This window comes from Schistocerca nitens, chromosome 1 (assembly GCF_023898315.1).
Source record: "Schistocerca nitens isolate TAMUIC-IGC-003100 chromosome 1, iqSchNite1.1, whole genome shotgun sequence".
NCBI classification, from domain to species: domain Eukaryota; kingdom Metazoa; phylum Arthropoda; class Insecta; order Orthoptera; family Acrididae; genus Schistocerca; species Schistocerca nitens.
Window position 1 is genome coordinate 171,680,447 of NC_064614.1, and position 72,089 is coordinate 171,752,535.

A 72,089-nucleotide genomic window follows, 5' to 3' on the forward strand; every position below is an offset into this window, starting at 1 on the left:
CTTCAAAAACATCGTTGTTAGTCTTTAAGGACAGGACCAAGAGACAATAGATTGGAACTTCACCAACGACAGTTTGGCTTCAGATCAGGGAAAGGAATGAGGGAAGCAATATTAGCACTACGTCAAATTTTGGAAAGAAGATTAGGAGTAAACAGAAAAAGCATATAGGCTGTATAGCAAGTATTGGCCCAAAAAAGGCGTTTGATATGGTTGAATCTAAGTTATTATTTACATCAATGCACAAAGCAGGACTTGACTGAAAGGACAAACGACTAAATTTAAAATATACAAAAGTCAAACTACTGAGTTGGATATTATTGGTAGAAAGAAAGAAGCAAAAATCAGAAGAGGGGTGAGATTCGTACATGCCCTCTATCATTTTACTTATTTAATAAGTCCATCGAGAAGGCAATAACAACAGTGGAACAGAAGATGACTGGAAACAAAATTGATAGTATGCAGATTCACAGCATCAGATTTGCCGATGACATTGCAGTAGTGACAGATTCAGTGAAGAAACTAAGTAAAGTGCTTAAGGTCTTAAATCAAAAGATAACAGAACTAAAACAAGAATAAATATCAAGAAGACCAAAGTCATGATATTGTCACGTAGAAGAAGGTGTAATTAGATGAGTGACGAACACTAACTTCACTTAACGAAAGTTTATTCAGCACTTGCACATACAAGAGCGCGGAACGAACTGCCTCCGGCCAGAACGCATACAGCTACAGAACATTACTGTCTAATGACTCTTCACATTTGTGGATACTTCTAGAATGCACTCGAACCGAATATAGAAATTAAAATTTTACAGTCCAGGTGAATTTTGAACTCACGACGGTCCATGCAGTAGTTTAGTATCATAACCATTACACCACGGTGCTATTCCGCATCTTATGCGACATTGCTCCCTTCTTGAGAGAACAGCGTCTCGGTGTTACGTCGTCCTGGTTCGGGAACGAGTCATCGGTCGTGCATACTCCGACTCCCGATGACTGATTCTCGCCCTGACGGTGATCTTCTTAGAACTTCTTTTGCCGCTACGCTCTTCGTCACCTTTCCGCTTGTTGCCTGACGCTGGAGCTTCGAATTTACCCTGGGTTGCAGGATCCTTATAGGGCTTCATTCGAAGGACGTGGACCATATCTCTGATCTTTCGTCGTCTTGTGTCGGGGTCGAAATCTTCAACTTCATAAGTAACATCAGACAATTTTCTTCCAACCTTACAAGGTCCGAAGTAGCGCCTGAGGAGCTTCTCAGAGAGACCAACCTTCCGAACAGGAGTGAAGATCCAGACAAGGTCACCAGGCAGGTAGACAACAGGGCGGTGGCTCACGTCATACATTTGGCGACTGTTTTCTTGAGTGTGCAGCGTGTGGAGTCGAGCTAACTGCCGAGCTTCCTCAGCTCTGGTTAAAACCTGGCCGATGTAGTCATCGTCCACGTCATCAGGATGTAACGGAAACACAGTGTCCATCGTCGTAGTCGCCTCATGCCCATGCACCAGGAAAAATGGCGTAAATCCTGTGATGTCTTGATTGATGGTGTTTTAGGCAAACGTCACGAAAGGTAACACCTCAACCCAGTTGCTCTGCTCAACATTGACGAACATTGATACCATGTCGGCCAAGGTCTTATTAAGATGTTCAGTAAGGCCGTTGGTTTGCGGATGGTAGGCAGTTGTCATGTGATGAGTAATGTTGCACCGACGGTTTATCTCTGTCACAAGATTCGATTGAAAAACTTTCCCTCGATCCGTAATTAACGACCTTGGGGCACCGTGTTTTAATACAACGTCTTCCACGATGAATTTGGCTACCTCGGATGCTTCGGCTGTTTTCACGGCTTTTTTTAATGGCATAGCGTGTCAGATAAACAGTGCAAACAATAATCCATCTATTGCCACTAGCAGACGTTGGAAATTGTCCGAGGAGGTCAATCCCAACACGCTGGAAAGGCGTTTCGGCTGGTGCAATCGGTATGAGTCGGCCAAGTGGTTTCTGAGGAACTGCCATTCTCCTCTGGCACTATCGACATTGCGACACATGGTGATGGACACTCCTAAATAAAACTGGCCAGAAAAAACTCTTGCGGATGCTATCGTATGTCTTAATAAATCCTAAATGTCCGACCTCAGGTGTGTCATGGAATTTCTGTAGAACATCTAAGCGCATGTGTTTAGGAATCACTGGTAGCCACCTCTTTCAAACCGATCAAAGTTTTTCTTGCAAAGCAGTCCAAACCTTAAATTGTCCTTTCACATCCTCTGACCGATTTAAGGCAAGCATAATTTGAGATATCTTGGCGTCCTTCTTCTGCTCAGCAGAGAGATCCTGGAGTGCAGCTAGACAGTCACTATCTTCATCAAAGTTAGATCACATCAAGACATTCTCTTTCTGTAGTTGAGTAGTTTCTCTCGGCTTTTGTAAGTGTCCTAGAAGCATAGGCTATAACCTTCTCTTTTCCATCCGAAATTTGCACCAGAACAGCACCGATCCCATACCCACTGGCATGTGTGTGTATTTCTGTAGGTGCTCTCTCATCATACAGACCAAGTACAGGGTCAGTCGTCAGAGCTTTTCACAGCAGATCGAAAGAATCTTGCTGAGCACAACCCCAGATAAATTTAGCATCAGCTTTTAACAACACTTGGAGTGGCCTGGCTTTGATACAAAAGTCTTTGATAAAACGACGGTAATAAGAACATAATCCCAGGAAGCTTCTCACATCTCTAATACTTTTAGGAATAGGAAACTCCGTTATAGATCTCACCTTTTCTGGGTCTGGCCGCACACCTTCGTTTGACACAAGGTGTCCAAGTATTTTGATTTCTTTTGCTCCAAAGAGACACTTTCTTGGATTAAGTTGCAGTCCTCCTTGTTGGAGACACTTAAGAACGGCCCTCTGTCTTTTTATAAGATCATCAAATGTCTCTGAGAACACTATAATGTCATCTAAATAACAGACACATCGTCCACTTCAGTTGCCTTAGAAGATTATCCGTCATCCGTTCAAAAGTTGCTGGTGCATTACACAAACCAAACGGCATTACCTTAAACTCATACAGGCCCTTAGGGGTGATGAATGCAGTTTTCTCACGATCAGCCTCATCTACTTCGATTTGCCAGTATCCCGAGTACATGTCCATGGCTGAGAAAAACTTAGCCCCCTTCACACAATCTAGTGACATTCGTGGTAGAGGGTAAACGTCATTTTTAGTTAACTTATTAAGCTTACCGTAATCAACACAAATGCGCCAACTGCCATCCTTCTTCCTGACGAGAACCACTGGTGACGACCATGGGCTCTGCAAAGGCTGAATGATGTCATTCTTCATCATTCTCTCTACCTCGTCGCGAATTATTCGACGTTCCATTGCTGACACACGGTATGCTCTCTGGTTTATTGGTTGATGGTCTCCAGTGCTAATCCGATGCTTCGCCATCGATTCGTCTAATTTGCTCTTCACCTGTGGATTGAAGCATTCAGAGAACTCTTGATGAATGGCAAGTAGCTTCTTAGTGAGATCTGGTAATAGTCGAGCTAGAAGATCTGGTCTCGTAGTGGTAGCGCTAATTTCGCGCACAGACTCGGCATGGAAGGTTTTTATGACGCTCAGCTGTTCTTCAATTAACGGCTCAGCGTTTGCTACTCACATGTGTCTTGGAAGGATCTTCGGTTCTCGGCGACAGTTAACTATCCATCATTCACCGAATCCGTTCTTAAACGAGACGGCAGAGGCTGGGATGACCAAGTTATTCTTCAGTGGTATGCTTCTCTTACATTCCAATACAAGATCCATGGGTTGAAGCACAGCATGACACGCGACAGTTACCTTGCTAGCGCTGACTGCAGGAATGATCGCTTCATCCAGCACACATTGTCTCCACACACTCGGATGCGTATCTTCCTCTCCACAGTATCTCATCTCGTCTAGCATAATCTCCGAGCGACCACAATCTATCATTGCCTGAGAAGCTTTCAAAAAGTCCCATCCGAGAATGACGTCATGACTACACTTTTGTAAGATGATGAATTCTAAGGGCTGTGTATGGCCACTTATATCACACTAATGGTACATCTTCCTGTAGGTTTTACATGTTTCCCAATACGGTTTTCTGTAATTGGCGACGGTACTTCTCCGAAATGACTGAATATGATTCTCCAGAGTTCACAAGAGCTTGGGCTGGTCGGCCATCCATGAGGATATCGACGTAGTTTCCTATCATTTTTGTAGTGATCAACGGCGGAGGATTTTTCTCTTCGGCTGCCTCGCCTCCAAGGAAGGCCGCACCCTTGTTTTCCAGGTTGCGGCGGCTAGGTGATTGGCTAGAGCTACTAAACGGCGATGGAGACCTTGATCGGTGTGTTGGGGAGCGTCCTCTCCAGCGGCTAGCTTGCGGCGGTGGTGACCTACATCGTGCTGCATCCACATCTTCTTGTTCATCTTCGTCGTCCCGGAGTTGGCGTCGGCTAAGATCGGCGATCTATCTTCTTGCGCGGTCATCATCAAATATCTGCCGCCTTTCTCGACAATAGCGCACCAATGTCACGGTCGACTGCAGTGGAAACATACTGGTTGGTTATCCTCAGTCCTCCAGATGTCACTCTTCCTTGGTGCCCAAACAGGTTCCTCATGCGGCATTGTAGGAACGTAAATCCGCCTGGGTCTCAACTTTTTCACCTTTTTAAAGGGAAATGAAGAACGAGAGATTGGGTTCAATGTCTGTTCCAGTTCCTCCCTTATGATCTCTTGAAGCGTCTCGGTTTTTTTGCTCGCCGTGCAATCCAAGTGCCTTCTGAACTTCCTCTCCCACTATCTGAAGTAGAACACTTGTGAAATCAGTTGCTTCCTCCATCACAGACATCGATACGAGTTAGGAAGCCGATCAAACTTCTTGCGTGTAATTCTTCTTTGATGCATTGTCTCGATACACTGGCACCATTTTATGAAGTCGTCTGCTGTCGATACCTCCTTCGGGAGTAGGGCTTGATACATGTTCTCAGCAATACCCTTCATGTGGTGTGTAACCTTATCTTACTCCTTCATTCTAGGATCCACAATTTACACAGCTCCGAGACGTCTTGAATGTAGGATGATGAAGTTTCTCGTGGACGCTGTGCCCTGTACTTTAGTTTATCTTCAGCCTTGCTCTTCTGTCGTGTGTCCCCGAAGTACTTGCGCAGTTCCGCCTGGAAGACTTCCCAGCTCGTGAACTTCTCCTCGTTGTTCTCATACCATTGCTTGGCAGTGTCCTCCAAGCAGAAAAATACGTTAACCAAACACACGGTGTCATCCCATTTGTTAAATTTGGCTATACGCTCATATACCTTCAGCCACTTGTTTGGATCTTGGGCATCGTCACCAGAGAACCCGGAAAGATGTCTCATGTGGTGGCACACAGTTGCTGTCATCGTAACGTCCTCTTCGTCTTCTGCGCTGTCGTAATTATCAAAGAGTAGTCCACTTGTCCTCTCCAGAGGAACTATGCCAGGGGCGCAGGGCCTCCCGCGCGCAGAGCTGTCTGCGGGCACTCAACGAGCTTCCCTGGGCGGACAGATAGATTGCGATCTCTTGAATATGGCTCGAACTCGGGTTTCTCGCCACGGAAACGGCGGCTCTGTCATGGCCTGATGGGAGCCACTGTGTCGTCGATAATGTGCGCTGTCACATGTTCCAACACCCAGCGCCCCCACCAGAATAATGTCACGTAGAAGAAGGTGTAATTAGATGAATGACGAACACTAACTTAACGAAGATTTATTCAGCACTTGCACATACAAGAGCGCGGAGCGAACTGCCTCCCGCCAGAACACATACAGCTACAGAATATTTCAGTCCAATAATTCTTCACATTTGTGGATACTTCTAGAATGTAGTCGAACCGAATACAGGAATTAAAATTTTACAGTCCAGGTGAATTTTGAACTCTCAACCCTTCATGCAATAGTTTAGAATCATAACCACTACACCACGGTCCTACTCAGCTTCTCCTGCCACAATATGAGTAAGAAAGGGGGTGGAGGTAGAACTGATATAGAAATAGGCAGTGACAAATTCAAGGAAGAGCTGCACCACGAATAAGTATAGGCGTGGATTTGGGGAATTCTTGTAAATCTCGCGCAGCTATGTCGGAAGGCAGTAGTTAAGGGATGGCACGTGTGGTGATGTTGCTATTTTGCTAACGATTCCGAGAGACAGTTTTACGACACCGCTCGCAAGCTAGAAGGCATTACCAGATTAGATTAGATTAGATTAGTTTAGTTTATGTTCCATAGATCCGTGCTGAGGAGATCCTCGTAGATGTGGAACATGTCAATTTTTTTTTAAAAGCTGAAATAACAATACTAATAGTATCAATATATACAATACATCAGTTGTTTCTATTAAAAAATTCGTCAATGGAGTAGAAGGAGTTGGCCACTAGTAAGTCTTTCAGGCTGCTTTTAAACTGATCTTTATTTGTAACTAAATTTTTTATGTTTACTGGCAAATTATTGAAGATGAGTGTTCCTGAGTAGTGGACCCCTTTTTGAACTAAAGTAAGTGCTTTTAAGTCCTTGTGCAGATCATTTTTGTTCCTGGTATTGTATGTATGAACTGAGCTGTTTGTTGGAAAAAGAGATATATTATTTAGGACAAATTTCATTAATGAGTAAATATACTGAGAGGCAGTAGTTAGTATACCCAGTTCTTTGAAGAGGTTTCTACAGGACGTCCGTGAATTTACTCCACAAATAATACGTATTACACGCTTTTGGACTCTGAAAACTTTTGTTTGACTTGAAGAGTTACCCCAAAATATTATACCATATGACATTATGGAATGAAAGTAGGCAAAGTATGCAAGCCTTTTCATTTTTATGTCGCCTATGTCTGCTAACACTCGAATTGCAAATACAGATTTGTTAAGGCGTTTCTGCAGTTCTGTGGTGTGCTCTGCGGGCACTGTATATAAATGTGAAGAAATCAGGGCAGCACAGGGCACTGGGGTGCAGTGAAGAATCCATACGTTGCAGTTACAACGCCAAGGTACCTGTGTGTAGGGGACGAAGGGGGCTGGGGAACGCTGTCGTTGTAATTATCAAAGAGTAGTCCACTTGTCCTCTCCAGAGGAACTATGCCAGAGGCGCAGGGCCTCCCGCGCGCAGAGCTGTCTGCGGGCACTCAACGAACTTCCCTGGGCGGACAGCCGGAGCTGCTAAGGCTCACTACGACGACGGTCGGCTGCGGCCCTTCGGCGCTATACATGCAATCCACGAGTCGCGCTTGAGGGAGCGGTCAGTCGTGTTCCGGGCCAAAGGCACCGTTGACGTACGCGGCAGCCACTTCGTCATGGCGCGAGTATGATAGCAACGTCCGCAAGGCTGGGCAACCGGACGCCAAAGATGCAGATTCCGGCGTTCGCGTTGGTGCTGATCCACGCACGCAGCGCGGCGCCATCTCCGAGTTCAGCCCAAGACCGGCTGTGTATCTTCTTGCCTGTGTTTCTCTGCAGGCTTTGGTTTAAGTCAACCCCCCTCTCCCAAACCATACCTCTCGGTCGTTCTGAAATATCACAACCCCTGAGCTCGGAGAGTTGTAACACAAAGTAACTGAATTTCACTATCTCGGTAGCATCATGGAGGAAAACAATAGACGTCTCAGTCGGCCGCGGTGGTCTAGCGGTTCTGGCGCTGCAGTCCGGAACCGCGGGACTGCTACGGTCGCAGGTTCGAATCCTGCCTCGGGCATGGGTGTGTGTGATGTCCTTAGGTTAGTTAGGTTTAAGTAGTTCTAAGTTCTAGGGGACTTATGACCTAAGATGTTGAGTCCCATAGTGCTCAGAGCCATTTGAACCATTTGAATAGACGTCTCAAGGAAGTCAACAGAAGTATACCACTGGACAAGAGCGCTTTCCAAAATAAGAAGGACCTTCTGCAGAAGGAGCATGTCTGCTCTTACACTAGAAAAAGATTTTTAAAGACTTTGTATGGTGTGACCTGACATAAGGATCTGAAACCTGGACGTTAGCAAAGCAGGAGAAAGCTCGCCCCGAAGCTGTGGAAATGTGGTTCTGGAGAAAAATTACAAGAGCTAGCTGTAGTGACAGAAAAACGAATGAGCTGATTCTACAAGAAATGGGAAATGGGGAGATAATGAACTGCTGAAAGTTATAGCCCAACGAAGAGCAAAACTCATAGAACACTTAATTAGACATGATATCCTTTTAGCATGATCGTAGGGGAAAAAAGGGGACAACCGAAAACATGCTGTTTAAAAATATATTCGGTGAGATGGGATGTTCTTCACATGTGGAGGTGAAGAGGACAACTGAATAGAGATAGCTTTGTCTGCAGAGACAAGACTGCACCATTTGAAATAAGAAGAAACTAATGCAACACAATGAGTTGAAGAAAAATGATATTCAGAACATTCAGTAAACATTTGTGATCACGTCCCATATAGCAGAATGAATTTAAATGTAAGTAAAATTGCTATTACTAATCAATTGATCATCTGCTCACACAGACAGCACAACAACATTTTGTCAGGCTTTGTGGTCGCTGTGGGTGGTGGCACTCTGAAACAGATCGGTCTAACAGTGCAGATTATTAATGATCGATACTTGTGAGCTAGCGGCCAACTTATCGTGTCCTTACTGTAATTAGTCTGAAAGCAGGGTATAAGATGAACATCAACAAAAGGAAAACGGGTATAATGGAATGTAGTCGAATTAAATCGGGTGAAGCTGGAGAAATTAGATTAGGAAATGAGACACTTAAAGTAGTAAAGGAGATTTGCTATTTGGGGAGCAAAATAACTGATGATGGTCGAAGTAGAGAGGATATAAAATGTAGACTTTCAATGGCAAGGTAAGTATTTCTGAAGAAGAGAAATTTGTTAACATTGAGTATAGATTTAAGTGTCAGGAAGTCGTTTCTGAAAGTATTTGTATGGAGTCCAGCCCTGTATGAAAGCGAACATGGACGGTAAATAGTTTGGACAAGAAGAGAATAGAAGCTTTCGAAATGTGGTGCAACAGAAGAATGCTGAAGATTAGATGGGTAGGTCACATAACTAATGAGAAGGTATTGAATAGAATTGGCGAGAAGAGGAGTTTGTGGTACAACTTGACTAGAAGAAGGGATCGGTTGGTAGGTCATGTTCTGAGGCATCAAGGGATCAGCAATGGCAATGTTGGAAGGCAGCGTGGAGGGTAAAAATCGTAGATGGAGACCTAGAGATGAATACACTAGGCAGATTCAGAAGGATGTAGGCTGCACTACGTACTGGGAGATGAAGCAGCTTGCACAGGATAGAGTAGCATGGAGAGCTGCATCAAACCAGTCTCAGGAATGAAGACAACAACAACAACAACATGATAATTAGCTTTAACAACAGCGATAATCTAATTTGTACAAGAATGCTGACTTCACGTCATGAGCACACGAAATTGCACAGCAGTTCTTTATTTTTTCATCTTAGTAATGTCATATTTCTGGAATGTTCTCACTCAGCAATATTATCATTTACTTGCAGATATTAAATTCAGTTACATGAGTTTCCATACATGGTTTCAATCATCTTGCATTTTATGCTCAAAACAGGAAAAGTCTCTTGTTTCAGGTGTTTACCCCAGACAGAAAAAGTATTCACCTCATTTTTTTCACTAACTTCTTTAAGGGAGTGTTCAAAATGGTTCAAATGGCTCTGAGCACTATGGGACTAACAGCGGAGGTCATCAGTTCCGTAGAACTTAGAACTACTTGAACCTAACTAACCTAAGGACATCACACAAATCCATGTCCGAGGCAGGATTCGAACCTGCGACCGTAGCGGTCGCGCGGTTCCAGACTGAAGCGCCCAGATCCGCTCGGTCACTCCGGCTGGCTTAAGGGTGTGTTGCCAAAGTTGTAAACAGATCACTAGAAGAGCCACTTAAAACACAGATTTCATTCAAGAGAAGCCATCCTTTGTGCAACTGAGACCACAGAAAGTTGTCAAAATTATGAACAGTTCAAGAGGTCGTTCTTGTCGAAATATTGGTCTGGCTGTGACCAAGAAAGACTCCATAAGGAAGTCTTCAGTTCAGAACCCTTAAACAGTAGATAAGGAAGTTTCCGCAAATACTTTGAATAATACTTCAATAAGACACTAAACAGGGACAAACGCATTTTGAATAGGGACATTCTAAGAATACTCAAAGCAAAATTGCCACTGGATCTAAGAGACAAATTTGTCGATGTGCTGAAAACCAGTCTTAAACACTACATATCTATATTAGACTTACTGGAGCTTTAGTTAGCATATTTACAGAAGACTATGTCCGGCGCGTGTATGGAGGTGGCGGCCGAGGGTGTGTGACGTAAGCGGTCGGACACCCGTGGGCGGGTGGCGCGGTGCGTGTCCGGTTATACAGCATGCGCGCGAGGGAGAGCAGACGATCTTGTGTCATCACGCGACTTCACAGTAGCGCCGTCTGGTGGGCATGATATGAACTAAGTCAGTTAAACTCTGAAGCTCGTGGTGGTTACATCGGGTGCAGCCATCTTGAATGACGGTACTTGCGTCATCACCTGACGTCAGGAGAGCACCCTCTGCTGGCACCGATTTGAACTAAACCATTTGCAGTCAAGACCCAGGGGCGACCACATCTGCTTGAAATTGGTTAAATACGAGGCCTGTTCAGAAAGTAAGCTCCGATTGATTGCCAAATTGAAACCACAGTGAACATCAGAAATGTTTTACTTGTAACAATTAGCTACACCTTTCAGCTACTTCTCTACGTAGTCGCCGTTCTGACTTAGACTTTTGTCATAGCGTTGTACCAACTTTTCAATAGCCTCATCATAGAAGGCAGCCGCCAGTGCTTTCCGCCAATTCTCCACGCTGGCCTACACCTCGTTGTCTGTGTCAAAATGTTGTCTTCAAAGACAGCGGTTCATGTGACCAGAGATGAAACTCAGGGGGAGACAATTGCGGACTGTATTGTGGGTAATCTCACATTTCCATTTGAAAACGATGCAGGAGCATCTTCATTGCCCCTGCAGAATGCGGCTGAGAATTGTCTTGAAGAAGAAACAGCACGACAGTTATGTAATGTTAGCTGCATAGCTTCAGGCGAAATTTCTCACCAGGCCCTCGTACTTGGCGGCAGACACTATTTTCTAGACATCTTTACGCACTCACTGCGAGCTCAGAAATGAGAAGAGCGACGTGATGCTAACTGGGGTTATACTAGAGACACTACCCAACACATCTGTGCAAAGCTTTATCGGATTTTCATAGTCGTTTCCATTTCGCGACCGATCGGAGCTTACTTTCTGAACGCCCCTCGTAATAAGGACAAGTACCTTTTCCGCGCCATTATCGTACTGGAATTTGAACTTCCCGCCATTTTCTGGGAGGAAGGGGTGTTAGGTTAGTGGAGGTAGCCCAAGTGGTGTATCTTCCCGCCAAAATCCACCATCTTGGATGATGTCACGGTGGCGTTCTCTGGAGGCGACGATATGAACTAAGCCATTTGAAGTCCAGACCCAGTGGCGAACACACATGCTTGAAATTGGTTACATAAAAAAGACAAGTCCATTTTTCACGACATTTTGGTAGGTGTGACGCATTGTTGTTGTTGTTGTCTTCAGTCCTGAGACTGGTTTGATGCAGCTCTCCATGCTATCCTATCCTGTGCAAGCTTCTTCATCTCCTAGTACTTACTGTAACTTACATCCTTCTGCATCTGCTTAGTGTACTCATCTCTTGGTCTCCCTCTACGATTTTTACCCTCCACGCTGCCCTCCAATGCTAAATTTGTGATCCCGTGATGCCTAAGAACATGTACTACCAACCAGTCTCTTCTTCTTGTCAAGTTGTGTCACAAACTCCTCTTCTCTCCAATTCTATTCAATACCTTCTCATTAGTTATGTGATCTACCCATCTAATCTTCAGCACCACATTTCGAAAGCTTTTATTCTTTTCTTGTCCAAATTATTAATCGTTCATGTTTCACTTCCATACATGGCTGGACTCCATACAAATACTTTCAGAAACGACTTCCTGACATTTAAATCTATACTCGATGTTAACAAATATCTCTTCTTCAGAAACGCTTTCCTTGCCATTGCCAGTCCACATTTTATATCTTCCCTACTTCGACCATCATCAGTTACTTTGCTCCCCAAATAGCAAAACTCCTTTACTACTTTAAGTGTCTCATTTCCTAATCTAATTCCGTCAGCATCACCCGACTTAATTCGACTACATTCCATTATACTCGTTTTGCTTTTTTTGATGCTCATCTTAAATCGTCGTTTTAAGACACATACTGTCCATTCCATTCAACTGCTCTTCCAAGTCCTTTGCTGTCTCTTTTCCATGGATTTTAATACCTACTCCGAATTTTTCTTTTGTTTCCTTTACTGCTTGCTCTACGTACAGATTGAATAACATCGGGGAGAGGCTATAACCCTGTCTCACTCCCTTCCCAACCACTGCTTCCCTTTCATGTCCCTCGACTCTTATAACCGCCATCTGGTTTATGTACAAATTGTAAATAGCATTTTGCTCCATGTATTTTAGCCCTGCCACCTTCAGAATTTGAAAGAGAGTTTTCCAGTCAACATTGTCAAAAGCTTTCTCTAAGTCTACAAATGCTAGAAACGTAGGTTTGCCTTTCCTTAATCTTTCTTCTAAGATAAGTCGTAAGGTCAGTATTGCCTCATATGTTCCAATATATCTACGGAATCCAAAATGATCTTCCCCGAGGTTGGCTTCTACCAGTTTTTCCATTCGTCTGTAAAGAATTCGTCTTAGTATTTTGCAGCCTTGGCTTATTAAACTGATAGTTCGGTAATTTTCACGTCTGTCAACACCTGCTTTCTTTGGGATGAGAATTATTATATTCTTCTTGAATTCTGAGGGTATTTCGCCTGTCTCATACATCTTGCCCACCAGATGGTAGAGTTTTGTCAGGACTGGCTCACCCAAGGCCGTCAGTAGTTCTAATGGAATGTTGTCTACTCCCGGGGCCTTGTTTCGACTCAGGTCTTTCAGTGCTCTGTCGAACTCTTCACGCAGTATCGTATCTCCCATTTCGACTTCATCTAAATTCTCTTCCATTTCCATAATATTGTTCTCAAGTACATCACCCTTGTATAGACCCTCTACATACTTCTTCTACCTTTCTGCTTTCCCTTCTTTGCTTAGAACTGGGGTTTCCATCTGAGCTCTTGATATTCATACAGGTGGCTCTCTTTTCTCCAAAGGTCTCTTTAATTTTGTTGTAGGCAGTATCTATCTTACCCCTCGTGAGATAAGCCTCTGCATCCTTACATTTGTCCTCTAGCCATCCCTGCTTAGCCATTTTGCACTTTCTGTCGATATCATTTTTGAGACGTTTGTATTCCTTTTTGCCTGCTTCATTTACTGCATTTTTTTATTTTCTCCTTTCATCAATTAAATTCAATATTTCTTCTGTTACCCAAGGATTTCTACTAGCCCTCGTCTTTTTACCTACTTGATCCTCTGCTGCCTTCACTACTTCATCCCTCAGAGCTACCCATTCTTCTTCTACTGTATTTCTTTCCCCCATTCCTGTCAATTGTTCCCTTATGCTCTCCCTGAAACTCTCTACCACCTCTGGTTCTTTCAGTTTATCCAGGTCCCATCTCCTTAAATTCCCACCATTCTGCAGTTTCTTCAGTTTCAATCTGCAGTTCATAACCAATAGATTGTGGTCAGAATCCACATCTGCCCCTGGAAATGTCTTACAATTTAAAACCTGGTTCCTAAATCTCTGTCTTACCATTATATAATCTATCTGATACCTTTTAGTATCTCCAGGATTCTTCCAGGTATACAACTTTCTTTTATGATTCTTGAACCAAGTGTTAGCTATGATTAAGTTATGCTCTGTGCAAAATTCTACAAGGCGGCTTCCTCTTTCATTTCTTCCCCCCAATCCATATTCACCTGCTATGTTTCCTTCTCTCCCTTTTCCTACTGACGAATTCCAGTCTCCCATGACTATTAAATTTTCGTCTCCCTTCACTACCTGAATAATTTCTTTTATCTCATCATACATTTCATCAATTTCTTCATCATCTGCAGAGCTAGTTGGCATATAAACTTGTATTACTGTAGTAGGTGTGGGCTTTGTGGCTATCTTGGCCACAATAATGCGTTCACTATGCTGTTTGTAGTGTTACCTGCACTCCTGTTTTTTTATTCATTATTAAACCTACTCCTGCATTACCTCTATCTGATTTTGTATTTATAACCCTGTATTCACCTGACCAAAAGTCTTGTTCCTCCTGCCACCGAACTTCACTAATTCCCACTATATCTAACTTTAACCTATCCATTTCCCTTTTTAAATTCTCTAAACTACCTGACCGATTAAGGGATCTGACTTTCCACGCTCCGATCCGTAGAACGCCGGTTTTTTTTCTCCTGATAACGACGTCCTCTTGAGTAGTCCCCTCCCGGAGATCAGAATGGAGGATTATTTTACCTACGGAATATTTTACCCAAGAGGACGCCATCATCATGTAACCATACAGTAAAGCTGCATGACAATTATGGCTGAAGTTTCCCCTTGCTTTCAGCCGTTCACAGTACCAGCACAGGAAGGCCATTTTGGTTAGTGTGACAAGGCCAGATCAGTCAATGATACAGACTGTTGCCCCTGCAACTACTGAAAAGGCTGCTGCCCCTCTTCAGGAACCATACGTTTGTCTGGCCTCTCAACAGATACCTCTCCGTTGTGGTTACACCTACGGTATGGCCATCTGTATCGCTGAGGCACGCAAGTATTATCATGTTGGAATTTGAACTTCCCACCATTTTGCTGGGCAAGGGGAGCGCGGCACTTTCCTGCAAAAGTCCGCCATCTTGGATGACGTCATCGCCGCCATCTTGGATAACGGTACCTTGTTGCAGAACGCAGGTTGTTTCAATACTCTTCGTTTGGTTGGAATAAATTGCTTAAAAATATAATCGTCCTTTGAAAAGCAAGAGACTTTCATCTATACAAAGCTTGTGATGTGGGCGAACTTAGTCAACAATCGTCCTAATTTTAAATACACTGTCGCTTATAGTACTCGCAGAGTTGTCACTGAAGTGTAGCATTCTCAGAAGTAGACAAATACGATATCGGGCCATAATTTCGCTGGTAACTGGTGTGTTCAAAAGTATATCTCTGGACCAATAATCACTTAATTTTAACTTCTTAACCTGCGCCATTAGAAGGCAAACAGCAACAAAGCAATACATTTCCTCAAATCCAGTGTCTTTCCACTTTGACAGTCGAGAATTCACAGATCCTGTAGTACTTTCTCTGGTGTAAACGCGAAACGATTTGTTTCGCCTGCAATAAATTGCAACAGTTCTTGAGACATAAATATCACAAAACACGAAAGAATGTTTGGTCAGTATCTAATTGACATTTGTGTCCTGAACTCGAGTCATCGAAGTAATGGTTTAACGGCTGGGAATCGTTTTTTTTTTTTTTTTTTCAGTCAAATGTGTCACTTAAGCGCGCACTTTTCTGAACCGTTTCACTGTCACCTTCTGATTCCTCGGATTCAGAGGAACTGCTGACTGCAATTCTTGCTCTCCCCTCTGATGTAAAGGGCTGACGACTACAGCTTCGAGATTCTGTCGAAGACTCATCAATGTTAGCAACGTCAGATAATTCACACTCACTGTCTCTCTTAGTGAGCATATCCAGGATTTCTTTATCTGTGCAACCACGGCGACGTGACATTTCTTACGTAGAAAACAAGAAAACTGACGAAAATACAGGATTCTAAGTCGAATTCTGCAAAGAGCGTACACAGCAACAAAGCTATACGCACACTCGAACTACACACATCACTGAACAGCTACTAGAAGAAGAGCGGCGCGGAAAGACAGCTCTGCATGCATACACGTCCGTAGAGGTCTGGTCGCTGTGACTCAGGGCACCCAAACTCGTCCCTAGTGGTGGGAAGGCAACATTTTCAGTACCCCGAGCCCACTACCAGTACTGGAGGATGACGATTGCGTTGAAGAATGCTCCTGCGACGTTTCAGCCATTGTTGGAAGAGTATTGAAGGGACTGAAGTCTCACCAGTGTCTAGTCCACCTGGCTGGTATAACTGTATTCTCAAAGGGCGTGGAGGAACATAGTCAGTAGCTGAGAGAGTCATTTGTGAAGTTCCAGACTGCGCACGTGACGTTAAGTACATAAAAATGTCATTTTGCTTTAGAGGAAGGGGGTTACTTAGTTCATGTAATCAACAAGGAAGGAATGAGAATACACTACTGACCATTAAAATTGCTACACCACGAAGATGACGTGCTACAGACGCGAAATTTAACCGACAGGAAGAAGATTTTGTGATATGCAAATGATTACCTCTTCAGAGTATTCACACAAGGTTGGCGCCGGTGGCGACACCTACAACGTGCTGACATGAGGAAAAGTTTCCATCCGATTTCTCATACACAAACAGCAGTTGACCGGCGTTGCCTGGTGAAACATTGTTGTCATGCCTCGTTTAAGGAGGAGAAATGCGTACCATCACGTTTCCGTCTTTGATAAAGGTCGGATTGTAGCCTATCGCGTTTGCGGTTTATCGTTTCGCGACATTGCTGCTCGCATTGGTCGAAATCCAATGACTGTTATCAGAATATGGAATCGGTGGGTTCAGGAGGGTAATACGGAACGCCGTGTTGCATCCCAACGGCCTCGTATCACTAGCAGTCGAGATGACAGGCATCTTATCTGCATGGCTGTAACGGATCGTGCAGTCACGTCTTGATCCCTGAGTCAACAGATGGGGACGTTTGCAAGACAACAACCATCTGCACGAACAGTTCGACGACGTTTGCAGCAGCATGAACTATCAGCTCGGAGACCATGGCTGCAGTTACCCTTGACGCTGCATCACAGACAGGAGCGCCTGCGACGGTGTAATCAACGACGAACCTGGGTGCACGAGTGGCAAAACGTCATTTTTTCGGATGAATCCAGGTTCTGTTTACAGCATCATGATGGTCGCATCCGTGTTTGGGGACATGGCGGCGAATGCACATAGGAAGCGTGTATTCGTCACTGCCATACTGGTGTATCACCCGGTGTGATGGTATGGGGTGCCATTGGTTACACGTCTCGGTCACCTCTTGTTTCCACTGACGGCACTTTGAACAGTGGACGTTACATTTCAGATGTGTTACGAACCGTGGTTCTACCCTTCATTCGATCCCTGCGAAACCCTACATTTCAGCAGGATAATGCACCACCGCATGTTGCAGGTCCTGTACAGGTCTTCTGGATACAGAAAATGTTCGACTGCTGCCCTGGCCAGCACATTCTCCAGATCTCTCACCAATTGAAAACGTCTGGTCAATGGTGGCTGAGCAACTGGCTCGTCACAATACGCCAGTCACTGCTCTTGATGAACTGTGGTATCATGTTGAAGGTGCATGGGCAGCTGTACCTGTACACGCCATCTAAGATCTGTTTAACTCAATGCCCAGGCGTATCAAGGCCGTTATTACGGCCAGAGGTGGTTGTTCTGGGCACTGATTTCTCAGGATCTATGCACCCAAATTGTGTGAAAATGTAATCACATGTCAGTTCTAGTGTAATATATTTGTCCAATGAATACCCGTTTATCATCTACATTTCTTCTTGGTGTAGCAATTTTAATGGCCAGTAGTGTAGATTGGAGACTGATACGAGTGGTACAAGATTCCCGGCTCCAAAGCCAACTACAATCGCTTTTGAGATTCTCGAACTGTTATAGAAGATTAGTGAGGGGGTTTGCTGATATATCGCGTTAAGACGCAGTTGTTGGAAAAAGGTACAAAATTCATGCGAGCCGGCCGCGGTGGTCTAGCGGTTCTGGCGCTGCAGTCCGGAACCGCGGGACTGCTACGGTCGCAGGTTCGAATCCTGCCTCGGGCATGGGTGTGTGTGATGTCCTTAGGTTAGTTAGGTTTAAGTAGTTCTAAGTTCTAGGGGACTTATGACCTAAGATGTTGAGTCCCATAGTGCTCAGAGCCATTTGAACCATTTTTGAAATTCATGCGAACACGAGAGTGTTTCGAAAAAATGAAAAAAGTTTTAATGTGAATTCCACCTTTAATTTTTCGGATTTTCGGAAGTAGTTTATACTATCTTGTGCGCATCTAACTACGTTTTAAGGTGTGTCCTAAGTCCAGAGAACAACTGTGAGGAACGTTCTGTGGCTCGCATGTTGAGACAGCTTAATAGAGAAGAAAAACACCATTCAACCACAGAGAAAGAGATGCTGAAAGGTGACAATCAGCCCGTCTTTCATATAATTTTGAGTTTCATCCACCTATTATAAAACTCTGTGGTTTTATAATTTTGTGAACTTACCAATCTCTGCAGAGTGCCTTCTCTCTGCTCACTTTTTCTCTTTTTTTTTTTTTTTTTTCATGCCAGGGGGAGAAGACCACGCTCCGAACCGAAAATTGAATGTTTTTATTTTCATTCTTATTACATTTGACATTCAGCACACCATGTACCTGTACTAAATAGGTGTGATCGCTAGAATGGATGAATGTGGATATAATTAGAAATACATGTAAACTGGTAAATTCAGGTTGATTTTCTTGATGTAGCTTTGTGGCAGAAGTCTGGGAATGGCAGTTGAAATTTCGAAGCCGGTTCCAAGGCTCCACTATGGTGAGATTGGGATCGTTATCTGCACAGGTTTTCTTAGCAGAGGCTCTCGAGATTGGCTCTGTCAGATAGCACGACAGGGATGTTTAGATTCAGTTTTTAGACGATAAACTGACGGAAAATTTTGAGAATATGTATACAGGTGTGGTCTCTCCTGTCTCCTGATTGGAGGAGATGCCTAGCGCCACTTACGGGTACGTGTTGTGGATTGGTCAGCTCGCACCTTCCAAGTTTTTCACTCTCAGTACTTAGAGGCAAGGCAGATTGGATTTCAGACAGAAGTCACCCGGTCAGTGACGAGTAGAGTCACATCAGTGTCGCTATGATCGTGGAGAATGTGTGGTGCTCGCACTTAAGCGACGATTTTACACAGAAACTTGATTAGGCTTCTCAAGTTAGGAACTTTCCGTTACTTTAAAGTAATTTGTGAGGAGCGTTAAGGGTTTTTCACTTGTGTTAAATTTGGTACCATTTCAATAAATTCAGATGGGAAAGAACTTGTACTTGACCTGGAAACGATTCACTCCATGCAACGTGATCCTCATTAGGTTCATGTTTAATTTTCGTTGCGACGCGCAAGCCGGTTTTGACATCTCAACTTTGGTTCGCAAATTGTGAATACTGTTTTCGTTAATTCTGTGACTGTCTGAGACTTTCCTTGTGAGTGTATGTGTGTCCATGTTGCGCTCCTGACCCAGTCCAATCCTGCTGAATAATTATTATGGATACACTTCCTCCTTACAGAACCATAGTGCTCGAATTTTTAAACGTGGTGTATGTTCATGTTCAGGAGTACACTCCCCTATGTGAGTAAATGTGTTCTGGTCATCAATTTAGCTCATTAAACTTTTTCCCAATGTGGATAACAGCACGTCATCCTGTGTCTTTCGATCACTAACCACGCGCAGCCTCTAAGGAAAAGTTACTGGGAGAAAGTCAGTAACAATCAGTGGTATGATTTGTCAGGGTAACTCGACAAACATAGTGCGGATACCAAAAATACAGAATAAATGATTCGAAATATGTGCACTGCAAATCATAAAGAACCATGTCGTCTGTTATTTAGGAAACTTATTTTAACCCTGCCATCCCTATACATACCGGTATATGAGATTATTATATTTTCGTACCACAGACATGAATTATTTGAGGGAAATCATTTTGTCCATTCACATGATACTAGAAACAAAGAAAATTTTATGCTCCCCACCCACCGCCTCAGACTATATGCCCAGGGACCTCAATACATGGGAGTGAAAATTTGTAATAATTTAAAAGGGAACAAATTAATGCAGATGAATTTAGATCTACTTAACATAAAGCTATATCAGGTACTGACTGAAATGTTTTTACTCAGTGAATGAATACATCAGGACAAACTGGAAATTTGAGCTGGATACAATGTGCTACATATTCCAAGAAATATACTTATAATGTTATTATTTATTGTAGTGCTATTATTTGTGTAAAAATGATTGTAACTGTTTTATAAATTTTTGACGTGTCTCCTGTAAGCAAACCAAATGGATTGCAAATGTACGTCATGAGATAAATAAAACACAAATTCACACAAATTCACAAAAAAGTTCAATTCCTAATCGGGCGATCTGAGGTCCAGTAGTTGGATTTCGGTTACGCGTTTTTCTTTGTGATGGATGCCACTTAATAGCTCTGGTACTCGGATTTTGGACAAGTTGTCACTCAGGGATAGGCAGTGAATTTAGATAGTGTACTTGTTCAACACGAATCTCGCAGCTACGGAAATTCCCTGTTATGGGGCGAAAGTTCGACCCACCAAAGAACTGACACCCAATAGTCAGACAAGAACATTGGACGGCTTTTGTTTGGTGATACCTGGTAGGATATTCTAGACACCGCGGATTTTCCGGGAAGCGTTAGATGCTAGGAAATTTTTAATGTGTAACTTTTTCTTACAGGAAAAATGTAATTTCTGTGTTGCATGAATTTACAGTATTGCAATTTCAGAGTCGTATACACCAGCGTCATAGTTTTGCAGTAGGTCATGTGTTTTGGACGGCTAATCATTTTGTCTTTGAATAATATGCATATGTACCGTATGTAAGATAACGAGTGTCTGTCACCAGTTATTAGGGAGAATAGAGTTGCTTCTTAGAATTCGGCGGAGATTTTTCGGTTGTTGATCCTGGTAGTGTGCTATGTATAGATGTGCGAGAGCCCATACGAAAAAGTTATTTGACATGGATCGCAAACAGAGTGTTAGAGCGTTGAATTACGACCGCGTAAGTGAATCCAAAATTGTTTCAGAGAACCAGAGTGTTCTGTTAATGGAGGAGCGAGCACTCGAGCGGTAGTATAGCTGAAGCCCCCTCCCCGACCTTAACTTAAGGCGCTGTCCACAGACGCCATTAGCTACCACATACTGTACTAACAAACAGCACTAACGCAGGCCAAGATTCCCCATTGTCAACAACTCAGGTAGTCCGAAGCTCGTCGTCTAGTAGCTAGCATTGCTACCTCTGGATCATGGGGTTCCGGGTTCGATTCCCTGCTGGGTTGGGGATTTTCTCTGCCCGGGGACTGGGTGTTCGTTTTGTCCTCGTCATTTCATCATCCTCATCATTCGTGACAATGGCTAGATTGAACTGTGAAAAAAATTATACTGTGAAAAAACTGGGACTTTGTACGGGCGCTGATGATCGCGCACTTGCGCCCCACAAACCAGACATCAAATAACTCAGCTAACACATGAGACTGGTGAACCCACAGACATGAAAACCACGCCCGCAACAACACGACTTCTGCCGGATTTGATTCTGTAGCATACCAAAAGCTTATGTTATAGCTGTCTCAATCGCTACGCACTTATGTGGAAAGATCGAAGCACAAAACACGAAGCTTGACACATACACTGAAGACAACAAGTGGGAAATGGACGTAGCAAGAACCGATTTAGAGACAATTAAACAATGGCGCGAGATGATGACCAATAATATAGTGGAAGTGGAAAATCGGTTTATGGGTGATGGAGAGTTAGCCACAAGGAACAACACTTTCCGGTCGAGCCAATGCAGGTGAGACGGATCATCAACGGAGTTACGGAAAGACAATCGGCGCTGTTACAGAATGTCTTTTGAACAAGTGCTGCAGCATGACCCCATGTTGAAGCATCGAGGTGAGCCAACAGAGTAGGTGTCTAAAGGTACAAGTCTGTGATGGTGCCCACAAGCGAATCACCTGCCACTGCCTGCGAATCCGCATTCGCTTTATAAGATTACACTAAGAACAGCACGCTCACAGCCATTTACGAAGTTAGTCTTCCCGTGCTCCACATGCAAATGGAACGGATATTAACACTAATATAGGAAGTGCCCTTTGTCTTGCTAGTCGCATTGTTTTACATAGCACGGGCGCAGATGTTGACGGTGATCGTTATGAGTTGATTTCACGGGTGTTCGTTGAACACCACTGGGTCACTCTTCTCTCCACAGCGGCTTGTGTCAAGTGAAGGTACTGGTCGTGTGTGGTTAGTGTAAGGGAGCTCAACGGATTTATTTGCGTTGTTTTGGATCATTTTAGAAATGAATGAAAATGAGAGGGGCCTCCGCTCAGAAATCTCCGAGGGAGGTGCCAAATATAACGTCCTCTTCCGATGGACGACTGACCATCAACAGTGTCACATATACTCACGCCAGGAATCAAAAGCAAAAATTTGAAACTGAAACACTTTATCACACTGATACACACAACTGTGTGACATAATTAAATGTGAAAATATATGGTTGATCACATTACATTAGTTTACTGATTTCGAAGTACAACCTATCAGATGATGTGAGATGCAGAAGAGCTTTGCCAATGAACTATTCACATTTACAAATTCCATGCTCTTCGCTTTGGTTCATAGGTAGTATCCCCAGAAATAACGCCAAGGGTGCCTACACCCTTGGGCAAGGGCGAACTAGAACTTGTAAAGGTAACAGTGATGAAATCTAAATGGAATTTTTATATTTTATGAAGTTGCCAAGACCGTTAATAGTTATAGTTCATTACTGATAACATGATGTAATATCTTTAAAATTTTTTTTGTTTATTCTTTGGTAGCAAAGATATGATGATTCTGGGATAGCTGCTAAGTAAAGTCATTAAAGAAGTCTTAAGCAGGCGAAGTGGAGTGTGTTCTTGGTGATTTAAAATTAGACTAAATATCGTCAAGCAACATCTTTTGGGAAATGCTGCAAATATTACGTTACAGCAGTTATAATTGGTGATCCCGACGTGATAATAAGAAGATATGACGACAAACGGGAGCGTCTCCGAAGATCTCCTGGAAGCAAACAAGGTTAGCATCATAATTCCGCCTTTTTGGAGTGAAAAACCCGAAATTTAGTTCTATCAAGTAGAAGCACAGTTCAGCATTTGCAAAATTGTCACAGAAGAAACTAAATTTAATCACTTAGTGTCACAATTAGAACCAAAATACATCGAAAATATTTGGGACATTATTCGCGGCACAGATGCGAATAAATATTCGTTGGCTAAGGAACCTCTACTGAATATGGGTCAACAGAAAGGTCCGATCTTACTCGTCGGCTTTGACCCGTGACGTAAGCGTGTTGTGGTGTGTGACGTCATTACGGCGCGGAAAACCTAATACATGGTTTGATGTACTCTTGTTTAAAGAACATGTATACGTAATATGAAGCAATTTGATGAACATATTGATCTGTAGCGTAGCCCACTTGAGGTTAGGTTGGGAGTTTTTTTTTTGGGAAATACAGAAGCGTCCGATCTTACCCGTCGGCTTTGACCCATGACGTCACAAATACCGCGGAAACGAGTATAAACAATTCCAATATGGCGGATATAAAAACATCGCATACGTATTGTAAACACTGAAATACACAAGTTTCACAAAAAGCCTAATGACTGTAACGGGACAAGCGTGGGAAATTAGGGGTTTTTGGGTGCGGAGAAACTAAATATACAGAAATGTAGCGACCGACCGCCATTCAAAACCACGCAAAACAACGAAGTAAATCAACATCACAAAACTGACCAAATACCAATACGTGTTTAAAGAACATGTATACGTAATATGAAGCAATTTGATGAACATATTGATCAAATCAATATTTTCGAATCATAGGCGGCCGCTGCCGCGGCCGCATTCCAAAAAAAAACTCCCAACCTAACCTCAAGTGGGCTACGCTACAGATCAATATGTTCATCAAATTGCTTCATATTACGTATACATGTTCATTAGTGTCAAATCAATATTTTCGAATCATAGGCGGCCGCTGCCGCGGCCGCATTCCAAAAAAAAAACTCCCAACCTAACCTCAAGTGGGCTACGCTACAGATCAATATGTTCATCAAATTGCTTCATATTACGTATACATGTTCATTAGTGTCAAATCAATATTTTCGAATCGTAGGCGGCCGCTGCCGCGGCCGCATTCCAAAAAAAAACTCCCAACCTAACCTCGTATTCAGGGCTACGCTACAGATCAATGTGTAGGTCCCTTACGTGAGGGGTCAAAGCCGACGCGTGAGATCGGATGTTTCCAACCTATACCCAATAGACAAAACATACATAAATAACCAAAAAAAAAAAAAAACGGAACTTACCTCAAAAAAGTTCCAGCTCCACAAACTAGATTGGCCACCACAATCACACACATCTACAAACACGCCACAATCGCAAATCAAACTCCGCGCCGTAATGACGTCACACACCACAACACGCTTACGTCACGGGTCAAAGCCGACGGGTAAGATCGGACGCTTCTGTTGACCCTTTTTTTGGAATGCGGCCGCGGCAGCGGCCGCCTATGATTCGAAAATATTGATTTGACACTAATGAAGCCTGTGGGGGGATGGGGGGGCACTGCAGACTCCCCCCACCGCATAACGACATATTTAGTTTCTCCCCACCCAAAAACCCCCAATTTCCCACGCTTGTCCCGTTACAGTCATTAGGCTTTTTGTGAAACTTGTGTATTTCAGTGTTTACAATACGTATTCGATGTTTTTATATCCGCCATATTGGAATTGTTGTTTATGGTCGTTTCCGCGGTATTTGTGACGTCATGGGTCAAAGCCGACGGGTAAGATCGGACGCTTCTGTATTTCCCTGAATATTTTCAAAGAAAGTGAAGATAAGCGTATTAAGAGATTAGTTACGGGAATTGATTTGGGAGACCAAAAACCTAGTCAGTTATTACGCAAAATGCAAGCCTTGGCAGGTGTAGGTGTGTCAGAAAAAGTCCTAAAGACACTTTGGCTAGAAAAACTTCCGGGTTCTAGAAGGAACATTTTAATTGTCAGTGACGAGGGACTCGAAAAGGTGGCTATAATGGCTGATAGAATAACAGAAATAAATCCCCGTAACGAATTGTTCGTCACAAAAAGTGCTGCTTGTAGCCAACAGGATGTTTCGATAACAATGAGTGACTTGATGACAAGAATTTCGGGGCTAGAGCAACAAATGGCCGCGCTGTCAACTGGTTATCGAGGCAGGTCTCGTAAGAGAAGCGTCAATGTAAAAGAACTCGTAGTAAGTCTCTAAATAATCTCCGTGTGGTGATTATAGACGGTTAAATGAAAGAACAATTCCAGACCGTTATCCTGTACCTAGAATAGATTTCCACTGTATTCTTCAAAGCAAAAACATTTTCTAAACCGATCTCTTTAAGGCCTAGTATAAAATACCTATTGCTGGGCAAGTCCTCTCCATATTGTACCTAAGAAGGATGGCTCAATACGTCCGTGTGGAGATTATAGACGGTTAAATGAAAGAACAATTCCAGACCGTTATCCTGTACCTAGAATAGATTTCCATTGTATTCTTCAAGGCAAAAACATTTTCTAAAATCGATCTCTTTAAGGCCTATTATCAAATACCTATTGCTGAAGAAGATAAGCACAAAAAGCTGTAATCACACCATTTGGACTGTGTAAATTTAATGTCATGAGCTTTGGCCTCCGGAATGCACCTTCAACATTCCAGCGATTCATTAATGAAGTGTTTTGGCTAGATTTTGTGTTACCTTACCTCGATGACATTTTAATCGCCTCATCCAGTATTGAAGAACACCGAACACACCTGAAACTATTCCTGGAGCGATTGTCTAATTATGGACTTCAAATCAACATATCAAAATCAACGTTTTGAGTAAATGAAATTGGATTCCTAGGGTACTGGATAACATCAGAGGGATCCCGTCCACTACCTGAGAAAGTGTAAGCAATTTTAGAGTATAAGTTACCTGACAAACTGCATGAGCTCAGCAGATTTCTTGGCATTGTCAACTACTACCGTCGCTACCTTAAAGGTGCGGCATAGACTCAAGCTGTTTTGCATGACTATCTTAAGGGAGCAAGAAAGAAGGATAATAGACAAATTCAGTGGACTGAAGAAGCAAAGAAAATGTTTGAGAAATCTAAACAAGATATAGTAAATGCTGCATTATTGGCTTTTCCTAACTCGGAGTTACCCCTAGCATTATGTACAGACGCATCAGATATTGCTGTTGGTTCTGTGATCCAGCAACTGGAAATTGGAGACCTGTTGCATTCTTTTTACAGAAACTGAGTAAATCACAGAAGGGTTACAGTACCTATCACCGAGAATTATTGGGAATTTACCTTTCTGTAAAAAAAATTGGGTTAATTCTAGTGTCCGATACCACCCGTCGGCTTTGACCAATGACGTAATGTGTGCTGTTATTTTGTTTGTGCCGCATAGTGCTGTCGATGAACGTTAAATAATTTCTCTGGATTTCTTCGTTTAGCGCGTATATTAAAAATTCGATGTAAATTGTTTTGTGTTCATCTCGTAATTTGTTTTCGGCATCCTTTGTTAATGAAAGTGTCGTGATTTATAAGTCGCCGTGCTTTATAAGGTCTTGATTTCTCACACTGTTCGTTATGGATGAGTCAGTTGTTTTTGCTGCGAAAATTCTGCTTCAGAAAATGAGTGACCGTAAATCAACTATAAAATTTTTGCAATCATTGGGCGTCATTGCGGGGAAAGAGAAGGGTTTCAGTGTTGCAAGGCCATTTAGATGAATACTGTTAGAGGAAGAGTATTCCTAAAGGTTATTGTTTATTTTTTGCATTAGGAAAGTAGTCAGCAAAGGTACAGGCCTCGTTTTGTTAGTTAGGTGTTGGTGGGTCTGATACTTTTTTCTTGTTTTACGTTGCGTTTTTTTATGTTACTGTATTGTGTGAGTGCTACTTTTTTGGTTTCTCTGGAAGGAGGTTTTTCTGTCGCTTTAATATTTTCTGGTTACAATGGTGGGCCGAGGGGGATTGCTGTGTCTTTTAAAACTTTGCGTCTGATTGAGGGCGGGAAGAACTGATTTGAGTGGTACCTCATTCGTGCCTGGAGTTTGTGTTTCTTATTATTTTTTCATTAGTTATTCTGGATTTTGCTTCTTTCGTTACAGTTTGACCTTCTAACATTATTATTTCTTGTTATGTCCTTATTTCGTTCTGTCAGCCTCGATCTTTGACTCCTTCGGAAGTTCGTATGCGTTAAGTTTCTATTTATGTAGCCACTTTTATTTTTTTCCTTTTCGATGTTTTTGTTACACTTATTTTTACTGTCACTCCTGGTGTATCGATTTTACTAAGTGTTATTTGGATCTACTGCAGCTGGTGTGACTTTCGTGTAGTATAGTTATCGGTTGCAAGGTTTGGTCTTTTTTGCGTTTTATTTCTTTGCGTGTGCAGTAATGTGTACAAAAATTTTCATTTTCTGAAAGTCTAGTCGTATTCTGTAGTTCACAAACAAGATCATTTTTTACGGACGTTTCTGATATAAGATTTTTGCACAACAAACGTAATATTGGAATCGGTAACTAGAAATTCTCTCTTACATAGGTTGCTTCTAGTTACCGATTCCAACTATTCGACGGTTCATTATTTAGATCGTTTTTGCAGTACGCGTGGAAAATATAATAGAACAGGCTGTGCTAACGGTATACTACGCCTTCCACATCGCTGGCAACAGGTTCTACGCAACGCTGTTCTATTATATTATATACACTCGTAATTGCTCGCGTGTTCTTCCTTATTTCAGTTATCTTCAACTCGTTTAAATGAAATTCGCGCGTAAATAGTAGTCGCGTTAACTGTATTATTTTATGGCATGCTACATTCGTTTGTTTAAGAGGATAATCTGTTCCATTCAAGGAGGTATGTTTATATAGGTCATTGGTTCCATTCATGCTTGTCCATTGCAGCATTTTTGCCTTACGTAAGACGTCATTGGTCAAAGCCGACGGGTGGTACCGGACACTAGAATTTATCCAAAAAGTTTAAGCATTTACTGGAAGGAAGAGACTTCATAATCTTCACTGATCATAAGCCACTCACATTTGCTTTCAAGCAAAACAATGATAAGGCATCTCCTCGACAGATGAGACAGTTGCAGTACATTTCACAATTTTCGACCGATATTCGTCATGTCAGTGGCCATGACAATATTGTTGCAGATGTCCTATCCAGAGTTGATGAAGTAGTAATACTGGACTATGATGAAATTGCCAAAAACCAGCAACAAGATCAAGAACTACAGCAACTCCGAACAGGGAACAACTCCTTAAACTTCAAGTCATATCAACTTCCATCAGGGAAAACATTGTGGTGTGACACATCCACTGCAAATATCAGACCTTATATTCCTCAACCTCTTCGTTATGAAATATTTCTTCATTTTCATGGTTTAGCTCATCCTGACATAAAGACAACAGTGAATCTGTTGAGTAGCAGAGCCATTTGGTCGAACATCAAAAGTGATGAGCGACAGTGGACTAAATCCTGTGTCTGTTGTACACATTGACCTCATCGGACCTTTTCCTCCTTCTAATGGCATGACGTATTGTTTAACTTGTATTGACCGTTTCACATCTTGGATGGAAGTCATACCACTTGAAGATAGTTCAGCTGAAAAAGTGGCAACAGCCTTCTACCAGCACTCGATTGTAAGATTTGGTGTACCATCGCAGGTAATCACTGACCAAGGAGCACAGTTTAGATCGCAGTTGTTTGATAATTTGGGCATAGTATGTGGAATAAAAATTCAGCACACAACGCCATATCATCCTCAATGCTATGGCAAAATTGAGCGACTACATAGAACTGAAGTCTGCAATCAAGGCCCATAACAGTTCTAATTGGACAGAAATTCTGCCTACTGTTCTACTGGGACTGCGCACTGCAGTGCGAGAAACATCGCCATTCGTCTTCCAAAATATTAAAAATAATCCAAACCCACCACCCCATCCTGGTAGCCCACCCGACGAACTATCCTATGGACGCCCATGAATAACGCTCACTGCTGATATTGTAACAGTTTTATATCGTCTTACCAAATAATTTGTTGCTTTTACTTCATTTTTTTTTTGTCTATACTTCAAACCTCTTTCTCCCTGTCTCTCGTCTACTGCTACTTTCTTTATGTGGTAATTTCCAAACATCTAAAATACCGGCAGGCTTACTATCTCAGAGTCAGTTTTATGTTTTCGCTTCGAGAAATTGCGGAGGAACAGTCTCTGCGCGAGAAGCTGCTCTTTTGCTTAATTACGCTCTGTAATATTTTACGACAGCTAAAACTGGAAAAAACACGTTTTTAACATTCGTTTCACTCACTGATTTAGTATAGCATTCACGTCAGTACACCTTACAGGCATCATTCACCTTTGTAATAACTTCGCGTATTCCTCGTCTGTTTAATAGGCTGTTAAAAATAGAAAGCATTCAGTCGATAAAATCTCACTTGTGGAAACAGGATTAGTTCTTCGGTACGTTTTCCGATTATTATGAAGATCCACATTGCAAATTCGGACAATTGGCGTTTGTATAGGGATATCAACGTTATGAAAATGGAATATCAGACATACCTACAGCACTGGCACAAATACATAATTCGTTTCTCATCTTTCAGTGTTAATTTTACAACTGGTTTGGGGAGCTGTTGTACTAGCTCAGAAAAATGGTAGTATGTACTGATTTTCTTACACTAGTTTTGTTTACAGCAACACACGGGAAAGAAAATTTTGACAGACTAAAACTTATTGGCGACTGTAAACTACTTTTTTTTGGTGTTGTAGTAATTGAATTGTCACGAACTTTGCGGAACGCTTTCTTTCCCACTTCTCTTGCCGCTTCACCGCGACTAAGCATGACAGGGGCTCCCGCATGACAGAGGCACGAACACACATGACGTAAATGTGAACACATTAGTCTACTGAAATACTTTGACAATGCACATTGCTATTAAATTATTCTTAGTACACATTAAAAATTAAAACATGAGTTTTGTCTTAGCACTCTTATTTGTTTCGTGACATATTTTGTGACAAAGTTTCACAATTGATCATAATGTTTTGACCACGTAGACATGAGAAGGTTGCTATGAAGGTCAAAGAATTTAACTAGAGTGAGGTATATATACCAGCGCAGTTCAGTTACGCGTAGTAGCCGCAGTGCTAGGGTTGATTTGTGTACGAAATTTCACGCAGTTGTATTACTCTGTCATAGTATTAACAGTGAAATTGTGCTCGTGTATGATACAACAGAACGAAATTCCAACAGCATAAGGTATTTATATTATTATTGTGCCCTTTTTGTAACAGTTGTCATGAATTGGAAGAGCGTGAGCACAGCTGTCAACCACTAATTGGAATACATATCGCGTTGCACAAATATTTGTCGATTTTCTTAGTACCCTCCAGCTGTGTCTTTAGTTAGTGGACCAGGGAGTTAAGTTTGCCGTTATAAACATTGTTTTTAGTAGGTGCCGACAATTATGGGATGTGTCAGCTGGTTAACGTTTTTGTAGCAGATTCATTCTCTTGGGCCTCCCACATTTTATAATTAAATATGGGAAAATGTTCATTACCGCATCGAGCTCTTAATGTTGAAACAATAAATAATGGTTACTAGTCAAGCATTGTATGCAGGAAGTGTCCACAAAGTAGTTAAAGTGTCTCTTTAGTAACGTCGTTATTGTCGTCCGCTAATTCTGATTGTAAGTGATTGTGAATTTCACAGGTTATGCTAGATTTATTCTCGATGTCAACAACAAAGATCATGTATTGTATTGGCAAGTTATGTGACAAACCGCAGGTATGTGAAGAGGTTCTGAAGACATTCCCACAAGTTGTTGTTGTTATCAATTTTACATGACATTGTTACTTCATGTTTCTGTAGAACGAACACTTTTTTTATCTTAGTTGCATTGCCCCAGATGATTATGCAAAAGAAAGGTATCTAGTATGTGTGCAATCCCCCTTTTTTTTTTTAGGACAACACAGTGGGAGAGAATGCAAACCAGGCAGGGCTGAGCTTTTTGGTTAACTTAACTAATTGTGTGTTCATACCAGCTCAGGTTATTTGATCTCTAAAGCTTCACATTGGTAGAGGGTGTATGTTGCTGTTTTATCACCTGTATGCAAGACTACGCATAGGGTCTCCTTTCTCTATACACCTCATGTGTAGGTTTGTCTTAAAAGTTCACATGGCCTGTCATTAGCCCTATCGTGAGTTTAGTATATCTTATGTTCAAGCCCTGGGTTAAGGAACTTCTCTTAAAGCACGGCATGGGCGTGGGCATCATTAGCTTGACATGTTGTTTGTTTTTGGATCATCGTCCGTGTTGCCTTTTGATCCAGTTTCATAGTTATGATTTAAACCAGTCCTTCGTGATGGTTAGGATAGGATCCAATGCAATAAATGGAGTTGTCACACCTATCCTGGGCAGGCTATCGGATTGTTCATTGTCACTGGTTCCTGAGTAACCAGGGTCTCACAGCAGGTTTACCCTGTTGCTTTCATCTTTATTTATTTACATTTTTTGCATGTAGGCCAGCAAGCTGATGTCTTTTTGCAAATGCCATACAAAGGTTGATTAAAGTAATATCTGTTGTTGTTGTTGTTGTTGTTGTTGTTGTGGTCTTCAGTCCTGAGACTGGTTTGATGCAGCTCTCCATGCTACTCTATCCTGTGCAAGCTTCTTCATCTCCCAGTACCTACTGCAACCTATATCCTTCTGAATCTGCTTGGTGTATTCATCTCTTGGTAATCTTCAGCATTCTTCTGTAGCACCACATTTCGAAAGCTTCTATTCTCTTCTTGTCTAAACTATTTATCGTCCCATGTTTCACTTCCATACATGGCTACAGTCCATACAAATACTTTCAGAAAAGACATCCTGACACTTAAATCAATACTCGATGTTAACAAATTTTGCTGCTTCAGAAACGCTTTCCTTCCCATTGCCAGTCTACATTTTATATCCTCTCTACTTCGACCATCATCAGTTATTTTGCTCCCCAGATAGCAAAACTCCTTTACTACTTCGTGTCTCATTTCCTAATCTAATACCCTCAGCATCACCCGACTTGATTTGACTACTTTCCATTATCCTCGTAATATCTATATTACGCTTACTCACAGTAGTGCTACACATGTTTCTCTTAATACTTGAATTATATTACGTCTTACAACAGAGGGCAAGTAGATTAGAATTCATTGAGTAAATATAAATATTTATTTACTAAGATGGCGTTTATCTCCCTGTGGAACAGTTTGGTTCGCAAGTTTTCATAGCATGTTCATGGCAGCTTGTTGAACCATATGTGCCCATTTAATATAAGGACTATTGTCAGTTATTTTTAATTTTGTCCTCTGCGTGAAGTAATTATCCGTATTTCTGTATGATAATTATGTGCGTCAGTGCACTTATTTAGTTTGTTTTTACTATTCAGAAAAAGTATATTAAGTTTATACAAATACAAGGAGTATATGGTTGCATATTTTTGTTGGACAAAGGTTTCATGACAGGACTGTCTGGATTTTAGTCCATGCATTAACCAATGGCTCTTTTCTGTAATGCTAATATTCTATTCAGGTGCAGGTCTGCTGCACAACCCCACAGTCCAACACCACAATTAAGAAATGGGTAAACTTTTCCACAGTAAATAATTTTTAGTATTTGATTTGGGACTATTTTTACCAACTGAGTTATCAGATACAAGCAGCTGCTGATTTTCTCAGGTACGGAAGAAATGTTGTTTCCCAAATGGAAATTTTTGTCCAGTTCAACGCCAAGAAATTTAATGTTATCTGTTTCTGTTGATGTAATATCACAAGTATTGTTTATTTCAGTCTCATGGGAACTAATTGTTTAAATGTAAGTAGCTGGGCTTTACTGATGGTGTTTAGACCATTTTGTAGAAAATATTTAGTTACTTTCATCTTGCCCTTAATTGCAGCTGAGTGTGATATCTGAAAGTCTTTTTCATAAAATAAGAGAGGTGTCGTCAGCATAGATTACTAGATGGGAGTTGAAGGGTTGTCATGTCATTGGCATAAACCACTAAAAGAGAAAGGGACCAAGGATCGATCCCTGGATTTCTTTATCTCGAAAAGACTGGCAGTCTATTACCTTATTATCTATTTTACCTGTCAATTGAGTACACTGTTTGCAATTTGTCATGTTGTGGTCAGTAATTGCATAGATGAGTCCTCGATGTTGGAAGCCTTCAGTTTCTTAAAGAGCAACCCATAGTGTCAAAAGGGCTTTATTTTGCAACAATTTTTGATCTCATCACATGGACTGACAGAGATTTCAGGAGCTGCTTGGCTGTCTGAATAAGCGTAGATGCTACTGTTTTTGTAGTGCACATGCAAACTCTCTCCAGCCATACACACACATTGATGGCAGGTATTTCTACCTGGAATACTGTGACCAGCTTCTGTAGAAAGATGACACACTCTGGTTTAGCCTGGACCCCATGAATCCTGGCTCAAACATGTTTGTTTTTGACTCGCCAGTAAATCATACTCTCTCTTCTGCTTGGTGTCGTGGTTTGTTTTTCCACTGATCCCTACGTCCAATTGTTACACTGAAATGTTTATTGAAGCAGCTGGAAGTTTTTGTATAGCCAGCCGGTGTTTCCCTAGCCATTCCTGTGTTTCACATTCCCTATTTTGCTGTGGGATTCTGGATATCCTAAAGGTACCCATCTATATCGAGTTTTTAGCCTGTATACTCCTGCTGCCATCTCCTTTTTTACCCACAAGCGTGATGGGGTCATGTCCAGCACAGGCTCCATCCCAGCTAATTCCATCCATTAAGCTAAGCAGACCAGTCTCTACTTTGTTCCACCATACTGTAGCCCTAGGCCAATGGAAGCATACAATTCCACACACATCGGGTCAATGGCGGTGTCCGATCCCACCCGTCAGCTTTGTCCCATGACGTAAGTGTGTTGTGTTGTGGTGTGACGTCATGACAGCGTGGAGTTTAGTGTGTGTGTGTTGTTGTTGTTGTTGTTGTTGTTTGGGGGGGGGGGGTTGGGGCAAACCAAGTTTGCAGTGCTGGAATTTGTTGGTGGTATGTAATTTTTTTTTTCTTTTTTTCTTCTCGAGTTGTGATGTTTTGTGTGTTTATGGCGTATAGAATGTGTGTTAATGGGTGTAGGGATGTTTGATTTTTAGATTTTTGAGGTGTGTGGTTTTGGTTTTATTTTTCATCGCTGTAAGTGTTGGTTTTTGGTATGCCTTATTCCCCATAGCAGGTGAAGCATATCAAATAAGTTTTTTTAATTAGCTTACTGACACAGTGGTTCGTCTTCATCAATAATCTTAATGTTCTCTAGTGGGGAGAGAGAGAGAGAGAGAGAGAGAGAGAGAGAGAGAGAGAGAGAGAGAGGGGGGGGGGCGGGGGGAGAGGGGGGGCGTTTACACATTTCAGCATAGTAATGTGATTTTTATTCTGTTTTTTAGATGTTTCCACAAATAAAAAGTCTGCTGCAGAGACAGCAGCATGTAGCGGTCACCACTCATAACACTCAGTTTGCAGCAACCAAGACAACAGCTGCTGTGCAAGAGACAGCCACCAGTGCCCCAAAAGCAGAAGCAGCATTCACTTCAGGCCGTGGTATGAGAGATTAATTTGTTAATTTGTTCTGTACTGAATACTGATGGAAGTTAGTGGCTAGTTACAGTATATAAGTGTTGGGGGGGGGGGGGGAAATTATACGAATGTAATTCAAAAGCATCCACCCAGATCTTAGTTAATGATTTCATTGAAATATTGGATATTGCTTGTGGTGCAGCCTGTAGGTCCGTACCCACTCATTGACACTGGGAGCTACTCCATTAATCTTTACAGTGTGTGATATTTAGGTTTACATCTTCGATAAATCTGTGTGTACAGGCAAGTCGCTTGTATGTGGAATGAGTCAATAAGTGGAACACAGTACTAATTAGTGCAATAATAATAATAATAATAATAATAATAATAATAATAATGCAGCAGAAATGATAATTAAGTTTACAGTGTCGTGTTTGTAGTATTTTTTGTTGGATTAAAATAATGTTGTTGTTGTTTATTGATTTATTTATTTCATCAGAGTAATATAGAAGTTGTCGTGGTAATATTATAATAAAAATAAATAGCACAAAATACTAAAGCATGCTCTAAGGCTAGGACAAGTGGTCAGCTGTGACCTTAATGAAGGAACCATCCTGGCTTTTGCCTGAAGTGGTGTAGGAAAACCCAAATCAGGATGGCCAGACAGAATGAATCCCATCCTCCTGAGTGTGAAGTCACTGTCTTAAAAGATGCATTGCCTCATTCAGTTGGTGCCTGTTATGCAATGTTATTTGATTTACACAAACATATCTCCGATAACTAATAAAATGAAAACATAATTTTGATTTTCATTGCCACACACAGCAATGATATCTGCTGATGACTTCTGGGCCATGGAGATGCTGCTGTGCCCTTTGCGATAACTCCAGCCTGTTTGGACAACCAGTTCCTGGGCCACCAACATTAGAGTATGCCCCATGTTTCCTTCCTCTCCTCATCTGTCCAACTGAAAAGACTGCATCAGCAAGGCATTACTACCATGCAGTACAGATCCTGACACTTGACTTTCTTGCCAGAGTAGGAAACAGTGATCATTTGATCATACAATGTAGGATTTCATGGCTGGTATTGTCTTCACTTAAAACTTCCGGGCTGATAAGCCGTGGTCAAACTATAAAACTCTTTCCTGACGTTTTGTCTCCGTCTGCGGGAGACATCCTCGGAGGTACAGCAGCAAACTGCGAAGAGAACTCGAGGAAGCGCTAATTATATAGGCGGTACAGAGGGCGCCACTGTCGATCACTTGGTGTCATAGATGAAATTGTCTGGTAATGCCAACATTCTCAATTGAAAGTAATCGATCGTCAAGCTTGCGGTGCAATGCTGACATCCAAATTTTATCCAGTTTAACACCTTTGTCTTTCCTGTTAAAATTATTACTGTGTTTATCAATCTCGATAGCCTCTCTATACATGCGTGCATAATAATGTGAGGTTTTTGATGTGACACTCGTCTCGCTGAATTTTATTTCATGATCACCTTCCTGGTAAACATGTTCCGCTGTGGCTGATTTATCCGTGTGACTCAGGCGGCAATTTCTCTGATGTTCAAAAAGATGGGTGTTCACACTTTTCTTTGTGGTACCGATGTAAACCTGTCCACAACTACACGGAATTTTTAATCCAATTTCCTATGGAGACGGAAAGAATGGGCAATTGAATTTCCTGGATGTGTTTGTGATTAAACAATGGGATGGAACATTGGGCCATAAGGTATAGAAAGGCCACACATACTGATCATTATCTCATAAAGATTCAAACCACCACCCTAGGCAAAAAAGAGGTGTAATGAAAAGCTTGGTAGACAGGGCGTACAAAATTTGTGAACCTGTTTATTTAAAAGAAGAGATTGAACTTTCGTGAAGAATGGCTATTCTAGCAAGGATATAGATCGAGCACTTTGCTCTAGGCAGAGAATCAGGAGCAACGACAAACAACAGTTGCCCAATGGGCAAAGTTTTTCTTCCGTTCATTAGTAAGGTCACAGATCGCATTGGGAAAGTTTTAAACAAGTATGGGGTGGAAACTATTTTCAGACCCACCAGGAAAATAAAAGAATATTTAATATCGGCAAAAGATGCACGACACCCTTTGGCTACATCAGGAGTATATAAAATTCCTTGTAGTTGTGGACGGGTTTATATTGGTACCACAACGAGAAGTGTGAACAGCCATCTTGTTGAACATCAGAGAAATTGCTGTTTGGGGCACACGGATAAATCGGCCATAGCAGAACATGTTTACGAGGAAGGCCTATCAGCCTGGAAGTTTTAAGTGAAGAGTGATCATTTATGGAAATGTAACAGCGTGTTGTATGAGGGTGAGTCAAATGAAAACCTTCAATATTTTTTAAAAATATTATTTATAGCGCAGAAGTGCTACAAAGCTGTATCACTTTTCAACATAATCTCCCCCACTCAATGCAAGTCCTCCAGCACTTACAAAGTGCATAAATTCCTTTAGAAAATAATTCTTTTGGTAGTGAGCGCAACCACTCATGCGCCGCGTGGCGGCGTACCTCTTCATCAGAAAACCGAGCGAGGTGGCGCAGTGGTTAGCACACTGGACTCGCACTCGGGAGGACGACGGTTCAATCCCGTCTCCGGCCATCCTGATTTAGGTTTTCTGTGTTTTCCCTAAATCGCTTCAGGCAAATGCCGGTATGGTTCCTTTGAAAGGGCACGGCCGATTTCCTTCCCCATCCTTCCCTCACCCGAGCTTGCGCTCCGTCTCTAATGACCTCGTTGTCGACGGGATGTTAAACACTAATCTCCTCCTCCTCCTCCTTCATCAGAAAGGAACTTCTTTCCTCCTATTGCATCTTTGAGTGGTCCAAACATATGGAAATCACTTGGGGCAAGGTCTGGTGAGTAAGGTGGATGAGGAAGACATTCAGAATGCAGGTCTGATTGTTAAAACTGTTGTACGGGCAGTGTGGGGCCTTGCAATGTCATGTTGCAATTGGACACATGCTGACAAGCAATCCACGTTGCATTGATTTGATTGCAGGCTGCAGATGATTTTTTAGGAGATCTGTGTATGATGCACTGGTGACAATGGTCCCTCTAGGCGTGTAATGCTCCAAAATGACGCCTTTTTCGTCCCAAAAGAGTGTCAGCATAACCTTCCCCACCAATGGTTCTGTTCGAAACTTCTTTGGTTTTGGTGATGAGGAATGGTACCATTCCTTGCTTGCTCTATTCGTTTCTGGTTGGTGGAAGTGAACCCAGGTTTTGTCCCCAGTAACGATTCTTGCAAGGAAGCCATCACCTTCTCATTCAAAGTGCCGAAGAAGTTCTTCACAAGCATCAATGCGTCATTCTCACATTTCAGGAGTCAGCTGCCGTGGCACCCATCTTGCAGACACTTTCTGAAACTGGAGCACATCATACACAATGTGGTGTGCTGACCCATGACTAATCTGTAAACATGCTGCAATGTCATTCAGTGTCACTTGTTGGTTTTCCTTCACTATGGCTTCAACTGCTGCAGTGTTCTGTGGAGTCACAACTCGTTGTGCCTGACCTGGACAAGGAGCATCTTCCACTGAAGTCACACCATTTGCGAACTTCCTACTCCATTCGTAGATTTGCTGCTCTGACAAACATGCATCACCGTACTGAATCTTCATTCGTCAATGAATTTCAATAGGTTTCACAATTTCACTGTGCAAAAAACGAATAACAGAACGCTGTTCTCCCCTGGTGCAAGTCGCAAATGGGGCGGCCATCTTTATACTGATACTGCGACGGTATGTGTGCATCTGCACTATGCTGCCACCTACAGGTCATTCTGCACGCTTACCAACTTACAGGAAAACGCCGTGAAATTTTGATTTCTTATTACAAATTTAAGGTTTTCATTTGACTCACCCTTGTAGTAACTCATTTCATTATTACTCACTACTCTGAGTCCTCCAAGTAACCTTTAGTTATGTAGCATGCATTAGTTGTGAAGAATGTTTCAGCTGCCTCTTTGAACAGCAGTATACTAGTAACAACTTTCATTTCCTTGGACAGTTTATTATATAATTTTATTTCCTGATAGAAAATACTGCTTTGAGCTTTTTGTTTGTTTTTCCTTGGTAAAAGTAAATCCATACTGGCTCTTGTTCCATGGTTAGGCATAGAACTATTAGTAGAATACTTAGCAATGTTATCCCTGTTGTGCACCACAGATTGAGAGGTGTAGTCACTTGGTACAGTAAGCATGTCCAGTTTTCTAAATAGCTCTTTATGGTGAGCATGCCTACTACTTCTAGATAATATTCTTATGGCCCTCTTCTGAAATTTAAAAATTCTGTCTATTTTTCTGGCCTTCAGTTCCCAGAACAGAATCCCACAGCTAAGAATAGTGTACATAGGAATAGTATGTCACCACAAGACATTGGCTGTTACATACTGTGATGACACTCAGAGAGCATGATATGCTGTTAACATTCTTTATCCCAGTATCCTTGAGTGCTCAGTCCATATTAACTGATAATCAGTATTCATCCTTAAAAACATTGTGCTTATTAGACAATCTTTAGGTTTATCATCTATGTCTATGTATTGTCACAGATAGTTAACAGGAATTTCCACTTCTTTGAAGAACATTAGTTTGAAGGTTTTCCATAAAGTAAAATTGGCAGTAAAAGTCTAGAATAGGGCCAGTGGCATACTTATGTGTTTCGTGCAGGAATGTTGTCGGTGCTTGCCGCGAGGTATGGTGGATCCAAAAGAAGGCATGTCAGCTGTTTGTGTTATACAGCCAATGAGAGAGCAGCAGATAGATGATGTGTTTCAAAGTAGTACATTCGGAAGAAAGTGTGAAATTTTGCTGTTAATGAGAATTATAAATTTAATTGCTCCTTGTTTGAGTCACACCTATTTAAACTGTGTAAACTGTACTAGTATCTGCAAACAAAGGACAGTGTCACAACCCATGATTTATTTGAAAAAGCTGTGAAATATTTCCCTGCTCTTTGGTGCTATGCAATCGATCTGTGCGAGCACGCTGAGTAAGTGGACCAATGTTTTTTAATAAAATCATGGGAGAAGGGATGTGGATCGTTGTTTGTTAATATATCAGATGTGAAACTTCATTGTGAATAAACATAGATCTACCTACCTTCTCCCAGCGTTAAAATAACATTGATCCAGTTACTCAGTGTGCTCTCACAGATTAACTTTGTAGCCATTTCGCTACCATGTTTGACAAGTTTTCATGTCTCTGCAATTAATACATGAGACAGGCATAAATGGACGATGTCATACGGACCTGAATCACTTAAATTAGTCCACTTTTGTAGTGTCACTGTCATAATTATAAAATATTTCTGTTGAATCTCACTAACATACCAAAAACTGGCAAACGGTTTAAATTTTGTTGCTAGAAATACATTGCCTCACTCCTCACCTCATTGGTCATGTCAATCAATCATTCCACTGGCAACACAAAACTGACACGTTGCCAACCTGTGAGCAATAGATAAGCACCACAACTGCCGCTGGCCTTGATCTTGATTTTAGCTAAAATGGCATATCAGTCAGGTCAATTTAAACAAAGATTTATTACTTCTTGTGTCTTTGATACTATTTATCACTGAATTTTCCCTCTTTCGTACAAGAAGGAAATGCTTTTACTCGATGTGGAGATAATCTTTCCTTCTAGTATTGTGGTTGTGGTGTTGGCAATTTGTTTCATATTGAGTTGGTGATTTAAGACAAAACACACTGAGAAGTTTATGCACAAAGATGGTGTAGTAATGAAAGTTGTTTGAAAAGCCACTAAGAATAAGTGTCGTCACTGATGAGACAAAACTAAATTTCTTCTTCAATTCATTAACATTTGCTCATTTATGTAATAAATGTATGGTACACAAGATTTTTTGAAGAAAATAGCCGAATGGTAGCTTCACCTGGAGTGATGAGATTATATCCTTTCACTTTATCATGCTGACCGTTGGTTTTTTCAGCTTACATGCTAATTAAATGATCTGTTGCTTTTTTAGTGGGTAATTACCGTAAATTGGACAACTTGGAGAAAAGGTTTCTAGTCTGGACAGGAAAATACAAATCAATAGCAGATGTTCCTGACAGCGTATCGTAAGTATCAGTAAAGTACTGTAGTAATAAAAGAACTATTGACAATTTACATTGATAGAATGCTCACCTTTGTACTGATAACAATTAAGTTTTAAAAATAACTGTTTATGTTCCGCATAAAATAGAGTTTCAACTTCTGGATGGGTCTTATATTAAATGAAAACGTTATTCCATGTGACAAACTGTATTTTAAAGAATTTCAGAAGAGCCACTCTCATTCAGCATTTAATGAATGCGCGGATTTTTAGTTGTCACTGTTGGCATAATTAATACAAACAAGATAACAACCAATCGCTAAATACGGATTTTCATAAAATTAGTTGCAGAAATGCCATGCAAGGAGTAAAACAGCGAAAGACCTGATTTTAACTGAGTTATTGAAATTTTAATAACACAGACAACTTAGGTTGCTGTTTTGTCACAGTTAAAAATGTGAAGGTAATAAAACACTAAAAAATTACTATGAATCCACCATGGGAAGTGGTGCAATGCATCAGTTACCAATTTCGGTGTGTTTCAGTATCACTAAGCGAAGAGTTCACTTTGCACATAGATCACATTGTGAAACCTAAGGTTTCTGTTGGCTGTGACTAAAATGGGAAGGAAGAGAGCTCTACATTTTAATTGTAACCAGATCATTGACAGCAACTCATGGACCACTCCCTCTGGTGATGTGCAAACATTGGTTTTTTCAAATGCCATTATGTTTGGACTTTTAAGTGATTTCCATGACGTGTGTAGTAAAAATTTGTAGTGTGTTAGTCCTTTAATTTCTTGGATTGTTAGACATATTTCCGATGTCTTGAATCAGCACTATTTCATTCACCTCATAACACCCGTGTAAACATAATGCGCTAATATGAAATCGGCTTTCATTTATTGTTTTCTTGTCCTCCAATACTCTTTCATTGTTATATTGTCTCACTTTTTTTTCTTTCTTTAGTACACTTAATTCTCACTTTCTTATTTTCACCTTAGAATACATCTATTTTTACCACTTTATGAGAATATTTTCTTGTGCTACTTTCTCTTCTATTTTGTATATTTTTAGATATTTTTTAACTCCTCTGAAGGTGCTTTTTGTTTATATGCTTTCCCAAAGGTTCTCAAAAATTTTTTTTTCGCCTCATGTCTTTCATTCTTTACAAATGCGCAAAATATGGCAGTCTACTTTTCCATATTGGTTTCTGCTTTCTTGTCTATTTTGTAGTGTATTATTCATGATTGTGTTGTTAATATCCAATTTCGTTAGTGTTCCTAGACCCAGTTACGTAGGTGAATGGCTGATTGGTGGTCATACTCGCATAAAATGCTGTACAGAATTTACAGCAGAGCTGGTGCATGATAAATCTGCCTTCGCAGGTGACCCTGCCTCTTGGAGGGTAGGATAGGGTAGGATACGCCTGTGACAGGGCTGGAATAGGATGTGCTGGATGCGGTGCATAGGAGGGATCTGGCACTTGTCTTCCACACAGTATGACCCGTGGGAATAGTGTAGCATAAGATTGAACCAGGATATTCTGTAGCTTGGGTGGGCAATGGATTAACAAATAATACTCTGGACTGGAAAAAGTTAACCATACCCTATGCTAGTGATTAGACTACTTATGATTGACCCAGAAATTAGGGCCATCTTCTCCACAGTCCTTCTCAATTCCCCTAAAGTGATAGTATGGGGAAGTTGGCTTCAGTTGTTTTTCGTTCATATGTATAAACTGCCGGATAGTCTTTGAATGTTTGTATTCTAAAGTCAGATTATAAAACACAGATATTTAAATTTTAGTTGCATCAGTATCTAAAGCTGGAAAAAAAAAAAAAAAATTCTGACTCGAATAGTGTTCCACCCTAGCTGTCATTACTTCAATGAAATATCCTTTTTTCTTTGTAGTTTACAGTATTGTATGAACTCAGCTGTGTGGCCGTTTTCAGGCATTTAATACATAATGAAAAATGGAAGCATTAACCCACACTGTTTCTACAGGTGCTCATCACATTTGTAAGTAACTGTGAGGGGATAACTTTAAACAAGCATCAGCTGAATTTCTGGCAGTAGAACCTGAAGGCTGTTTGAGGTTATCACTTCGGAGCAACTTACATACGTACTGTATTTACTCGAATCTAAGCCGCACCTGAAAAATAAGACTCTAAATCAAGGGGGGAAAAAAAAAAAATTCCCGAATCTAAACCGCACCTGAAATTTGAGACTCGAAATTCAAGGGGAGAGAAAAGTTTTAGGCCGCACCTCCAAATTGAAACAAAGTTGGCCCATTGTAATATGAGACACAATTTAGGTCGAATGAATGACGATACAACTACAGTAGTTTGGTTCGAGTCATAAGTTTAGCAGTTAAGCTTTGCCAGGTAGCCACTGCTTTGCGTCAGGCACTCCGTCCGTATTTATACGGGTACCCTACCTTTTTCATGTAATTCGTCTGGTTTGAATTGATTGCTTATTTTTCTTTGATGTGATAGGTGCCGTTCTCTTTGTTATAGGTGTTTACGTCACTCTAAGCTGAAAATGCATTATTATACTGTGTCGTGCATTGTTTGTCGCATTCTGATAATGAGTGTTTACGGCCTGTCGCCGCTCGTGGCATGGCTTGCTTTTGTGTGCACTATCGGCAGAAGTTAGTTGTGGCAGCACATACCAACATTTTTCAGAACTTCTGCTTACTTTGCACTCAATTCTAAGCTGCAGGCGGTTTTTTGGATTAAAAAAAACGGAAAAAAAGTGTGGCTTAAGTTCGAGGAAATACGGTACTGAATGGCTGGAGAAAAGGTGTGGGTTAATGCTTCGAAGTTTCACTATCTATTACACAGGATGATGTTGAAAAGAATCCATTGCCGGTCACTTTGGAAGGTGGTTTATTGACAACTTGAGTAGTTTTGGGCATATGTACATCTTCAGGCGATTACATTACGTTTCATCTTGACACATTTAGCATATTTGTCTCCAAAGTAGTCATTTGACACACCATATTTCTATATTCACACACCAGTTCCACTTAAAATGTTATAACTGTGGACAAAACAAAAAGGAACTGTTAACACCCATTGTATATACATTTGAACGCTAACATATTGGATGCTGTGTGTTTATTTCATACACTGTTTATAACATTTTCGGTGGAATTAGTGTGTGAATATAGGAATATGGTGTGTCAAATGACTGCTTACGGGTTGATTACTACCACTTGGAAACACTATCTATATTTAATACTGATTGTGAAAAGATAAAACTGAATGCAATTGCCTGAAGATGGGCATAAGCTTGAAACTGTATTTTAAATAAATCACCTTTGTAAGTGACCAGTAGCAGATCTCTTAAACAGTACCCTTTAAACTGAAAGAACAATCATGGAGTCAAACCATTGTGGATAGAATTAATTTAACGTAGAACAAACTTGTAAATAGCCGAATATGTACAGTAGCTAAGAATAGCAATCTGTCCTCTCCATAATTGCTGATATTAAAATGTTGCTAATTTATGTTGCCTATACTTCCTTACTTACTTACTTCAGATTGCGTGAAAAAGTGTAGATATACACAGTGGTACACGATAACTGTGAGACACTTGTAATGTTGTTGTTGTGGTCTTCAGTCCTGAGACTGGTTTGATGCAGCTCTCCATGCTACTCTATCCTGTGCAAGCTTCTTCATGTCTCCGTACCTACTGCAGCCTACATCCTTCTGAAACTGCTTAGTGTATTCATCTCTTGGTCTCCCTCTACGATTTTTACCCTCCACGCTGCCCTCCAGTACTAAATTAGTGATCCCTTGATGCCTCAGAACATGTTGTACCAACTGATCCCTTCTTCTGGTCAAGTTGTGCGACAAACTCCTCTTCTCCCCAATTCTGTTCAATACCTCCTCATTAGTTATGTGATCTACCCATCTAATCTTCAGCATTCTTCTGTAGCACCACATTTTGAAAGCTTCTGTTCTCTTCTAGTCCAAACTATTTATCGTCCACGTTTCACTTCCGTACAATGCTACACTCCATACAAATACTTTCAGAAACGACTTCCTGACACTTAAATCTATACTCGATATTAACAAACTTCTCTTCTTCAGAAATGCTTTCCTTGCCATTGCCAGTCTACATTTTATATCCTCTCTACTTCGACCATCATCAGTTATTTTGCTCCCCAAATAGCAAAACTCCTTTACTACTTTAAGTGTCTCATTTCCTAATCTAATACCCTCAACATCACACGACTTAATTCGACTAAATTCCATTATCCTCGTTTTGCTTTTGTTGATGTTCATCTTATATCCTCCCTTCAAGACACCATCCATTCCATTCAACTGCTCTTCCAAGTCCTTTGCTGTCTCTGACAGAATTACAATGTCATCGGCGAACCTCAAAGTTTTTATTTCTTCTCCATGGATTTTAATACCTACTACGAACTTTTCTTTTGTTTCCTTTACTGCTTGCTCAATATACAGATTGAATAACATTGGGAAGAGGCTACAACCCTGTCTCACTCCCTTCCCAACCACTGCTTCCCTTTCATGCCTCTCGACTCTTATAACTGCCATCTGGCTTCTGTAAAAATTGTAAATAGCCTTTCGCTCCCTGTATTTTACCCCTGCCACCTTCAGAATTTGAAAGAGAGTATTCCAGTCAACATTGTCGAAAACTTTCTCTAAGTCTACAAATGCTAGATACTTAGGTTTGCCTTTCCTAAATCTTTCTTCTAAGATAAGTCGTAGGGTCAGTATTGCCTCGTGTTCCAAGATTTCTACAGAATCCAAACAGATCTTTCCAGAGGGCGGCTTCTACCAGTTTTTCCATTCGTCTGTAAAGAATTCGCATTAGTATTTTGCAGCTGTGACTTATTAAACTGATGGTTCAGTAATTTTCACATCTGTCAACACCTGCTTTCTTTGGGATTGGAATTATTATATTCTTCTTGAAGTCTGAGGGTATTTCGCCTGTCTCATACATTTTGCTCGCCAGATGGTAGAGTTTTGTCAGGACTGGCTCTCCCAAGGCTGTCAGTAGTTCTAATGGAATGTTGTCTACTCCCGGGGCCTTGTTTCGACTCAGGTCTTTCAGTGCTCTGTCAAACTCTTCACACAATATTGTATCTCCCATTTAATCTTCATCTACATCCTCTTCCATTTCCATAATATTGTCCTCAAGTACATCACCCTTGTATAGACCCTCTATATACTCCTTCCACCTTTCTGCTATCCCTTCTTTGCTTAGAACTGGGTTTCCATCTGAGCTCTTGATATTTATACAAGTGGTTCTTTTCTCTCCAAAGGTCTCTTTAATTTTGCTGTAGGCAGTATCTATCTTACCCCTAATGAGATAAGCCTCTACATCCTTACATTTGTCCTCTAGCCATCCCTGCTTAGCCATTTTGCACTTCCTGTCAATCTCATTTTTGAGACGTTTGTATTCCTTTTTGCCTGCTTCATTTACGGAATTTTTATATTTTCTCCTTTCATCAATTAAATTCAGTATCTCTTCTGTTACCCAAGGATTTCTACTAGCCCTCGTCTTTTTACCTACATTATCCTCTACTGCCTTCACTATTTCATTCCTCAAAGCTACTCATTCTTCTTCTACTGTATTTCTTTCCCCCATTCCTGTCAATTGTACCCTTATGCTCTCCCTGAAACTCTCTACAACCTCTGGTTCTTTCAGTTTATCCAGGTCCCAACTCCTTAAATTCCCACCTTTTTGCAGTTTCTTCAGTTTTAATCTACAGATCATAACCAATAGATTGTGGTCAGAGTCTACATCTGCCCCTGGAAATGTCTTACAATTTAATACCTGGTTCCTAAATCTCTGTCTTACCATTATATAATCTGTCCGAAACCTGTCAGTATCTCCAGGCTTCTTCCATGTATACAGCCTTCTTTTATGATCCTTGAACCAAGTGTTAGCTATGATTAAGTTATGCTCTGTGCAGAATTCTACCAGGCGGCTTCCTCTTTCATTTCTTAGCCCCAATCCATATTCCCCTACTACGTTTCCTTCTCTTCCGTTTCCTACTGTCGAATTCCAGTCCCCATGACTATTAAATTTTTGTCTCCCTTCACTACCTGAATAATTTCTTTTATCTCTTCATATATTTCTTCATCTGCAGAGCTAGTTGGCATATAAACTTGTACTACTGTAGTAGGCGTGGGCTGCGTGTCTATCTTGGCCACAATAATGCGTTCACTATGCTGTTTGTAGTAGCTAACCCGCACTCCTATTTTTTTATTCATTATTGAACCTACTCCTGCATTACCCCTATTTGATTTTGTATTTATAACCCTGTAATCACCTGACCAAAAGTCTTGTTCCTCCTGCCACTGAACTTCACTAATTCCCACTATATCTGACTTCATCCTATCCATTTCCCTTTTCAAATTTTCTAACCTACCTGCCCGATTAAGGGATCTGACATTCCACGCTCCGATCCGTAGAACGCCAGTTTTCTTTCTCCTGATAACGACGTCCTCTTGAGTAGTCCCCGCCCGGAGATCCTTTTGAGAATAAATTTCAGTCATCAGCTGCAAATGAATTTTTATTATCTTTACTGATTTCGACAAATTAACTTGTCGTATTCATAAGCTTAGTTTAGCAGACAGTCAATATCTTATCCACAGGAGGATAATCCCTTAATATGTTCAAAAATTTACATATTGTATGTGATTGTTTTGAGCAGTTTGACAATTTACCATAACTGAAGCAGTATTTATAATAATTACATATAATATGTAAATTTCTGAACATACCATGGCATTATCCTTCTGTGAAGAACATGTTGAATGTTTGCTAACTAAGCTTCTGAATATGACTAATTCGTCTAAGCTGGTAAAGATAATGAAAATTTACTTGCAACTGATGACTGAAATTATTCTGAAAAAATAATACTACAGTTGCTGAAAATTACAGCCATGAATTTATTATTATTATTAATAATGTAAATTTCTTCACAACTTCTGTTGTATCGTGAAAACTGAAGCAGTGTATGTTAAGTAAAACTTTCATCTTGGATTATCCACCCATTTACTTTCTTTTGTAGTGTATCAACAAGCTCTTCTTTTGCCCATATTACTCTCATACTGTTTCTTGTAAACACCTTCTTCTTATCTCTACGACAAACAGCGTATTATATTGCTTCAAGCTGTGTGGCATAGGAGTTAGTGTCGCTGACTGACATACTGCGGGTCAGCGGTACAAATCCAACTGCCAGCAGTTGTTTGATATTTAATATTTCATTTCTGGAAGATTCTCACTATTTCTTTTGTTTGTATGTATATTATGGAATATGCCTGTATAAATAGCAGCAGTCTCCATCTAGGAGTTCTCTTCTAACTTTGTTGACATTCATAATAAACATGCTTTCAGTGCTAAGCATTGTACTTCATTGATGAGCTTGCTTTTGGACTGCTGTTACAATGTGTCAAAATTGGTTAGATTGCTATTGTTCAAACAACACATGTGAAACTTACATTTGTAAGTACCTTATTCATTGGTTATTGTTGTGTTGACTATCTGTTTTTCCTAGGTCTGTATATCTTCATATGGCAGAAAAGTGGCTAAAACCTTGACACAATAAAAATAAATTTTATGTTTCATAGAAGAATTCACTTTATGATTTCTGCAACATTTTTACAGGATGGATGTGATTGAGAGAGCCAGAAACAGGATTCGCATCCGTGCAGCCAATTACATGATTGGACTGACAGTTCTTGGTTGTGTGATATTCGCCTTTTCTGGCAAGGAGGCTGCAAAGAGAGGTGAATCCGTGAAGAAAATGAATTTGGATTGGCACAAAAAAGTAAACGAAGAAGAGAAGACTGCTAAGTGAGGATATTCCCCTCAGTCCTAATAAATCTGTTATTGGTCTCAAATTGGAGATCATGTTTTTTAATTTCAGCAGAACGTTGCTGTGAGCAGTAGTCATAAAGATATTTTTTTTAATTTATGTGTTTATTAGAATTGTTTGGAAACTGTGATCTGCTTAAAAATTGTATTAATGTTATTAGCTGTGTGTTTGCATGCTACTCTCTTTAGTATAAATTTGTAGCAGAGCCTACTCTGATACAGGTAGCATGATGTCATTGCCACATAGATGTGCCTGTAGAAGCATGCCACAGGTAAAACAAGAGCACTAGCAAAGCTTCTACATAAAACTGAGATTGCAATATGTGTAAGGCCATACTGAACTTCTTTAAAAATTGTACAGCACTACAAGAGTTGTCAGTGTACGAGAAAACATTTAAAATAAGAAAAGGGGATACTTTGCTTTTTTAAAAATATAACTAGCTACTTATTTAATGTGAAAGTGCTGAAAAATATTCCTTCCCCTTTTCTTTTTAATAATTGTTTTGCAGATGTATACTTTAAACTGAATACTCAAACAGCATAAACTTCTCTCTGTTAAAAGTATGGTCTTCATGCAGAAACATTGCATGTACTGATACCAGTATTGTGTGTAGACGTTTACCAAACCAGTGTCTGAGTCTCATTCTCTGAAAGAAAATTCAGGTTAAATGATTGAGGCAACATGAATCTGTGGAAATGGTATGATTGATATGGAATGTTTTAAGTGTTTGATATGGATGTGTGCTGGCACGGAATTCAGTGGTGGACAATTTCCGGCGTGTTAATTTAATAATAATATTATTTTCGATCACTTGATTATATGAACAAAGTTGGTCCTAATTTATAAATTGTTGTTTGAAATAAAGTGTGTGATTTTCATAAAAAAGTTGAGTTATTTTATCTGTATTTCTGTTAATCACCTTTTGTATTCCATATTAATGCAAAAAATATCGTTGCCTTTTTTTTAAAAAAATGTCTTGTTAATCACAGAAAACAATACTTTATTTGGCACAATAAAGTGCAAGGAAATGAATATTTTAAACTGCATACATTTAAGTATTGGAGTTGCTTTAGTTTCATGTAGATGTTTGAGTGATTTAACTCCTTAACCTATTTTGAGAATATGATGAATATTTCAACAATGCGCGCGCGTACACACACACACACACACACACATATATATATATATATATATATATATATATATATATATAAAAAATCCTGGACCTGGGCAACATAAATTAACAACTGAATTGAAAAGGGGGAGAGAAATGTAGCTTATAAGATCTCTCATGGTGGAATAACTCAACTTCAAACAGATAAAATTTCATTGGCCTGTGAAAGATGGCACTCATAAGGTGGTATTACTGCCTTCCATTTTTATTGTAATGCAGAACATATTTAAACTTGGTACACAAATTGGTTATTCATCAATTCGGAAACTGGAGGAAATGCTAATAAGAATGTAGGTGAAATAATTTTAATAGCAAAGGTATTTATTATTCATAACATAAATACACAAGCAAACTACACACCACTACCAGCCTACAGTGTCTGTGGAAAGTTCCCCACTGTACTTAGTTTCCTCATGTGATGCTTGTGTGCCGTACATGTAGGCAACAATATACATAGAAATGAGAATGAAATGGAGCCTGTGTGTGTGTGTGTGTGTGTGTGTGTGTGTGTGTGTGTGTGAGAGAGAGAGAGAGAGAGAGAGAGAGAGAGAGAGAGAGAGAGGGAGCTCTTAAAACATAAAACAAGCACTATCTGCTGGTGCAAGAAATGCACTGCTCTGCTGTTTTGGTGCGTAAGAGTATAAAAGTAGTTCAGTATGGAACGTTCCCTGGCAACACTCACACTATTAATAAACTAAAATTTAATTGTACTATATACACCGCTATGAAGCAATTTGTATATACTGTAATTATTTAACAAAAAATATTATTTAATTTTGTGTAAAGGACATTCGTTATTATTGTAACATTTTCTGTAGTAATATTCTCGATGTATTTATGATGGTAATATTTCTATACTCATAATGTAATTGCGAAATGTGTCAATATCTGCGATAACAAAAATGTAAAATTCAGCCACAGAGGAAAATAATGTTGTAAGATTACAAAGAGATGTTAATGGTCAGCAGTAGTATAAAAAGCACCACGTAGTGTGTATTTCTTTGTCGTCTTCCTGGAGAGCTGAAAGTGAGAGGAACCTGTGACGTAGCATTTTATGAATGGGTAGACTTCTTTTGTCTGTATCTAGATTTAGCCGCCATTAGAGGAGAAATTACAAACTAATGTAAGTTGAATTATTGTTGTGGTCTAAATACATTATAATTTATCAAAAGTGTGTATTACTAATGTAAATTAGCTTGCCCATGTCATCTATAATATTTCTTTAAAGAATTTTTAGCGGTGTTGCTGGGCTGTGCTGCGACCGAACGATTTGCAGTGGCGGCACATTTAAAAAATTGTTCCGCTAAGAAAAATTAACCAAACCCATAAATCGGGAGCAGATAAAAATTAGCAGTGAATTAAGAAAATGTTTTTCTTTTACAGCGATCCTGAGACTGATGGAATTTATTACTAGTTTCACATTTGTGCATTCATAGGCGGATAGTTAACGTTGAAATTTAACAATTTGTTGGTTGACAAACTGCCTATTGGCTTCTGTCTCGGGTTCTTCGGCCGACGTTCATCTAATGATTTTTCTGACGTTTCGCCAGCACGAGTGGCTGGCATTGTCAAAGCTTCACCCTCCATTGCCGGTGGTGAACTGGAGGCGAGCTCGCGGCCGCAGACTATATGTACCTGGCGCGCCAACGTCCGAGGGCTTCTCCGCGGTCATTTCCGGTGCGGTTCTCCTCTTGCTACCTGCGACGGTCGTTCGCTGCAGTACGGGAAGCCAGGATCCGTTTACCTTAAGGCTTTCCTCTTTCTTGTTGAAACTGTTCGCGTGTTTTTGGATTTCTACAGCTTCTCTGAACAAATGCGTGTGATAGTGCTTCTCTACAGCCAGAACTTCCGTGTCGGCGAATTTTATTACGTGGTCGGTCTCATTCAGTGCGTGCTCTGCCACGGCCGATTTCTCCACCTGCCCCAACCTGCAATGTCGCTTATGCTCTTTGATCCTGGTGTTAATGGATCGTCCAGTCATTCCGACATAAACTTTTCCGCATGTGCAAGGTATACGGTATATTCCCGACATTGCAAGTGGGTCTCTTTTCTCCTTCGCCGATCTAAGACACTCTTTGATCTTCCTTGTCGGTTTGAAAATCGTCTTTACGCCGTGTTTGCGCAATATACGGCCGATTCTGTCCGTCACTCTGGGAATGTATGGCAGAAAGGCCGTACCCGACATTTCTTTTTCTGGTTCCTTACTTCGCCGAGTGTTTGGCTCTGTTACACTTCTAATGTAATTTGTGGAGTACCCATTGCTCATCAGAACAGTTTCCAGGTGTTGCATTTCTCGTTTGAGGTGTTGAGGCTCACATATTCGTCCTGCTCTCGTTACGAGCTTACTAATCATGCCTCTTTTCTGGCTCGGGTGGTGGTTTGACAGTTTGTGCAGGTATCGGTCCGTGTGTGTCTGTTTTCGATACACGCTGTGTCCCAGGTTTTCGCCGTCCCTTGTGACCAGCACATCTAGAAATGGCAGTTTCCTGTCCTTTTCTACCATCATGGTAAATGTTATGTTGGCATGGAGGCTGTTCAAGTGTCTCAGGAATTCACCGAGCTGTTCTTCACCATGGCTCCACACCACGAAAGTATCATTGACGTACCTGTACCACACCTTAGGTTTGCAAGTCGCCGAGTCCAGTGCCTGTGCTTCGAATTGTTCCATGAAGAAGTTTGCCACCACTGGACTGAGAGGACTACCCATGGCGACGCCTTCCAGCTGTTCGTAGAAATCGCCATTCCACGTGAAATAGCTCGTGGTGAGACATGCATGGAAGAGCTTTTTGATGTCTTGCGGGAACATGGAACCGATGTGCTCCAGAGCGTCGCTGAGTGGCACTTTCGTAAATAACGAAACAACATCAAAACTGACCAGGATGTCGTTTGGTGCATGTTTCAGTTTCTTCAGCTTCTCAATGAAATGTCCTGAGTCCTTAATGTATGTGTCGGTCTTTCCCACGTGTGGCTGGAGCAGAGAGGCCAAGTGTTTCGCTAGTTTATACGTTGGTGAGCCAGGAGCGCTAACGATCGGTCTCAGTGGAACGTTGTTCTTATGGATCTTGGGTAATCCATACAGCCGAGGTGGTAGGGCTTCTGTGTTGCGCAGGTTTCTCTGTATGGTGAAGAACAGCTCGGTGAATTCCTGAGACACTTGAACAGCCTCCATGCCAACATAACATTTACCATGGAGGTAGAAAAGGACAGGAAACTGCCATTTCTAGATGTGCTGGTCACAAGGGACGGCGAAAACCTGGGACACAGCGTGTATCGAAAACCGACACACACGGACCGATACCTGCACAAACTGTCAAACCACCACCCGAGCCAGAAAAGAGGCATGATTAGTACGCTCGTAACGAGAGCAGGACGAATATGTGAGCCTCAACACCTCAAACGAGAAATGCAACACCTGGAAACTGTTCTGAGGAGCAATGGGTACTCCACAAATTACATTAGAAGTGTAACAGAGCCAAACACTCTGCGAAGTAAGGAACCAGAAAAAGAAATGTCGGGTACGGCCTTTCTGCCATACATTCCCAGAGTGACGGACAGAATCGGCCGTATATTGCGCAAACACGGCGTAAAGACGATTTTCAAACCGACAAGGAAGACCAAAGAGTGTCTTAGATCGGCGAAGGAGAAGAGAGACCCACTTGCAATGTCGGGAATATACCGTATACCTTGCACATGCGGAAAAGTTTATGTCGGAATGACTGGACGATCCATTAACACCAGGATCAAAGAGCATAAGCGACATTGCAGGTTGGGGCAGGTGGAGAAATCGGCCGTGGCAGAGCACGCACTGAATGAGACCGACCACGTAATAAAATTCGCCGACACGGAAGTTCTGGCTGTAGAGAAGCACTATCACACGCGCTTGTTCAGAGAAGCTGTAGAAATCCAAAAACACGCGAACAGTTTCAACAAGAAAGAGGAAAGCCTTAAGGTAAACGGATCCTGGCTTCCCGTACTGCAGCGAACGACCGTCGCAGGTAGCAAGAGGAGAACCGCACCGGAAATGACCGCGGAGAAGCCCTCGGACGTTGGCGCGCCAGGTACATATAGTCTGCGGCCGCGAGCTCGCCTCCAGTTCACCACCGGCAATGGAGGGTGAAGCTTTGACAATGCCAGCCACTCGTGCTGGCGAAACGTCAGAAAAATCATTAGATGAACGTCGGCCGAAGAACCCGAGACAGAAGCCAATAGGCAGTTTGTCAACAAGTGGCCACGAAAGCCTTAACAATTTTGAATTTGTTGGTTCTTTCAAATAACTTAAAAGTATAATGAAGTGTGTTTTATCAATGATAATTAAACATCGGCTTGGCAATATTTAACCATTTTCTGCTAATAGAGACAGTCTTGTGTTCCATAGCTATTCAGTAAAAAAAAAAAACAAAAAAAAAAAAAACACACACACACACACACACACACACACACACACACACACACACACACACTGCGTTTAGAAAATGTGTGCCAAGGCCGAATTATGTAAAGGATTTAATTCTCAACTAAATATTCTTAATCAGTTAATATGAATTTATCAGCATGAGATGGTTGACTAAGTTCACGTAATTTTAAATGTACTTAATTCTGTCTAAATGAATTTTTATTACCACACGTAAATAAGGGGTTCTACAACAAAGTTCGTACTGACTGAAAGAAAGATAAAATAACAAAAACAATTAATAAAAAAGTAACTATTTTTTTAATTTATTTTATTTATTTATTTATTTATTTATTTATTTATTTTATTTCATTAAAAGTATTTGACCACTCAGCATTGCACAGCTGTTGACAGCACAAGGTCAACATGTAGTTCCTATAGAACTGTGTTGTGTTAGATCAGTAAGCAGTGCATAACATAGTGTTGGGATAAATACGTTAAATTTGGAGTGACAGCGAAGTAGAAGATATACACGGTGTTCATCGTCAAGATGGTGACACCATAAAAGCAGTTCCAGGAACGTCAAATGCTAGCCCACCCAACATCACGCCTTCTACTAAAAGAAAGAAGTGCCACAGAAGGGAAGCATGATGGAAGAGGAATATGTGAAAAAAGACACTGAGCATGTAGTCATCAACACTCAACTCCAACTGGTGTGGGTATAGATGCACATCTTACAGGGCCTGACTGTAAGTGCAAAGGGAAATATTTCACCAAAGTGGCAGATAATATTAAAACACAGCGTAGTAGAGAAGAGGGAGAAACAGGATATATATTTAGGCAGACTAATAAGTATTACTGTATACAAAGACGTAGGCCTAAAGCCAGCAGTAGACAAAATTGATATTTCACTTGGAAGTATAGGATAAAGCAAGGTGACTGCGAGGTTAATGTGTGTAACAGGGCTTTCCGTTTCAGGCGTGGTGTGGATCAAGGAAGGTCTCAACGAATAATCAAAAACTTACAGGACACAAGCCTGTTTCCTGTGGTCAGCTGTGAGAAACACAGTAGGCCAAATAAAGTACCTGACGATATTCCACAAACTACTTATGACCAGATAACTAGCTTCCCCAAAGCAAGCTATTCATGAAAGAAATGCTATTTCTCACCAAAATTAAATTTGCCAAAAATGCTTAAACTATACATGGAAAAGTATGAAGCAACTGCCTAAGAAAAAATGCAGAAAGGAGAAAATTTCATCCATTAGTGTCGCATGATTTTTATTGCTGTCATTTTCTCTGTGCCACAACCAATCTTTCGGGGTGCCAAAAACTGACATGTGCCAGATGTGACCATTTGGATGATCAGATCAAGCGGGAAAAAGATTCTGCTGCTGTCAAGAAACTCAAGACTGAACTAGAGAGCATACGCAGAAAAGTGAGGAATTTTACAGAGGTCTTCAAGAGAAAACAAAGCAGGCTAAGGAAAATGAAAACATTGAAGTGCCCTCTTTTGTTTTTGCCACAGCCATTAGTACCAAGTGGAGATATATTTTATAAAAGGCAGTTGTGGTTGTATATTTTTGTATTCGCTCTGGAAAGACAGGCAAATAATTCTTTTGTATTTACGATGAAACTGTTGCTAGGAAGTGTCAAAATGAGGTGGCTCTCACACTTAATCATTTTGTACAAAGCATCAGTCTTTCCTGCTAACTGTTTGACACAGAATAAGAATGTTGGTATTTTTCATTTTCTGTGCACATTTGTAAAAAGACTTCAGAGAATTGAAAAAATAATACAGCAGTATCCAGAGCCTGGGTACATCTTCCTCCCCTATTACCAGACCTTAGGCGTAATTGAGAAGGAAAAAAAAAAAGAGGTGAGAGATACATATTTGCCGCAAGATTATCGTGCCCTGATACAGAATGTGAGTTGCAAATACATTGTTTGTGATACAACATAATCTATGTTTTTGGACTAAACAACTCACTTCAAAACAAAGGCCAGTCCTCATAAAAGTGCAATGTTGACAGTGTACAAATACAGATATATTGAATACAACAGCAATGGATTGTTGTGCAGTGTCAGTGTGAGTACCATGGTAAGAGAAGTCTTTGTTTTGGAGAAAGCAGGAACTACTGTTCCCTTTTCATACACATCAAGTGTTCTACATCACAGTAATAATAATAGTAATAACAACATAACGTCTGAGAAAAGAAAGAAATAATAATAATAATAATAATAATACCCGTGGAGGCCCGGGAAAAGAATAGGTCTTTGGTATGTTCTGCCAGTCGTAAAAGGCGACGAAAAGAACAAACCACTAATAGGGCTAACCCCCCCTTTTAGTGTGATTAGTTGGTTCAGGACAGAACTAAAGAAGCCTCGGACAAGAGCCGTCATGGTCGGGGACGACGCTTGAACCCTATGCCCGCCCACAATGGCAATGACACTGCTAGTCACACGGAAAATGATTTAAATCCAAATAGAGGTGTTTTGCAGGAAATGCTTCCTGCAACCACCCTAGAAGGAAAACAAAGACAGAGGATGAGATGGTCAGATGAAGTTAACCAACATTTCATGTTATTACCAAGCAACAAACTTAGGAACCAACACAACTGGATACAGATCACAAGTACACACAAGATTTATTACCAGATACCCAGAATTAAAATTTTTAACAGAACAATGACTAGCTGATCAGATCCGTGTAATAATCAAAAATAACAGGATACCCCAGTCAGAATTAGAAAACATCAAACAACAAGTACAAATACTGGAACAAAATAATGTGCAATCAGAAGAAGAAGAAGAAAATAAGTAATGGACTCAAACATCCCAGAGCAAACAAACAAAGAACACACATCAATTAAACAATCAGAGGAAAACAAAATCCTTAGACAGCCACGAGAACAAGCACAAATAGAACACGAAGTGACACACATGTTAGATATAGAAGAAAAATTTCAGCTGACATATATAGAATACAAAGACACAAATACAGACATTAGACAAATCTTGCATAGACCACCAAATAACCCACAAGTCAAAACAACTATCAACACACAGAACCAACCAACACACAGAAGAAACCCACAAACCAGCATGGCAACACAGGCTACAGATCAGAATAGAAAAACTGAGAAAAAGACATCGGACAGCTAACACTATTTATAAGAAATGAAATGTCAGACAAAAAACGAAAAAGGTTAGGTAAAGTCTCACAACAAGAAGCGATAGAGCAATTAGATGAAAAGAAGCAGAAATTACAAGCATTGGCCAAACGACTCAGAAGATACAAAAAAAGTGAAAATAGAAGGAAACAAAACCAAACATTCAACACAAACCAAAAGAAATTTAACCAGACGATAGATAACACACACATTAAAATAGACAATCCACCAAACATAGCAGACATGGAACACTTCTGGAGCAACATATGGTCAAACCCGGTACAGCATAACAGGCATGCACAGTGGATACAAGCAGAAACAGACGCATACAAGATGATACCACAAATGCCTGAAGTGATAATTTTGCAACATGCAGTCACCCAAGCAATTAATTCTACTCGCAATTGGAAAGCCCCTGGAAAAGATAAAATAGCAAATTTCTGGCTGAAGAAGTTCACCTCAACACATTCACATTTAACTAAATTATTTAACAGTTACATTGCAGACCCATACACATTCCCTGATACACTTACACATGGAATAACTTATCTGAAACCTAAAGATGAAGCAGACACAGCAAACCCAGCAAAATATCGCCCCATAACATGCCTACCAACAATATACAAAATATTAACTTCAGTCATTACACAGAAATTAATGACACATACAACACAGAACAAAATTATAAATGAAGAACAAAAAGGCTGTTGCAAAGGAGCACGAGGATGTAAAGAGCAACTGATAATAGATGCAGAGGTGACATATCAAGCTAAAACCAAACAAAGGTCGCTACACTATGCATGCATTGATTACCAAAAAGCTTTTGATAGTGTACCCCACTCATGGTTACTATAAATATTGGAAATATACAAAGTAGATCCCAAATTGATACAGTTCCTAAACATAGTAATGAAAAATTGGAAAACCACACTTAATATCCAAACAAATTCAAATAATATCACATCACAGCCAATACAGATAAAGTGTCGAATATACCAAGGAGACACACCGAGCGGGGTGGCGCAGTGGTTAGACACTGGACTCGCATTCGGGAGGACGACGGTTCAATCCCACGTCCGGCCATCCTGATTTAGGTTTTCCGTGATTGCCCTAAATCACTCCAGGCAAATGCCGGGATGGTTCCTCTGAAAGGGCACGGCCGACTTCCTTCCCCATCCTTCCCTAAACTGGTGAGACCGATGACCACGCTGTCTGGTCTCCTTCCCCAAACCAACCAACCAACCAAGGAGACTCATTAAGTCCTTTCTGGTTCTGCCTTGCTTTGAACCCACTATCCAACATGCTAAATAATACAAATTATGGATACAATATTACTGGAACATACCCACACAAAATCACACATTTGCAATACATGGATGATCTAAAACTACTGGCAGCAATAAATCAACAACTCAACCAATTACTAAAGATAACAGACGTATTCAGCAATTATATAAATATGGCTTTTGGAACAGACAAATGTAAGAAAAATAACATAGTCAAGGGAAAACACACTAAACAAGAAGATTATATATTGGATAACCACAGCGACTGCATAGAAGCGATGGAAAAAAACAGATGCCTATAAATATCTAGGATACAGACATAATAGGAATAGATAATACAAATATTAAAGAAGAACTAAAAGAAAAATATAGACAAAGACTAACAAAAATACTGAAAACAGAATTGACAGCAAGAAACAAGACAAAAGTTATAAATACTTATGCTATACCAATATTGACCTACTCATTTGGAGTAGTGAAATGTAGTAACACGATCACAATGCCACAAATATAGAATACATCACATACATTCAGCAACAGAAAGATTCACATTAAGCAGAAAGGAAGGAGGAAGGGGCTTTATCGACATAAAAAACCTACATTATAGACAGGTAGACAATTGAAGAATATTCTTTCTAGAACGAGCAGAAACTAGCAAAATACACAAAGCAATCACTCATATAAATACATTGGCTACACCATTGCAATTTCATAACCACTTCTACAACCCTTTAGATCACATAACATCAACAGATACGAAGAAAGTAAATTGGAAAAAGAAAACACTACATGGCAAGCACCCGTATCATCTAACACAGCCACACATCGATCAAGACGCATCCAACACATGGCTAAGAAAAGGCAATATATACAGTGAGACGAAAGGATTCATGATTGCAATACAGGATGAAACAATAAACACCAGATATTACAGCAAGCATATTATTAAAGATCCCAATACCACAACATATAAATGCAGACTTTGCAAACAACAAACAGAAACAGTAGATCACATCACAAGTGGATGTACAATACTAGCAAATACAGAATACCCCAGAACACATGACAATGTAGCAAAAATAATACATCAACAACTTGCCATACAACATAAACTAATAAAACAACACATTCCCACATACAAGTATGCACCACAAAATGTACTGGAGAATGATGAATACAAATTATTCTGGAACCAAACCATTATAACAGATAAAACAACACCACATAACAAACCTGACATCATACTCACCAATAAAGAGAAGAAATTAACACAACTAATCGAAATATCCATACCCAATACAACAAATATACAGAAGAAAACAGGAGAAAAAATTGAAAAATACATCCAACTGGCTGAGGAAGTCAAGGACATGTGGCATCAGGATAAAGTTGACATTATACCAATAGTAGTATCAACTACAGGAGTCATATCACACAATATCCACCAGTACATCAACGCAATACAGCTACATCCAAACATATATATACAACTACAGAAATCTGTAATTATTGATACATGTTCAATTACCCGAAAGTTCCTACATGCAATGTAACATATACCATACAGTTAAAAGGAAGTCACGCTTGATCAAGGTCCGCGTCACTTTCCATTTTCGACCAGACATAATGTCTGAGAAAAGAAATAATAATAATAATAGGCATCAGGATAAAGTTGACATTATACCAATTATACCATCAACTACAAGAGTCATACCACACAATATCCACCAGTACATCAACGCAATACAGCTACATCCAAACGTATATATACAACTACAGAAATCTGTAATTATTGATACAATTTCAATTACCCGAAAGTTCCTAAATGCAATGTAACATATACCGTACAGTTAAAAGGAAGTCACGCTTGATCAAGGTCCGCGTCACTTTCCATTTTTAACCAGACATAACGTCTGAGAAAGGAAATAATAATAATAATAATAATAATAATAATAATAATAATAATAATGATGTTTATTTGTCCATGTTAACTTTACAGTCTTGGACATTGTCATTTCTTGTACAATTATATGATTAGAGATTAGATTAGATTAGATTAATACTAGTTCCATGGATCATGAATACGATATTTCGTAATGATGTGGAACGAGTCGAATTTTCCAATACATGACATAATTAGGTTAATTTAACAACATACTTAAGTTAATATAACAACTTTATTTTTTTGTGTTTTTTGTTTTGTCTTTATTTTTTATTTTTATTCTTTTAATATTCTTTTCTTTTTTTTCTTAATTTATATCTAAAAATTCCTCTATGGAGTAGAAGGAGTTGTCATTCAGAAATTCTTTTAATTTCTTCTTAAATACTTGTTGGTTATCTGTCAGACTTTTGATACTATTTGGTAAGTGACCAAAGACTTTAGTGCCAGTATAATTCACCCCTTTCTGTGCCAAAGTTAGATTTAATCTTGAATAGTGAAGATCATCCTTTCTCCTAGTATTGTAGTTATGCACACTGCTATTACTTTTGAATTGGGTTTGGTTGTTAATAACAAATTTCATAAGAGAGTATATATACTGAGAAGCTACTGTGAATATCCCTAGATCCTTAAATAAATGTCTGCAGGATGATCTTGGGTGGACTCCAGCTATTATTCTGATTACACGCTTTTGTGCAATAAATACTTTATTCCTCAGTGATGAATTACCCCAAAATATGATGCCATATGAAAGCAATGAGTGAAAATAGGCGTAGTAAGCTAATTTACTAAGATGTTTATCACCAAAATTTGCAATGACCCTTATTGCATAAGTAGCTGAACTCAAACGTTTCAGCAGATCATCAATGTGTTTCTTCCAATTTAATCTCTCATCAATGGACACACCTAAAAATTTGGAATATTCTACCTTAGCTATATGCTTCTGATTAAGGTCTATATTTATTAATGGCGTCATACCATTCACTGTAAGGAACTGTATGTACTGTGTCTTATCAAAATTCAGTGAGAGTCCGTTTACAAGGAACCACTTAGTAATTTTCTGAAAGACAGTATTGACAATTTCATCAGTTAATTCTTGTTTGTCAGGTGTGATTACTATACTTGTATCATCAGCAAAGAGAACTAACTTTGCCTCTTCATGAATATAGAATGGCAAGTCATTAATATATAATAAGAACAACAAAGGACCCAAGACTGACCCTTGTGGAACCCCATTCTTGATAGTTCCCCAGTTTGAGGAATGTGCTGATCTTTGCATGTTACGAGAACTACTTATTTCAACTTTCTGCACTCTTCCAGTTAGGTACGAATTAAACCATTTGTGCACTGTTCCACTCATGCCACAATACTTGAGCTTGTCTAGCAGAATTTCATGATTTACACAATCAAAAGCCTTTGAGAGATCACAAAAAATCCCAATGGGTGGTGTTCGGTTATTCAGATCATTCAAAATTTTACTGGTGAAAGCATATATGGCATTTTCTGTTGAAAAACCTTTCTGAAAACCAAACTGACATTTTGTTAGTACTTCATTTTTACAGATATGTGAAGCTACTCTTGAATACATTACTTTCTCAAAAATTTTGGATAAAGCTGTTAGAAGGGAGATTGGACGGTAATTGTTGACATCAGATCTATCCCCCTTTTTATGCAAAGGTATAACAATAGCATATTTCAGTCTATCAGGGAAAATGCCCTGTTCCAGAGAGCTATTACACAGGTGGCTGAGAATCTTACTTATCTGTTGAGAACAAGCTTTTAGTATTTTGCTGGAAATGCCATCAATTCCATGTGAGTTTTTGCTTTTAAGCAAGTTTATTATTTTCCTAATTTCAAAGGGAGAAGTGGGTGAGATTTCAATTGTATCAAATTTCATAGGTATGGCCTCTTCCATTAACAGCCTAGCATCTTCTAATGAACACCTGGATCCTACTATATCCACAACATTTAGAAAATGATTATTAAAAATATTTTCAACTTCTGACTTTTTGTTCGTAAAGTTTTCATTCAATTTGATGGTAATACTGTCTTCCTCTGCTCTTGGTTGACCTGTTTCTCTTTTAATAATATTCCAAATTGTTTTAATTTTATTATCAGAGTTGCTGATTTCAGACATGATACCCATACTCCTGGATTTTTTAATAACTTTTCTTAATATAACACAGTAGTTTTTATAATTTTTGATAGTTTCTGGGTCACTACTCTTTCTTGCTGTCAGATACATTTCCCTTTTGCGGTTACAAGATATTTTTATACCCTTAGTAAGCCATGGTTTCTTACAAGGTTTCTTACGAGTATATTTAACTATTTTCTTGGGGAAGCAGTTTTCAAATGCATTTACAAAAATGTCATGAAATAAATTATATTTTAAATTGGCATCAGGTTCACGGTACACCTCATCCCAGTCTAACTGCTGTAGGCTTTCCCTGAAATTTGCAATTGTTAAATCGTTGACTGAACGTACCACTTTGGAGGACTGTTTAGTATTGCTGAATGGAGCTATGTCATATATTGTAACTAGCTGTGCACCATGATCAGAAAGACCATTCTCAACAGGCTGAGCATTTATCTGGTTAAACTTATCTTGGTCTATAAAGAAGTTATCTATCAGTGAGCTGCTATCCTTTACCACCCGAGTAGGAAAATCAATAACGGGTGTCAAATTGAAAGAACCGAGTAATACTTCAAGGTCATTTTTCCTATTACCCTCTTTCAGAGAATCTACATTGAAGTCCCCACAAATAATAATTTGCTTCCCCCTGTCTGACAGATAGCACAACAAGGAGCCCAAATTTTTCAGAAATAGATGAAAATTTCCTGATGGGGACCTATATACAGTTACAATTATAAATGTGCCTTTATTTAATTTAAGCTCACAGGCACATGCTTCTATATGTTTCTCTACACAAAACTTTTTTGTTTCTATACTTTTTGCACAATGATAACTTTTGACATATATGGCAACTCCTCCTTTCTCCATATTTTCTCTCATTACATGTGCAGAGAGCTTATATCCACTTACATTTACCTTATCCATATCAGTAACAATGTGATGCTCAGACAGGCATAGTATATCTATTTCATTCTCAGCTTCTAAATCTTCTAAACAAACCAGAAGCTCATCTACTTTATTCTTTAAACTCCCAATATTTTGATGAAATATACTTACATTATTTTTAATTATACCTTTATGAGAACCTTTCCTTATTCTAACATTTGCAGTACTCTCCTGTCTGAGTTTCTCATTGTGCTTAGGCCTAGTTCCTATACCAGTGGTCACACGGTGTTCAGAGAGGCAGATTATGTCAACTGGGTTGGGTGACTTTAATTCATCAATGCAATTACCTAGGACTGAGCTACAACTTGGTGGAAATAAAATTTCTGGTGATTGGTGAAAATTTATAATTGATAGCTGTGATTGGTGATCCAATGTGCTAGAATTGTGCTGTTTAATTTCTTTCCTAAACTGAAGATTTGTTTCAATCCTGACCTCTCGTAGAACTTGACATCTTTCTGTCTTACCTATCCTAAAAAAGGTGCTGCTCCAACACCTGTAACCACTGGTATTTTACCATTCATGGCAGTGCCTCCCCCCCTTAAATTTCCTGCTATTACCCCAGCCAGTTTCCCCTTCCCTTTCCTGTTGAGATGTAGGCCGTGCCTGGTATAGTCCCACCTACTGAGATAATCAACAGGAACCACACCAATATGAGCCCCCGCACCCGACCCAAGCAGCCGTTCCAACTCCAAATTAACTCTCCCAACAGAAGAGTCCAAATGAGGCCGGTCATGACGTCTCAGGACAGATACAAATTCAACATTGGTGTGTTTCGATGCCGACGCAATCTTTACCAGGTCACACTCTATACTGTACCCAGGATCTCTGTCAATGCTGTTCCCTGGCCCTCCCACAATAACCACGGTGTCTTCCCTGGTAAATCCTTTACAGAGTGAACCTAAATCCTCTGTCACCTGATCCAGACTAGCACTTGGTTTGAAAAAATTTGTGACCTGGTATTCTGGTCCTAATTCCTCCTGCAGAAGTTGGCCTACACCTCTGGCATGAGAACTGCCTAACAACAAAACTTTCTTCCTTTTCGATAACTTTCCTACATTCTTTTTCAATTTCCTATTGAAAGTTTGTTGTGTCCTGTCTACACCTACCTCTGCTTGAGGCTCATCAGTTTCTAACTGAAGCAATAGGTCAAACTTATTTTTGACATTCACCACAAAACTGTCAGACTTAGTTCTAGGCCTGTTCCTTCTGCTACCTGTTGCCACTTCCCACCTCTCTTTGCCCTTCTCCCTCCTTAACCTGTCCAGATCTTCCCTAGCCTGATCTAGCTCAGCCTGAAGGGCAGCAATTTTCCCCTCCTGTTCCACTATCTTCCTATCTCTGCTGCAAATCCTACATAACCACTGATGAGCCTGATCCACTTTCCCAACACCCACGCCACTGCAGTCCCCCCAGTGAAAAAAACTACTACATCCATCACACCAAACCCCGGAACTAACAATTCTACGGCAAGTCAGGCACTTCTCACTCATGGCAAAAATAATACTTTAGCTAGAATAAATCAATTAAATTACCGAAAATCAAAAAAGACGTTACAAGAATTAAGCCTATTCACAAATGTATATAAGCAAGTTTCCGATTTAAAATTCCGCTGTTTTTCTGAGATCTGTATTAAAACAATGAAGGTATACGCTATTTATTATATATTTCACTCGATGGAATGAAAAAAAGGACAATTAAACGAGATACTTTAACTTTGATTCTCCAAAAACGTTACGAGAATTAGGCCTATAAACAAATGTATATAGGCATGAATATCATGTCATTCCAAGAATGAATATATACATCAAGTAGCACATTGTACATCATTCCATGCAATAATGTTATAAACACATTAGCACATTATATATCACTCCATACATATAATGATTATATACATCAATTAGCCAATTATAACAATACCGCCACTAATATACTGCTGTATGTAAAAGAATAAACTAACAGCATGGCAACTCAGAAGTCTTTTAATGAGTATAAACATCTTTATATTAACAAATTTTTCAACTTGCCCTTGAAAAGATTGCCTTGGAGTTGCTTTATATTTTTTGGCAACTTATTATAGAATTGTCTCCTAGTTACATATGGACTGTGGTCTGTAGCTTTCTTGTTAGTCCGTATCCTATAATAGTCACTTTTTGCTCGAGTATTGTAATTATGGGGGTCACTGTTCTTTACATTATTTTCCTCATTCTCTTTTACAAACATTATGGTCTTAAATACATACAATGAGTACACAGTCAGTAATTTATAATTTTTGAAATAGTCCCTACATGACTGGCGTTTGCTTATATTAGCAATTATCCTAAATGCTCTCTTTTGAAGCCTGAAAATGCGATCCATATAGACAGTGGGTGCCCCACCCCAGACCTCAATCCCATATTGCAGATGTGAGTGTATTAACCCATAATACACTTGTTTAAGGACAAGGGGAGCTATTATATTTGCAAGACGTTTTAGTAAGTAAATATTACTAGAAACCTTTTTACAGGGGGAGCTGATATGCTCTTTCCAAGTGAGATATTCATCAATCAATATGCCTAAAACTTATGTTTGTCAGAAGTTTCAACTGTAGAAAGTGATTGAGTATGAGTATTATTAAAATGTAGCAAGAACTTTATTACTACAGTCTTGTCCTTATACAGTGTAAGCTCATTCACTGTTAAATATTCTGTGATCATTTCAAAGTTCTCTTTGTTGCTTTGGAATGCTGCCCGCTCTGTACAGCCCCAGCTAATAAAAGATGTATCATCAGCATATTTCACTAGTTTGGAGTTTTGTGGCTGTGTTACATCATTAATATATACTATAAACAAGAATGGTCCAAGTATACTTCCTTGGGGAACTCCACAATTGAGAGTTCTGTATGCTGACTTTACTGTTTGGATCTTACTTTCATTCTTATAGTTTAGTTTTGTGCACTGTCTTCTATCACGGGGATAAGAACTTAGTAATTTTAGAGCTGCTACTCTTATCCCATAATTTTCTAACTTGGATAACAGTACTGCATGATTCACAGAATCGAATGCTTTAGACAGATCTACGAAAGTCCTATAACTTTGTTTCCTTCATCCAGCCTGTTCAGTAGTTCATGGAAAAAAGTTGCTAATGCTGTTATTGTAGATTGTCCTTTTTGAAACCCATGTTGTGTTTTGTTTAATAGTTTGTATTTACAAAAGAAGGATTCCATTTGATCTAGAATTATTCTTTCAAGCAGCTTGCCAAGTGCTGAAGTCAAAGAGATTGGCCGGTAGTTATTTATGTCTGTGATAGCCCCCTTTTTATACACTGGTTGTATCTCAGTGATTTTTAAAAGCTCTGGAAAGATCCCCTGGCCGATTGAACTGTTAATTAGATGTGTTATTGATTTTATTAGCTCATTTTTGCATTCTTTAAGTAGTGTGGACGATAAGTCATCCCAGCCACTAGATGATTTTACTTTGAGTTTTGAGATTATATTGATGACCTCAAACTCTGTTACAATCCTTAGGAAAAATGAATTACTCATTTTAACTGTGTTTATTTTCAGGACTGATTTATCTTTTTCTTCTCTGCATGCCTTACTAAAATGTTTAAAGAAGGCCTCACATACTGACTTTGGTTCATTCAACAGTATTCCATTTTCTTCTAATGCAATGTTGCTGCAGCCTGGTTTTTCTCTATGTTCACATTCTTTGTTTACAATATGCCAGGCTGTTTTGCTAATGTTACTAGTTTTTCTTATCTGTTCAGCATAATGAAATGCTTTTAGTCTCTTCAGGGATTCCCTGTATGTCTTTCTGGTGCTTTTGTACTTTGTTAAAAAGTACTGCAATTTTGTTTCTCAGAACAGCACATAAAGGTCCTTCATATTTTCCTTTAGTTTATGTATTTCTGGGGGAGTTTTAAGTATCTTAAAAGTCAATGCAAATAAGACAAAATATGTTAAAGATACAGCTTCAAAATGTTTTCCACCTCACTGTTGTTCTCCAAGTGGATAGTTTGAACTGGGAGTGATGATACACCCAGTGATAATGTTGGTGCTGAATAATGACGAACTTCCTGTGAACCTCATTTCATTGGTGTACATAAATTTTGTTGCATTGCAACAGTATTTACTGTCACTCTAAGTCTGCTGTATAACAAATATCGTACTGTGATAACTCAGGTAAATAGTGCTGGTTATTGCATTCTCCATAGTATAGAGTTTACCAGGGCATCAAACAAGACAGCTCCATTGGTTGTGTGAATAAACAGTGAAGTCCAGTAAGATGTGTAGTTCGATGTGCTAGTGCAAGTAGATAACCTTTGCTTTTTCAATGTATAATTATTTTGTGATTCTTTTGTGTGTGTGTGTGTGTGTGTGTGTGTGTGTGTGTGTTTCCTGAAGATTTTTATATTCTGGAGCAGTCTGGTTCTTGCTCCAGGCTCTTCAATTAGAGTACAAAATTTTAATTGACTATTCCTCTTTCTCACACACACACTAACTGCTGTTGAACATTACTTTCCTAGATCTTTCATGTGACTCTCGCAACTCTAGTTTTAAAATTATAAACAGCTGACCAGTTGCAATGGATGAAGAAATTCTTTACCTAGGTTTCGACAAATATAAATTTGTCTTCTTCAGGAGGTAAACTAAGGGCAGTAAACATTATAGCTTACATTAGAAAAGTATGAAACTTATAACCCAAGAATAAATTTTAAGACAAATTAGAGAACTCTTGATTTACAGAAGTATGATAGCGACAACTGGTACTTACAATTTTACATTAGTAAGGACTAATGTACCATCGCCGTTTTTACAATTGCCAGCATAGATCCATGTGTCAAAAATAAAACAGAGCCCTAGAATGAGGGTTTGTCACGTTAATATTAAATAGCTCATGGATCTTGCAGAGCTTACAACCAACTGAGTGTAATCGGCGAGCGTAGTTACCCTGAAAACAGGGCAGGTGGCGCTCGTGCCGAGAAACATGTGCCAACTGGCGTACAAAGGCAACGTGTAAATTATCAGTATTAACCCTTTCCAGCCCAGTGATGCCATATGACATCATCATATTTAACTTTTTCCCAAGGCCAAATTATTTGTCCAAAGATTATAAACAAATGTGCAGGGCTTTCTAAAGTTCATTGTTCTTAGGTTGACTACCGTGAATTCGCTAAAACAGAGAGCACCAGGCTAAAATGCCTTGACAAAAGTATTGTTGCATGGTGTCTACGGAACAGTGCACCCAGCTGGACTTTCAAAATATTATATCAAGGTAAAGGAAGCAAACTAATATAAAAGTTGCGCTAATAAATTATTGTTGAAAGTGTAAATTAACTAGTAAACACTTGGAAAATAATGCTAGTTACGGTAATTTTCTGCTTGGATGTCACAAACATGTGTGATTCCATTTGGCGTCTTTGGGCATTTGTTATGTTACCAAATAGTAGTACATGCAATAACTTCGACTAAAGTTTACCATAACGTGTAACTCTAATATTTTCAAGTTTCTTTTGAAGCTTTATTATACTAACTAATATTAATATGTTAAAATTTTTATTGATATAATTTACCAGTTTTTTTGCTGCTTTAGTAAAAAATTCCTGGTTTGTTTACCAGATGATTCGCAATCATAAATCATTATCAGAAGAAGAAATATTGCTGCTTCTCGAAGCTGATTTATCTGATTTGGACCTTGATACATCTGATGTGGAGGAAGAGATTGAAAATGCTCGGCAGCACGACCCTACTACACTGGATATACAGTTTCTTCAAGGAATACACCTTGATATGGTTGAAATTCTGGACCCTCAAGCCAATAATGATGATGATGATGATGATGTTCCCTTAGCTTCAAGATTACTTGCTGAGCTATACTTTGCACCAAGTCATTCAGCTCAGAAAATTCAGTGTGATACACACCGGGATCTTCGGTGGAGAATGAAGGACATTGAAGAAGTGGACACATGATGTAATGCAGTTTTTTCTGATCCTCCAGGAGATGAACTGACACCTTTGCAGTATTTCAGAACAATGTGTAGTGATGACATTATCCATAACCTAGTCGAGCAATCTAATCTATACTGCACACAGAAAACAGGTGCATCTTTAGATACAAATGTTCGTGAAATAGAAAAGTATATAGGGATAAACATCCTAGCAGGTGTTGTGAAAATGCCTAGTTACAGAATGTACTGGGCAGAGGCTACAAGATTTTCTCAAATAGCTGACTCAATGCCTAGAAATAGGTTTGATAAGCTAAGAAATTATTTACATGTGAATGACAACACTAAAATGAAACAAAGAGAGAACCCTGATTATGACAAGCTGTTCAAGGTGAGACCATTTGTTGACAAAATCAAACAAGGTTTTTCAATTATTGAACCTGAGGGATATCATTCAGTGGATGAATTAATCATTCCTTTCAAAGGTCATTCATCCCTGAAACAGTATGTAAAAAGCAAACCACACAAGTGGGGTAAAAAGTTTTTGCCCGTGCTGGTTCTAGTGGCATTGTGTACAATTTTGAAATATACTGAGGGAAAGGAACTGTACATAATGATACTGGTCTTGGTGTAAGTGGTGATACTGTTATAAGGCTTGTGTAAGGACTGCCAAAATATAAAAATTTTAAACTGTTTGCAGACAATTGGTTCACCTCTTACAATCTTATTTCTGCCCTGAAAAACTATGGCATTTTGGCTGTTGGAACTGTTAGACCCACAAGACTTCAAGGCTGCAATCTAAAAGCAGATAGTGAGCTGAAAAAGCAGGGACGAGGATCATACGATTATCGAACTGAAACAGAAAGGAACATCATAGCATTGAAATGATATGATAACAAGTCTGTCGTTCTTGCATCATAATACAAAGGAGTAAGTCCAGTAGAACCAGTGAAACGTCGGTCAGTGGGAGAACGAAAATATATTGATGTTCCAAGGCCAGAGATTGTTAGAGAATATAACCGTTCGATCGGAGGAGTTGATCTGCACGACATGCTGGTTGCTTTGTATAGGAGTAATATTGGTGTGGAAAGATTTTATCTAAGGATCGTATTCCACCTCCTTGACATGTGTTTTGTGAATGCGTGACTCCTATACCGCCGATATTGCAGACAAAGAGGAATTACCAAACACACGTCTCTGATCTTTCGGTCTGATGTAGCTCATGGACTACTAAAAGCAGGAGACATTTTTGTAAGAAAATGAGGATGGCCATCAGATGGCAGTCCATTGCCTGCAGTTGTGAAGAAACGAGCCCCATTGGTTCCCAGCCCAGTTGATGATGTAAGGTATGACAACATTGGACACTGGCCACAGCATGTAGAAAACAAACAGAGATGTAAATTGTGCATTACAGCATATTCTCGAACGAAATGCATCAAATGTAATAAACATCTTTGCTTTACCAAAGACAGGAACTGTTTCTTAAATTTTCATGTAAAGTAACAATCATGCTGTAAAAAAAAACATAAAATTGTCCTGAAATGTAAGTTGCATTATTGTATGTACTAATTTTTCTTTAATAAACTGCATCAAATTGCGTAATTAAAATATTCATTCAAGTTCCATTACCAAGCACTGTGATATCCCAACCATCTGACTGAAGGAAACAAATCCTGCCCAATGATGCCATATGGAGTCATCCCAAATTTCCCTCCAAAAACAAAAAAATAACAAAATTTCTTATAAATATATATTATTCCAATCATTATATAAGGAAATACGTGAAAAAATATTTTTTCCCACAAGTAAATAAACGTTGGGCCGGAAAGGGTTAATAACGTCCTTAGGTAAAGTAACACACAAAAAAAAGAGGAAGGAAATTAACACTCCCGTTATAACAGTGTGGGAGCATTGGTACAAATAATATAGTTATACATAAAAAAAGGCAGGTGGCGCTTACGCCGAGAAACTTACGCCAGTGGCATATACAGCCAAAATATATAAAAAATTACATTACTATATTAGTGAATCCCACAAACGGTATACATGTCAGAAATTTAAAATTGACAATAATGGCTCTTCTCAAGAAAGAATTACGAACACTGGTACACAATCCTGTTAAAACACATTCACAGGAAAAACAAAATTTTAGAGCCAGGCAAAATCATATAAGGGCCGATGTAGTAGCCAACAAACATCATGACAAAACCACCATTACATATGGGTAGTGAGCTTAAAGCACTGAAGGTGCATCATAGCTTCCTGAGGAAATAAACCACTAAGGTTACCAGCATTAATGTTATACCGTAAACAGTACAGGTTTAAAGCCTTCGAAAAATTGTCTACAAGCAAGGTTCAACTGGTCGTTCAGTATATTACCATCCTTGAGCTCAAGATGTTTGAAAATTTGTAACCCTTCCCATAGATCTAATCTACGCACTTGGTCTTCTCTGTGTAGGATAACAGTGTCTTCTAAATGTTTTGGTGTATCACTGGCTATCAGGAGGTGTTCAGCAAATAGGAATGCAGGTAAGCTACTACGAACAGCATAGTGAACACATTATCATAGGCAAGATAGGCACGAAGCA

General features: G+C 39.9%; 1 protein-coding gene across 1 annotated transcript; it reads left to right on the top strand.

Moving 5' to 3' along the window:
* The first annotated feature begins 30,094 nt into the window (after positions 1–30,094).
* On the top strand, positions 30,095–49,421 carry LOC126244668 (UPF0389 protein CG9231). Its single transcript, XM_049948257.1, has 4 exons — positions 30,095–30,268; positions 34,460–34,613; positions 40,605–40,698; positions 48,326–49,421. Exons 2-4 carry the CDS (start codon positions 34,460–34,462, stop codon positions 48,516–48,518), a joined length of 441 nt encoding a protein of 146 aa, XP_049804214.1. The 5' UTR covers positions 30,095–30,268; the 3' UTR covers positions 48,519–49,421.
* Positions 49,422–72,089: the final 22,668 nt, after the last annotated feature.

Coding starts and splice junctions, on each gene's coding strand:
- LOC126244668 (XM_049948257.1), top strand. CDS start 34,460: ATGTTTCCACAAATAAAAAGTCTGCTGCAGAGACAGCAGCATGTAGCG. Junction 34,614..40,604: donor AGCATTCACTTCAGGCCGTG/GTATGAGAGATT, acceptor TTGCTTTTTTAG/TGGGTAATTACCGTAAATTG. Junction 40,699..48,325: donor GATGTTCCTGACAGCGTATC/GTAAGTATCAGT, acceptor ACATTTTTACAG/GATGGATGTGATTGAGAGAG.